Source organism: Phyllostomus discolor, chromosome 9, assembly GCF_004126475.2.
Source record: "Phyllostomus discolor isolate MPI-MPIP mPhyDis1 chromosome 9, mPhyDis1.pri.v3, whole genome shotgun sequence".
In the NCBI taxonomy this organism is placed as follows: domain Eukaryota; kingdom Metazoa; phylum Chordata; class Mammalia; order Chiroptera; family Phyllostomidae; genus Phyllostomus; species Phyllostomus discolor.
In genome coordinates this window covers 79,388,795-79,460,343 of record NC_040911.2, presented here as the reverse complement: position 1 = coordinate 79,460,343, position 71,549 = coordinate 79,388,795, and the positions used below count along the sequence as shown (strand labels likewise).

Genomic DNA, 71,549 nt, shown 5'->3' with positions numbered 1-71,549 from the left:
AGCCAACATACACTTATTGAGCAAAACGAGCATTTGAGTAGTAGGAGAGAATCACTGGTTTATGGCTTGAACAGATATTAGGGAATGTGTAGTGCAATTTCTTAACAGGTATAAGAATCTCTTTCACCAGGTTGATCTGGTCATCCTTGCAACATCATAGGGATGGAACAAGCATTTTCCCCTTTCTACTTAAAGTAAGAGTGAGCTTTACACCTTGGTTTTACAGATTGACAATGACTGTGCTTGCTAATCATAGATAGGCCTCCTCTGATCTCACCTGCGGGGGCTTAAAGCTAAATTTAGGAGAAAGTGCTAAGCCTCAGGCACAAGTTGCTATAGGCAGCACACAGTTAACTGGAAAAAGGTAAAAATACTTCTGTTCCTGACCAGCAGGCAGTAGGCACAGCCTCTGCCCTGGGAAACTGAGACCCTGTCTGATCAGTGGCATTATTTCAGCTGATGCTCAGAATGATGTCAGTATCTGGCCAAAGCCTCCCTGCTTCCCTACGCCTACCTGGCCGGCCCCACCAGCCTCCTTGCTGCACATATCACCCACCAGTGGCTCCAAAAAAGGCCAAGGCACAGGTGAAGGGCCAGTTCCCAGGTGTCTGGGTGTCCGAGTGTCAGGGTGTCAGGGGCATCTTAATTGTCTCATAAAACCCGAGAATGTACTCCTGGCAGGCTGGGCCTTAAGCAGGGAGATACAGACCTTCCACTATTCCTTGGACATCTTTTGCAAAACAGACCATTCTTTTTGTATTTTGCAAATGTCAGTTCAAATGACTCACCAGAGCTGTTTAATAAAATTACTGTGTGAAGCACAAATATAATTTCAAATTTTCTAGTAGCCACATTAAAATGATAAAAAGACAAGTGAAATTAATTTTAATAATATATTTAATTTTATCTAATATATTTTACTTAATATATAATTTAGATACTTCCAATATATATGATATATATTATCCAATAAATACATTCAAAATAGTCATTTCCACATAAAGTCAATATTAAGTATTGAGATATTTTACATTGTATTATACAAAGTTTTCAAAATCTGGTGTCTTACACTTAGAGCACATCTCAGTTTGGACCAACCCCATTTCAAGTGCTAAATAGTCACCGGGGCTGGATGGTCCCTACAATGAACGGACAGCTCAGATGTGGACACAGAGCTGTGAGCGGCCTTGGATTCAGGCATTCTCTCTGAACTCAGTGACCTCAGTTGAAACCCAAATCTCCCAGCTAACAACTCAGAGAGTGTTAATGGCATATTTCCTTTCACAGGATGTCCTTGAACTAAGGAGGATTTAGTAAAGGATCTGTTGACATTTGGAAAAGATGGGGGAGAGCAGCATTCAATTAAAATATCAGTTATTACCATCTACCGTTGACTCATAAAACACTAAGATAACTCAGTATACGGAGCTTCATCCTCAACTTTGAGAACATGTTGGGCAGATGGGACCCGAGTGAAGGCAGAAATGGCCTTTTCCCTGCTGTGTAGTTTTCTCAGGAGAGAAGTATACACCTTTCTTACCACCAAATACTAAGTAATATTGCCACTTTCTGCTAGGTTGAGTCTACACAGTTGATTGGGTAATGAAAGCCTGATGAAATAATAATCTAAAAAATTTTAATTCTCTTTTGAATACTGATATTTCTTATTTTGGCTATTTAACTTTATTTAGCAGGGTTCTACTTAGAGCTATGAATACAATGTTAACTTTTCAATTCGTACTTAGAGCAAGTATGAAAAGAATGGTCCTAAATCACACCTCTCTGAGTCAAGGTCTTAGTCTGCAAAAATATGAGGTTGAACTAGATAAATCCTAAGGTTTCTTCTGGTTCTAAATTATAATATTTTACTTTTTAATTATGTATTATTAATTATGCTATTATAGTTGCTCCAATTTTTCCCCTTTGCCCCCCTCCACCCAACACACAAATTACAATATTTTATAAACCTATACTTGGATTTTAATTTGCTCATTAGTAGTACCAATGAGAAATGCTGCTGGTTAGGTGCTTTGAAAAAATAAAAATATAGAGAGTTTATTATTAGATTGAAACATAGTCAAAGAGCTTTCATACCATTTGCTTTTAAAATGAGTATAATCTTTATTAACTTAAAAAATTACCCAAGTGATTTTTCAGGGTCCTTAGGATCTATAGTAATCACCAAGGCTGGTACTTGTTGAACTACAAGCAATTCTGAAGTTATTCTTACTCTTTTTAAATTTTCATTACAGGTGGAAAAGAGGTTAAAGATGAAGAGAAAAGTAAAAATGAAAACACAAGGTTTGAAGTAAGATTGTTAAGAGACTCAGCTGACGCCTCAGAAGCCCGAGGGCCCTCCAGCAGGGAGGACACAGGAGTCCCGGGGGAGATGGACACACAAGGCCCATCAGTGGCCAACACAGAGGGAGGTGGGCACAGCCGAGAGGGAGCAGGCGAGTCCCAGGGGAGCCTCTACCCCTCTGACAGTCAAGTCTCCAAAGAAGTAAAGACATACCATTCTGAGAAGAGCGAGGGAGAGGACAGGGAGGAAGAGGAAGGAGAGAAATATCAGAAAAGAGAGCATGGGGATGGTGGCAGTGAAGAGAAACACCTAGAAGAGCCAGGAGAGACACCAAATGCCTTTCTTGACAAAAGAAATCAGGCCACAGCTAAGAAGGAAGAGGAGGTAGTGTCCAGATACGACACACACTTGGCCAGGCTCCCTGAGGAAAAGACACACAGCCAGGAGAGGAGTAGCCAAGAGAGTCCAGAAGAGACAAGGAGCCAGGAGAAACACGTCCAAGAGTCTAAAAGTCAGCCTGGGAGCCAGGAAGAATCTGAGGAAAGTGAGGAAGATGCCAGCCACGAGGTGGACAAACGACGCTTGAGGCCACGACATCACCATGGGTGGAGCAGGCCTGACAGGTCGTCTCAGGAAAGGAATCCTCCCTCTGAGGCAGGGGGACAACCCCATGAGCAATCTGAGGAGTCAAATGTGGGCCTGGCCAGCGTAGGGGACAAGCGGGGCCGTTATCCCACCCATGACAGGGCTTCAGAGGAAGAACCCGAATATGGGGAAGAAGTGAGGAGTTACTACGCAGGGGTCCAGTCTCCTGAGAGCCTGGAGGGGGCACGATATTGGAGCAGAGGAAGCGAGAAGTACAGGGCTGTCAGGCCTCCCAGTGAGGAGATCCAGGAGGAGGAGCAGGACAAGAGAAATCGCCCCAACTCAGAGCATGACAACACGGCACGTGGATATGGTGAGGACAGCGAGGAAGAGAGGGGCCCAGAGTGGGGGTACCGCCACAGAGCTAGGGGTGGGGAACATGGTGCCTATTCTCCTTCAAACAAAGAAGAGAAACGATTCTTGGGTGAAGGACGCTACCATGTTCAAGAAAACCAGATGGACCAGGCACAAAGGCACCTGCAAGGCGAGTGGCAAGAGCAGGACAGAAACTACCTCAACTATGGTGAGGAAAATGGTGAGGAAGGAGCCCACGGGGCATGGCAGCAGCAGGAGGACCTGCAAGACACTAAAGACAACAGGGAGGAAGCTAGGCTTCAAGGCAAGCAGTATGCTCCCTATCACACCACTGAAAAGAGGAAGAGATTAGGGGAGCTGCTCAACACGTACTACGCCCCTTCCCAATGGAAGAGCAGCCGTTTTGAGAGAAAAGGCAACACGGATGACAGTTTTCTGGAGGGTGAAGAGGGAAATGGCCTGACCTTGAATGAGAAGAATTTCTTCCCAGAATACAACTATGACTGGTGGGAGAAAAAGCCCTTTGAGGAGGATGTGAACTGGGGATATGAGAAGAGAAATCTCGTCCCCAAACTGGATCTGAAAAGGCAGTATGACCGCATGGCTGAGCTGGACCAGCTCCTGCACTACAGGAAGAAGTCGGCCGAATTTCCTGACTTCTATGACTCCGAGGAGCCGCTGAGCCCGCGCCGCACCTCCGACAATGAGAAGGACGGGGCTCGCCCAGGAGTGCTGACAGAGGAAGAGGTACCGTGTGGGGATTTTGTTCAAAATTAACTTAGGATGGTAATGTTGATATGTTCAAGATGGTCTGAAATTGATAGGGAGACACTGGTGGGAATTAGTCACCATGATAACGTGCCCCTACTTAACGAAGTGGAGACAACACCTGGGTTTGATTTCTGTCTAACATCTAGCCATTGTCCACATTGCTGCCCACCTCCTCCTATTGCTGTGCTTCTCAACCTTGGCCACATACTGCAGTCACCTGGAGAGCTTGAAAAACTACCAATGCCTGAGACCCACCCCCAGAGATTCCACTGGGAATTGGGGGCTGACGGGGCATGGGAATTTTTTAAAGATCCCAGGTGGTTTCAATGTTCAGCCAAGGTTGACAACCAACGAGTGCTCTGGTGTCTTCCCTTCGTTATTTGACTTTGCATCACTATTTCCCAGGGTAGGAAAAAACAGATAGTAAAGAAATTAGTTGCTTTGGTCTATCTTTGCCAGCTCGTGGCCTGTAACAATCAGAAATTTATATCTGGAAGAGGTGACATTAATTGAGCTGTCCCCTTTTCCTCACATTGACTACGTAGGTGCTTCTCAAATTTGAATGTGCATCAGCATCACCAGGGATTCCTAGCCTTCACAGTTTGTGATTCAGTAGGTCCCACGTGGAGTCCAGGAATCTGCATTTCTGACAAGTTCCCCAGTGGTGTTGGGTGTCTTAGCCTCTAACACATCAAAAATTCCCATTTATACTGCCTTAAACTACAACAAAATAAATTAATCTAGGACCTCATGCTTCCATTTTTCTTTTTTTGCGTGTTTTTTTCCAGGAAAAAGAACTTGAAAACTTGGCTGCAATGGATTTGGAGCTACAGAAAATAGCTGAGAAGTTCAGTGGTAATCGAAGGGGCTGATGGTTATTGGAGCCACGGGCCTGTTTAAGAAGTAGGCTTCACATCACCTGTTCCCACCACATAACTGAGAGACACCATTTATTTACCCAGAGGCAGAAAGTAGAATTTACTATTTATTAAGTGCTTGAGGCAATTAGAAATGTCTTTAATTTTTGCCAGAATGCTATTGAAAATAAGAATAGCATGACTTGTAGCATATTCTTTCTCTGCAAAATTGACCTATTAACATGTTCGTGACAATAACTGTGCTACCATCCCTGAAAAAAATATGTTTGCATCTGTTTAAAATAATAAAAGATTCACCTGAAGCCAAAAAGCTTCATGTTCTCAGATTCCTTTGGGCTAACAGAGAGGAATGTGATGTTCAAATCCATTCTTTAAAGTGAATTGTAATAGACTACACTACTAGGTTATAGAGGTCTTTGGATGCAGAATTTTTTTTTTTTTAAAAGCAAAACTTTCAAGAATGTAAAGAGAAAGAGATCAAGAAAACACATCTGTTCCCCTAGGCTGCAGGAAGATTAAATAGGCTTGAAGAACCTGTTTGGAAAAGAAAAAAAAAGCCCAAGCATAAGACGCTACTATAAAAATTCTGTTACCTAGAGGGACCTGGGAGTATCTGGCCAATGGTCAGTTTTCACGGCCGAGGAGAAAGTCTGGGTAATTGGGAAGAACTCTGGATTGGGAATCACAACATGTGGGCTGGCCCAGAAAGATGCCCAGACCCTCAGGGCCTGATTTCTATTGTGAGGAGGCAGGACTTGGACTTTGGTACCAAGTAGCTTTGGATGAGTTATTTTCCCTCTCTGGACCTCAGGTTCGTCAGTAAAATAAGGCCATCTGTTTCATTGGGTTGTTATGAGAATGATATGAATTTTTGCACAAGACTCAGAGCAGTGCCTGGCATGTAACAGTGGTGCAGGAAATGTGGCCGCTGCCATTGTTACACCCGCAGCTTCTTACAGTAAGACAGTTGGACAATTCCTCCTTCTCCCTCCTTTTACCTGTCTTTTCATTCCTCACCAATGAGTGCTTCTGCTTGGTTGATTTCTACTGTTTTGACAGTTCTGGTGAAGAGCTGTTTTCAGGAGGTAGCAAAAGTAAGTCTGGGGATTGTATATGGCTTATATTCATCCAGGAAAGCCCGATTCTCCTTCTGATAAAGCCAAGAATTATCTGTGCTAATTTAACCAGATTAATTTAGATTAATGTTCAGTCTCATACTATTGCAAGAGGGTTTCAGCCTGCAAGTCTGTCTCTCTTTCTCCCATCTCACACACACATGCGTACACACAGTGGACACTGCTCACAGGGAGAATCTGCTGGCAGATAGAGCAAAGCACTGCATGACACCCAAGCTTGGTGACGGTTCACGCAGCTTCCTCCTGGCCCACACCACTTTGCCAATGCCCTGTGCATTAGCACATGCTTTTATTTTAGTTTGCAAACACTTCAGGGTAGGGGAGTGTGCAGGCACAGATGATCTATCGGGGATGCAGGCAGCACCAAGAGAATCCTGCCTGGTTTGTGTGCCTAGCAGAGTGCCATTTGGGTCTCTGGTTGCCACAAGGACTACCCAGAACCACTGATTTCTTCTTTTAATTAAAATGATATATGGCCCTGGCTGGTGTGGCTCAGTGGATTGAGTGCCAGCCTGCAAACGAAAGGGTCACTGATTTGATTCCTAGTCTAGGGCACATGCCTGGGTTGCGGGCCAGGTCCACAGGTGGGGGCACTCGAGAGTTAACCACACATTGGTATGTCTCCCTCCTTCCCTTCCCCTGTCAATAAATAAACAAATAAATAAAATGATCTATATTAATGCTTAAAACATCAAGTTTATGACGAAAACACTCTGGCTGTAGGGAACATGAGGGCAGAAATGCAGACGCCAGTAAGTGATGGTGGGGAGGAGCAGTCACACTCTGGGTCTGTTTTAGAGAGCCATGGCAGGTAGAGCTGATAGATTTGATGTGGCATGAAGGAAAGAGGAGTCATGGATGATGCCAAGGTTTCAGGCCTGGAGAAGAGAGGTGGGGAGACTGCAGGAGGGACTGCCTTGAGTGGGGAGGTGTGGGCAGCTCGGGTGTGTGAAGTTTAACATGTGACTCCACACCAAGTGGAAGTGTTGAGTTGGGTATTTGGGCCTGGAACTCAAGGAAAGGTCTGTGCTAAAGACAATGTGGGAGTCACCATCGTAGAGATGGGATTGAAAGCCTTCAAACTGGGGAGATCGCCTCGTGTTACATGAATGAGCCCAGGACAGCCTTTGTGCATTGGCCCCCAGGTGGGTTATTTTCTTCACTGCAGGCTGAGAACTGTTAGCTCAAAAGCCTGCCAGTGCCACACACAAATTTTACACATCATTTATTTTAAATATTGTCCACATGAGCAAATGTGTAGACATTTAGGGCCTACCTGCTTTGCATACCTCTGCTAAACACCACCCAGCATCTGCTGGCCATTGATAAAATAGTCTTGCAGTTATAAAACCCTGAGCCTTGTAAATTATACGACGGTTGCTCCTTAGAGCTCTCAGACCCAGCAACTCCCTGCCACACTGCTGAGCGACACTGGCAGACACAAAAGGCACCTCTCCCATTCCCCTCTCCCAGGGAGTTCTCTTGTCCCCCTCACCTCAGTAGCAAACCCAAGGTGTGGCTTCTGGACAGATTCCTGCTGTGACGGACATCTCCTCCCCCTACATTCAAAACCTGTTAGGTGTCACCCGGTAGAAGAAAAAGCATTGTGTGTGCTACTGCCACCTTATGGTCATATCTCTGTCTTTGATCATTTCCCAAATCCCTTCACTGATGGAGCAAGTATGGACAAAAGTAGACACAAAAAAATGAAGAGGTGCAACTGGCGACCCCTAGGGTTCACCAATGTTTCTCTAAACATTCATCTCAGAGATGATGAGGAACTAGTAACAGAGATGGAAGTAGAAAGGCCAGAAGGGCAGGAGGGAAACCAGCAGAGTGATGTCCTAGAAGCCAAGTGACAAAGCACAGCAAGGAGAGGGGTCAACCTGCTGGATGCTGCCAGGTCTGGAGGACCCAGAAGAATCACTAAAATCCATGGTCACTATGTTTTCTTAAAGGGCCAGATAGCACATATTTTAGACTTTGGGACCATATGGTCTCTGTCACAACCATTTGACTGCCATAGAACGAAAGCAGCCAGGGACAATACATAAACAAATTAGTGTGGCTGTGTTCCAATGAAACTTCATTAACAGGCACTGCAATCTGAAAGTCATGTAACTTCCACATGTCACAAAACGATTCTTCTTTTGCACCCCCACCAACCATTTACAAAATGGAAAAATCATTTAGCTTGCAGGCCATACAAAGACCTGGCAATGAGCCATACTAAGCCTGCGGGCTTTTGCTTAGTTTTTTTTTTATCCTCACTTGAGGATATTTTTTCATTGCTTTTAGAGAAAGAGAAAAGGGAGAGATAAAGAGAGACATCAATGTGAAAGAGAAACGTTGATTGGTTGCCTCCTTGTATGTGTGACTAGGGACCGAACCTGCACCCTGGGTGTGTCCTCACCTGGAATCAAATCCACAACTTTTTGGTCTATGGGACCAACCAAGCCACTCCAGCCTGGGCTGCTGACCGGATTTACATCAATCATATCTCTTATTTTTGCCTCCTCTCTTCCTTGTGCCTGTCACCCCACAGCTTTAGCTACCTAGTGTCACTGACAGGTGATGGAAAAGAACTGGGAGAGACCACTGTACCCACTTGTGGAAAGCACTCTCAAAAGGCTAAGAAACTTCTGCTCTCCTTTCCTCCACCCTCTGGATTAATTTCTTCACTTTTTAAATTTGTTAGTTTAGAATGCCAACACTAAAACAGATTGAGCCCACTCACATTTTGAAACAAAATTCTTTAACACATTGTCACATGTCAATGTGAAATTGAAATGTCAGGGATCTTTCTGGTCTTGTTTTACTATCTCAAGTAAATGCCAGAAGCCTGTATTTTAATGGAACTGTGAAAAGAGGCAAAGAAGGGGTGGCGTATATGAGATTATTTCCTATGCTTCAGAGATTTTGCCCGTTCTCCTAAAGGGTTAAAAAGCAGTGAATACCTAATAAATGTTAATGAGGATTATCAGTTGCTTTTCAAATAGCTAGCTGTTCAGACACTTACATTTCTTGCCATCTGACCTGTGCTACAAAGTTAAATCCAACAAAAAAAATTTGTAATCTGTTTTACAAAAACAGAGGCAACATTATATTTAAAGACATTAGATACTCAGGGCACCTTTCTAGAACTGCACTTAAAAACATTCCAAAATCAGCAACATTTAGAACAGCAATTTTCAATGTTTTTCATCTCATGGCACACATAAATTACTAAAATTCTGTGGCACATCAAAAATATACTTTTGCTGATCTGACAAAAATAGGTATTAGTTTGATTCATTCACACAGGACAGCTATTGTTTTGGCTGTTTTCATTTTTTTTATTTGACAATTTAAGGGAAGAGGTCAGTGTCCCTGACTAAACAGTCAGGTATTGCATGTTTTGAAAATTCTTGCAGCACACTGGTTGAAAATTGCTGATTTAGAATATAAATCTTCTTTTTTTAGTTTTTTTAAAGATTTTATGTATTTTTAGAGAGGAAAGGGAGGGAGAGAGAGAGAAACATCAATGTGCGGTTGCTGGGGGTCATGGTCTGCAACCCAGGCACGTACCCTGACTGGGAATCGAACCTGCAACACTTTGGTTCACAGCCTGTGCTCAATCCACTGAGCTATGCCAGCCTGGGCTTAGAATGTAAATCTTAATGACCAGTTTAGGAAATGCCTTTTAGTATTTAGTGTTGCTCTTGCAGTATTTACAACCAATGTTTTAAAACATAATGCAAACACCCTAGCCTTTTTCAGAATTTTGTACATTTGGGGGGGTGTCCTAAACGTCCCCCCTTCCACTGAGTGTGCAGCTATCCATGGGGCAATTCATTCTGAGAGAAATCTAGAAGCTAGCCACATGACTTCCACACATCAGATGACTATGTCCGTACTGAAGTGGGAAGAAAAGGTCGAGACATACTCCTGGCATAAGGTCTACCCCTGGCCCAGTGCCAGACAATTGAGGGGGAACCCTCAACTCTCAGCTTATTCTTGCACCCCAGCTTTTCGGAAAGCCAGTGGGGCTTGTGCCCACGAGACCCACAGGAGTAGAGGGAACAAAGCAGCAGTTCTCGGCTGCAGGTGAGCACTTACCACAACTCTCTCTACAGCTCAGTGCTGAGGGAGCAGCAAAAAAAACCCCGTCTCCTAGTTTCTCCCTGGAAGAGGCTTAATCATTATTTCCCAACTGCTGCCTGAGAATCCAGCTCATTATCAGTCTGCATTTAGGCGCTGACAGCAGTTTTCCCCTTTGGGACACAGAGGGCTTGGTGCTGGCACACCCTCAATACCTGGGAGCCTCTAAGAACAAAGATGGCAGCCTGGACAATCACAAAAGTTTGAGACACAAACCAGGAGCTCGGACTGGGCTGATCGATGAAGTTCATTTCCTACATGATACCATCAGTCTGTCCAGGCTGGAGAGGTGGCTGCTGTATCTAAAGCGCAGGCACCAACACAGAGTGAGGGAAAATGAAGAAATGGAGGAATATGTTCCAAACAAAAGAACAAGATAAATCTCCAGAAACATGTTAATGAAACAGAGGTAACTGGTTTACTTGATAGAGAGTTCAAAATAATGGTCATAAAGGCGCTCGCTCACCAAGGTCAGGAGAGCAATGCACAAAACAAAGTGAGGAGTCTAACAGACATATAAGATATATACATAAGCACCAAACAGAAATCACAGCTGAAGGAATTCATCCACTAGCCCAGCCTTACAATGTTAAAGGGGGGTCTTCAAGCTGAAATGAAAGTTGCTGACCAACTATTTAGTAACATGAAAACATGCGACAGTATCAAACTCATCGATAAAGAGTTAAATTCACGATAGTCTCACTTATACTCGTAATCCTAAAAGACAAAAAAATTAAAATATAACTAAACAAATTTAATGGATACTCAATTAAGATGTAAACTGTGACATCAAAATCATAAAATGCAGTGTGGGGTGCAAAACTGTAGGTCTTTTGTTTGTGGGTCTATCTGAAGGGAATGAAATCATGGCCTGGAAAAGATGCCTGCACCCCCCTATGCACTGCAGCATCCTTCACAAACGCAGAACAGGGAAACAAGTGTGTCACCGAACAGATGGATGAAGATGTGAGATATACCTCTCTCTCTCACACACACACACACACAATGGATTTACTATTCAGCAATGAGAAAAATAAGAAATCCTGCCATTGGCAATGTGGATAGACCTTATGGTAGCCATTACGTTAGGTGAAATAAGCAAAAGACAAATACTGTATGTCATTTGTATGTGTAGTGCAAAAAGCTAACTTGTAGAAACAAAGACTAGAACGGTAGTTGCCAGGGTCTGGGGGCAGTGGTGGGGAAAATGAGGAGACACTGGTCAGAGGGTACAAACTTCATCATAAAACTAGTAAGTTCAGAGGACCTAATGTACATCATGGTAAGTAGAGTTAACAATACTGTAGTATATCCCCGAAAGCTGCTAAACTTAACTGTTTTCACCACAAGAAAGAAATGGTAATTATGTCATGGGATGGACGTTTTAGCTAATGTTATGATGGTAATAAATTTGTAACATGTATCAAATCAATACATGCTCACCTTAAACTTACACAATGCTGTGTGTTAGTTACAATACAGCTGGATAAAAAGATTTCATACAATTTTAGTGTCCCTCTAAGCTAAAAAAAAAACCTAATTGGCACCACTGTATATTTCCAAGTCCCTAACGCAATGAAGAAATAAGATGGACATTACATAACAGTTATCTTTACTTTTTGACTGTCCCTCATTATATTTCATGTAACTGTTCTGGTGGCTGGATGTGCAGAAGTCAGAGTTATCCATTTATCTGCTCCAAAGGTGGGTGTCCACTTTACTAACAAGACATAAACACTGTACACTTAGCTGCACTCATGATGTGGGTGTACAAACAGGTGCCTCAGTTGTTTTTGGGCTAGCAGCACCAGCATCCCCCGGAAACTTAGAAATGCAGCTTTTGCCCACCCCAGACCTACTGAATCAAAAACCCGGGGGTGGGGCCCAACAATCTGGGTCTAATAAGCCCTCCAGGGTATCCTGGTGCACACTAAGTTTTCAAACCACTGACTTAAATCATCAGTACTCAGCGATGAAGTAAACTACATTGAGAGAAAAATAACTCTATCTAGGTTAGCGTTAACTCAATGCTGCTGTGAGACCAGTCCATGAGGTAACTGCAAGGGCAGCTGTGGGTGCACAGGGCCTTGGCAGTGCAGACCCTCAGACTGAGTGGAATGGGATGGGACAAGGAGACTGGCTGAGCCCCAAGGTGGAGACGGTTCTGATGACAGTGACGAGTGGTGACCAGTCACTACTGAATCCAGTCTGTGCACATTTTGTGTCCTTTTGATCAAACGTGACTGGCTATATATGGGTGACAACTGCAAGGGCTGTTTGCAAAGACAAGTTCAGTGAGGTGCCAACCAGGGCATGTTTTCTTACACTGACCACATGTCACAATCAGCTGGGAGCCAGTGAACGCGGTGTCACAGCCAGCATCATTAATGTCAGGCCAAAGGATCATGGTAGGAAACACTTTTATTCTTCAAAAGTAGTTGTTTTAAGAAAAAAAGAATCAAAACTGTACTTGGTAATCACACTGGCCATCATCAGAATAGTACATGCTATTAGGAAAAAGCAGTTTCTTTTTTTTCTGAGATGCTCCTCGGTGGAAAATCTGCATCTATACTGTAACAGTGTGAACAATACACATGATGAGTGTTTACTGAGCAAGACTCATGGCTCTTGCCTTGGCTTACTTTAAACACTTTTCTTGGCTGCAGCAGGTAACCAAATAATTTGATTATATTTTTTCAGAGCTTAGAAAGACTAACCACCTAATCATGCCAGAGCTCAACAAACCAGCATTAATAATCACCAAAAAAGGCACTTTAAAATACATTTGACAAGGAGTGACACTAATGCAGTAACTGGTCTAAGCCCTGCACTAAACTGTGTCAGAGTTCCTAGAGATGATGCATTCTGGCTCCACATATGTGTGTATATATAAATATATAGGTATGTGTGTATACTGACATCCATATACAGCAAATCCTCAAATAACATCAGTTCATTCACTGTCACTTCATTATTACACTGATGAGATGCCATAAGAACTTAACTCTTGTTTGTATGAACTAGCTCATGGTAAAACTGGTTTCAGTATATATCATTCTGCTTAAAGTCGCAGAATCTATAGACAACGTTGAATGAGGACTTACCATATGTATAGATGTGTATACATCTATCTCCATAAGTCTCTGGGGAGTTAAAAACCATGTTTCCTTTCATTGAATAGTGCACCAAAATTCTAGTCACTTTATTTGGAACAAAGAATGAAGAGATTGCTGAGTTAATGCAAAAAAGTACTGTACTACACCTTTCTATCAATAAAAAAAAGGAATAAAATAAATACTTTACTTTCCTAGATCATCAACTATTAAAATAAGAAAATCTAGCATTTTACAAAAGTTTATTCCACTGTAGGGAACAGGCCATTGTACCAAACATGTACCAAAACAGGACATTTTTTGGTACTGTAAATCTAACACTCACACATCTGTATTGCTTAGGTTTCAGAGAGTGGAATGAATAAGGAAATTTCTTCTACAAATTCCTTCCTTTAAGTACCCACCAAGTTTTAGCTATGTTGTGTTATTACACTTGGCTTAACACAGTCTTGTATAAATATATTTTTAGGATGTCTAAATTCTCCATTTCTGTACAGAGTACTAAAAGTACTTGCAGCAACGTTGTGAAATAAACAGAATTGGCCATAGCTCAGTCCACCGCACACCCCAGGTTTGGGTATTTTGGCTCAAGGTTTTGACAGACCAAACCCATCTGTGTCAGAAGTGAACAAAAAACTTACTTATTTTTCCCAGGAACAGGTGTACAAACATGATCTTAGGTTAGAATATGAAAAACTGATTAGTGATGACATCTTAAATTTAATTACTAACTGTACAATGCCTGAGAACAAAAATCAAAGCAACTTTTGAAGGTTAGGAGTCAGACTCCAGGTATTTCCACTTTTTAGCTGCTGGCTCTTCAGTCTCGTGTAATTCTAAAGTACTCGAGTTGGATTTGAGACTGGGGTCTGCTTTAAGGTTTTCCATGGCAACAGTGAAGCCTGAGAGAAGGTACCCCCCACCTCCACTCATCAGTAGTTTGGGATGGCTTCGATCTGGCAAAACCTGAATAAGACAGAAAGACAAACACTCAAGTTTCCCCAAGCAGGTAAAGAACATGCTAACAATAAACATGCCAGACATCAGAATTTAAATGACACAGATTCTCTTGAAGATTTAAACAGACCAGTTTTTAAGGAGCTCCTTCCTTCAAATGATAGTGCTGATAAAAGTAGATAAATTGGTTTAAGTGATTTTCTTTTGAAAAATAAAACCGAAGCTGTTTCTCTTAAACCTGACACAACTTTTTGGTGGCAAATGAGCAAACAGCTTGCATAGTGCTCTGGGCCTGTGAGTGGCTTTCTTGCCCTTGGCTCCAGGATGCTTCATGGCCAACGGCGGAGCTTGGGTCCATGGAGATGTAGCCACTGGACATGCACTCACAGGGCCCCCTTTCCTAATGCCCTGCGGACTCTGACAAGGCTTCTCTCCTGCTACTAGTCAAATAAGATGGCTGCCATGAAGGGCAGGATGGCTCAGGGCTGGAGTGTCCTGTGTTATGCAAGGACACTCCAAGCTTCAGGGCAGGGCCTGTGGCAGCATGGAGGTGCTCCCTCAGATCTCTCTTCAAGAGGGAACTGGCTGTGAGGATTTCAAGCAGCAGAAGGCCTTTAGCAAGCCTGCTCCAAGTTGGTAATGGCATATGGCCACCAGGACTGCACCATTTCTGGCCAATACAGGGCTACTTTACTAGGAAGTCTTTGCTCTGGGGCTTTGCATGATCCTGGCTGAGACTTTCTCCCTTCCCTACCCGCTTTGCCCCTCTTTCACAGCCACCAGACCTGCACCATGGTCTGAAGGCTCTCTCTGCCGGCCTAGTCCTGCTCCCTCCCTGCTTATCTTTCAAAGGCATTTCCCCGATAAGTCTATTACACTTCTAATTCCACTTGACAAATGCCTTCCTGAACTGACCTGAACTGACAGAGCCCACCGGTAAATAGTGAAAACTTGCTGCAAAGACACCTCAGCAGACAGGAGAGGGTCACTTTCTTGGCTTGGGGATTTTGCAATTATTAGTCATTCCCTCCACAGTGATCTGGAGGCCTTGAGTAAACACAACCTCAACAGTTTGCACCGTAAATGCCTCTGAATTGGAGTTACAGAGTAATAGATCTTGACATAAAAGGAGAAAAGAAGGGCCAGGCCAGATCAGGGCGCTTTCTCTGAGTTACAGGCATGAGACTGTTTCATCTCTGTAAACAGAAACAGGGATATCTACATTTAACAACTCCCAGTAGTACTGCGGGGAGCCAGAGACTTGCGCAATCAGCTCCTGGGCCTGGCTGTAAGAACGCATACCTGGTAATTCCTGAGCCAGGTTTCAGACAACCGGAGGTTGATGACCCCTCCTCTTTCCCGCAGTTTTGTGTAGCATTCCAGCAGAGGCTGAAGGCATAAAGAAAGTTCTATTAACAACTAGTGCTTAGGATACAATTTGAGAATCAACGCTTGAATACAAGAATTCCCCTCCACTCTGTTTTAGCATTACCTCTTTATACTGACAGTAGACCACGAACGGCCTTGAAGGGGCCACGAAATCCAGCAAAGACAGCAGCAGTGGAGTGGGATGGAAACGACTGGCTACAATTAAACTGCAAGAAAGATGTCGGAGATGTTATTCTCTTTACTCCCAAAATGGAACATAGGTTTTAAAACACATTTACAATGATCATGCACTTATTTGCATCACTTTTATACAAGGAAGAGCTTTAAATACAACATTCCAAAATTTCCGGATAAAATCATGACCTACTAATTTCTAGGAAACACAAGCTGAATTATAAGCTCTCAAGGTGCTTGGCAACTCTAAGTAGCATTTAACATTCTTGATTTAAGAGAATCACCTGGACTACACTTGGAACCTGTAAAAATTTACTAACCAATGCCACACCAGTAAATTCAATTAAAAAATCATTTGGAAATAAATCCAACCTTGATGCTGGCCTTGCACCTCAATCTCTCTCTCCTTGTCAGGTCTCCTTAGCCCTCACATCAGACAGTTTCACATCAATCTGAATGCCCCAGCATCTGCACGTAGGCAGGACTACACAGCCCCGGCTGATGCACCATCATTGGAGAAATTTCTTTAAAGACTCCAAAACCAGCACAATTTCCTACCTCTACCACATGCAGCCTCCTTTCTTAAAAAACCCAAGACAGAATCATCGTCTCTGCTCCCATAGAATCAAAGCAGACAAGCAGAGAATGCTAATCTGTTTGAAGCAGAGCCTACAAACAGCAAGATGTCACCTGCATTCTTTCATCAACGCACCCGTCTGCGTTCCTTTCACTCAGCAGAGCAGCAGCCTCTAAATGTCTTTTCCTCTGCTCTTCTTGTCTCCTCTGCTTTTCCTGACTCTTCAAGAAAAATAAGAAACCGAAGTACTGAGGTCATTCAGACATGCTTATGGAAACATTGGTCTGTCAAAACATTTCAAAAATATTTATCAACTCGGACTAAAGCAGCAGCAGGTCTTATAAATGTATAAGGAGGCTGAAAACACAAGAAAACCCATATGTTATAAAATGATCATTACGCTACCTCTATACAATGTTTCTGTATCATAAAGCTCCATCCCACAGATTGTATCACACATGTGTGTACACCCCCATACACACTCTTTCTCCATCTGTTTTAGTATTTACTATTTTGGCTGCAAAGCCAAGTCAAATCTCAGTGCTTAAATGGAGTTAACTTAGGTCCTGAGCGGAATATTATGAGGGCAGGGGGACTCTTTAACATCCTTACATAATCTTTTTTGCTTCCTCTCTCTTTAGGCTCCTTGTAGGCTGGATCTGGAGAGATAATTTCTACTGCTCCCTGTTCTTTGGGGTGGTTGCTCTCTGGGGCCTCTGCCATGCTGTCTTCATTCTCCTGTTCTGAAGTCTGTTTTTCCTCCAATGTGTCACTACTTTCTTCAACTGAAGCACTGTCTTTTGGCTCCGATGACAACATCTCAGCAGAGAATGTTCCATTTAGGAGACTGCCCACTTTGTTGAGGGGGAATTCATAAAGACCACTCAGGAAAGATTTGGGAAATCCAAAACATGCTGTGGCTGCCCGAACTGGTCCACCTCCTGGGTACAGCTGAATAATGGAACCAAAACCTGAACAGATAAAACAAACATCTCTTGATGAAGATGACTCCAGATTTTGCAAATCCTTAGGGTCTCCCACAGTAAGAAGACTGAAGGTCTTTCTACTTGACTCTGTTCAGTGGCTGACAGATGAGATGATGCAGCTCCTCTGGGAGTTTATAATCTATGAATATCCCCAATGGATGTAATGTAATTCCAAAACAGGTTAACAGAAAATCTTAAAGAAGTTTACTCCCACCTGACACTATAGTAAAACTGTGAGCTTACAAATCTGTATGTCACATGATTGGTGACTGCTTCTCAGCTTTCCCCCAGTCCAATGACATCACTTTCAAATAAGGGAGTTAAAAGTTCTTACGTTCTAAAGATAAGTGGGGTCACAGAAAGAGCAGGCAAATCAGGTTGTACTATATCTTCCAACAGAGAATACATTCCTAGTATTTTCCCCCATTCAATTCAGGCCAATAAAATGAGCAACAGCTATATAAGAGTTTTCTGAAATCACTGCCCTGGAGGTCTTAGCCAGCCACAGTTTCAGAACCACCCCCACTGCTACTGAAGCAGGGAAGGGCAACTGCTGTCCAGGGGCGCCAACACAGCGTGGGCTGGGAGATGTGGACCATGCAGAACAGTCCCAGGGACTGGAGCTGCCCAGGCCCAAGTCACTTCAATAACCTCATAGTAATTCAACCGCACTTTCCATGAGATTGAAATTTTAATTTTTTTAGATTCCTTTACTCCAAACATGAACTTGAAAATGTTAAAACTTACCTCCCATTCGTTCCATCATGGCGCCCAGCACTAAGCCTGCACATGTTTCCATTACGATCATTTTATTGCCAGCACGAATATTTCCCAATGTCAACATCTGGGCTAGTGTATCATATCTCATGTGGCTATGAAAAAAAGAACAGTTCGTTCATTTTTGGCAAAGCAAGGCCTGTAATTTTAATAATCATTTTTCAAGTTTTGTCACATTAGAAAGCATGTTGATAAGATTATTGATTGCTTTGGCAGCAATGGTAAAAAGAACTTACAATTTATGGGGTAGGAGAATATTTTATGCAGGTGAGCAAGTTTTTGTTTTACTTAAAATCATGACTTTCTTAAAGACAAATTCTCCCCAATTATACTTTTGAAAGGAAACAAAGCGTACTTAATTTTTCCAGGTTCTCTGGCATAATACATAATTGAAAGAATGCGGGTGGATGGCTTCACGACAGTAATGATGGCTTCATATCTGGGGGAAGAAGAAAACGGAACACCAATTTTTAAATACCAGTTTAAAAATATTTTATTTTTAATAATGTTTTTAAAAAAGTCTACAAGAAGATTTAATGTTTCTGTCTTTCTCAAACAAACTTACTTCTTTTTCTTCTTTTTTATATATTTATCTTGAGCAAATTCTGTCTTGTCTCGGAATGTTGTGCTATTTTCAATTAACTGCTGAACTATTTCCTGTAAGAAAAGGAGCAGATTTCCTGAAATTTTATTTTCACAGAACACATCACTTCAAAGGTTTCTTACCCCAGAATGTATCCAAAGGTCTGATTCTCCAGTTCCTTTTCCACAGAAGTCTAAATGGATGAATTCTGTAGTTTCTTACTCTATCTAGAATTTGTATTAAAGTACAAGTATTTTATAACTCCGTTTAAACTAAAATAAAAAGGACATACAATAAAAAAAGAAGAGAGGTAAAGGAAACCTGTCATTCTTGGAGTCACTGGCTGAAAACATTATTGAAAATAAAGTTAAGCTCTAATATGCACTGTTATTAAATTTTCTTTTGCTAACAATATTAGTAATCTTATCACTTACATTCCTGCATATAAGAAATGAAAATTTTGACATAGTGAATTGCATGTACATTCCAAGCTATTTCTAATAAGTATACAGTATTTTTACATTTTACCTTAGGTAAAACCTGCTTTAAAAACCAAGCATTTCCCTAAATACCAAACAAAAACAAAACACAATATCCTTTTAATATTACCTCTCCTTTAATGCCCTTGTCCTTTAAAGCTTTTATGTCATCTTGAGTAAGTTTCTGAGATTTCCCATCATCAACTATATTTCGATTATCAGTGCCCGCTTCTTTGGTCTCTAAGGAAGGAAATTGCTTTATGACATTTATGATCTGAAATTATTAAAAAAATCTTCCTTCTTCTAAGTTCATATCTACTTCCAGCCCATCAGTCACTCAAATTTGGCCTTCTAGTTCCACTGGAATGTACATGCAAACTATCCTTTCTTGCCACTACTCCAAGTCTCTAACTCCTCTCCCCACTCCCACTTCTGCCCCCTTACAATCCACCTGGAAGTCAGTTATCTTTAAAATACAAATCAGCTCATCTATGCTGATGCAGAAACCACAAAGAGGCTTCCAGTATCAATTAGAATACAATGCAAAGATGATCTGCAAGTTTGAGTGTGCTCTGGCCCTTGGCTATCTTTTTCTGGCCTCATTTCTTAACTCCCATTCTCAACACATTGCCCTTGTTTCTGTCCTAAGCCCCTAATCACAAACCCACCACAGGGCTTTAGTACTTGCTGCTACCTCTGTTAGCAATACTCTTAAGACAATGTGAGTGGCTGCATCCTTTCCATCAATCAGAGCTGAGCTCATCACTGCAGCCATGTCTCACTCCATCCAATCAGCCTCCAGTACACCTCTCTGCTTTGTCATCTTCATAGCACACAACACCATCGGAAATTATGCTGGTTGCTACTCTATTAGATTATTTTTGGTATTCTCTGCTAATATTTTTTTTAACATATTTATTTATTTTTAGAGAGGGGAAGGGAAGGATAAAGACAGGGAGGGGAAACGTTGATGTGTGAGAGAAACATTGACTGGTTGCCTCTGGCACTCCTCCAACTGGGGACATGGCCTGCAACCCAGGCATGTGCTCTGACAAGGAATCAAACCAGCACCTTTTGGTTCACAGGCCGGTGCTCAGTCCTGAGCCGTGCCTGTCAGGGCTCCACTAATACATTTTACTAGATGATCCATTTCATGAACTGTGATCATCGTAATGACTAATCATGCCTGAAACATATTTGGTACTTAATAAAAATATGGATGTTAATTTAAAAGTATTTAACTAACTTGTTTGAACCAGAATTTTAATACTACTTTAATTATTTAGTTTTTATAATTATTTAAGGATACTTAATTTACTAATAAAATATATTAAGTACATTTATTTTAACAAATATTAAGTACTTAATTTTAATTAATAATAACAGCTAAAATTATGACTGATTAACTATAAGCAAGGCACTATTAAGAACTTTCTATTTATCCTATGACTCGCTATGGCCTAGGCACTAAATATTTACTGTGCCATTTTACAGATGAGAATGTAAGATTTAGAGAATAACTTGTCCAAGGTTACAAGGCAAATAATGGAGCTGAAACTTAAACCTAGCCAACTGAATTCAAAGCCAGACATCTTAATTTCCTCCCAATATGTTCACTATTTCAAAGCTGTTCCTCAACTTCTGGGCGCTGAAAGGGCTCTGCATCTGCTCTTACACTGAAGCACCAAAGACTCATGGGATTAAATGCCTGGCCCAAGGTCAGAGAGCCAATGAATGACCGACTGGAGCCAGATCCAAGTATCTCAAAGCCAAAGGCACACCTTGCTTCATTGCATCAAACTACAGTTCTTAGATTCCGAGTTTAGATTTCTTTAGAGATAGCCTGGGCTGGCACTTTTGAATTAATTAGGGTTGACAGATTTCTGACTGGCCAGCTCAAGAGCACCTATTACATATACCCAAAGTAGTGCACCTGAAGGAGGCTCTTCCTTTTTCTTCGTAGGCTGAAGACTTCCTCCACTGGTCACTTCAAATGTGGTTCCGTAACTATGGCCAATGACGTTATCCAGATAGAACCACTGTTTTTCAAAGGTTACTTTTCTGGGAAAGAAAATGCAATCAATTAGTCAATTCTCATTTGCATTCAGTATAGAAAAAATATGTTTATTCTAGTTTATTTCAAATCTGGTCTACACAACGGATGATCTACAGCATTACTAGAGAGAATCCGGTTGGGGCAGAGACATAACAGTAATAAAGAAGCCACAAAAACATTGAATTTGGAACGAGAAACAAGGACAAGACATCCCTCCTCTGAGGCATAGGTCTGACTCCAGTTAGCATTATCAACAGGATGTCCAAGCTCACAGGCTCTGCAGACTTCCCAAATAGCACAAAGGGTGGCCAAGACTGCCAGGCCACTGGACACATTGACACCCCTTGTAACTTACATAAGAAAATCTCAAAACTGAACAATCTTTGAGATGACAGGGATTTAACAAATTCCCTAGCTTAAATGACCGTTTTCTTGGAAAATTATCTAGTAAAAGCAAATTACATTTACAAATAAACATTACTGACAATATACACATTTGGAAATGGCGCTTAACAATGATGATGCTCTGCTGAGCACCAGGTGACTTTAGCTTTTCCCATCACCCAGACGGGTTTTTTTTGGTTTCTTTTTGGCAGTGAGAATAACATTTATTGAGAATGGCTTATTACAAATAAAATCCAATTACCCAGATTTTTATCTTATTACAATTTTAAAGTGAAATCCCACAAAAAAAAACAAGAACCTTTCCTTCCTCAAGAAGAAAACTAACATCCACTGAGTGCCAATCAGGCACTAGGCAGTATCTGCCAGATGTTTCACCCTTTTCAATTTAATTCTCACAGTAATTCTGGGGCACAGCTCTTTCCAGGAGAGCAATATGAGACTCAAGGAAAAGTCCAAGGTTCAGTTAAAACGTGGGAGCTGGGATTCAAACCCAAGTCTGCCTGCACCCAAAGCCTGGTTCTTTCCACTGTACCACATGGCAAAGACCAATGGATCTCAGAAGTCCTGCCCAGTTTCAGGATATGGCTCACACTGATGGAACTCCAACTCCCGGAGGACACATCTAGTTAATTTTCTTTGTGCTGCACCCCACACCTTCTCTTCCCTTCTCTGTTCCCACGGAGGCTGACCATGACAGAATGCAAAGGGCACATCACTCAGGCTCCCTGCCGAAGGCTTCCTAACACTGCTAGACTCTGAGTGCATCACAGTCCCTACTAGTTCTCTTAACCTTGCCACCCCTCTGTATGTTATGTGTATGTGTCATATCTTCATTAAATCTCCTCACTTGAATCATCTGAATCAATTTCTGCAAGATCCTGAGTGATCCTCATAGAGCCAACTCTCTTCTCTGTTGGGTCTTCAGTTCCTAACAAATGACACTCAACATATTTGCTAACATAAAAGCTGACAGAGAAATTGAAACTCAGCTCAGCCTTGATGTGCACCTCCTCCCCATTCTTTGAGTACCCAGTGCTAATGAAATACTGGGTCTTTGCTGGGGTAGAGTTTATCCCTCTGGCAGCTGGTTTGATGTGCAAGGAGGGTATGTAGCTCAAACTGATTGGCCTGATAGGAGGTCACTACCCTAGTCAGAAAAGTGGGGCCCAGTCAGAGGGATGTGGAGCCAAGTCTTCACTGGGAAAAAGTGGGATTTGCAATCTCCTTCTAGATACCTAGGACTACTTCTGGCCAACCAGATGAGTGTAGCCCTAAGGGGAGGGAAAATTTGGCCTGGGATATAGCTGACCTCAGAGGGTCATTTTCTAAATGTAAACTAATGTTGTAGCTTCTGCCAAGGAAAGTGATAAAAAGTGTTTCCAAATTTTTAAAAATTCTAAAGAGTACTTTTAAGAAACAGATATTGCTGACTGCCTCCTTAGTAATGAAAAAGTTCTTGCCTAAGCATATTTTTAAGAAGCACACTCAAACAGCCACATTTCAAAATCAGGCAAGTTAAAAAAACAGTATGACAAGGAAAAAAGAAAAAGAAAAAACAAAGTTTCGCCTGTACAGTCATTATACAGTTGTGTAACTTTGAGTTCACTGAACTTACAACTTAACAATGTTATACTTCAATTAAAAAGTTTAAATAGTTGGCACTTTCCAAAACTTATGTACTTGGGAGCAAGCACACGTTTCTAGCCAGTCTGAAAATAAAAAAAAGTACTGGTTTCAAGAATACAAAATACAGTCCTGTGTGAGCCACAGCCAGTGTGGCTCAGTGGTTGGGTGTTGTTCTGTAAACCAAGAGGCTGCGGGTTCAATTCCTGGTCATGAAAACATGCCTGGTTTTCAGGTTTGGTTCCCAATCAGGGTGCATAAGAGGGGCAACCCAGTCAATGTTTCTCTCCCTTCTTCTCCCTTCCTTCCCCTCTTTCTAAAAAAAAATAAAAAGAATACAAAATACCATAATGATGAGGAATATATTATAAAATGTCTCTAATCTCAAGCACCAAAATGAAGATTTTGTCAATGGAGAATTTAGAAAGGCTTAAAAGCTGGTGCAGATATTACTGAACTAAACTTATTTACTGAACTTTAGTTCATTTCTGAACTAAAAGAAATCCCTCCCCCTTTGTATTTATCTTTAGTGGAATGGTGCTTGTGCAAAAAAGCTTGGTTGTCATAACGTGAAGCAAAATAAGTCATCTGAACTGAGCACTTACCAGAAATTCCAAGTCTCACAACACCTAGACTTACGGTCTGCTAGCTGTTCTCCTGACACTGCACTGAACTTCCTTCTTTGTCCAAAACACTGTAACAACCCAGCTCAAAAGAAAGCTTGGTTGTATTTTTCAGATAATCAAAACATCCCAATACATTTTCACCATTAATATGCAACTGGGACTTAGTCTCACCACCTCTGCTAAAAGTTATCAAAATTCCTACTTTCCTAATACTAAATCAGTGATAACTAATCAGCAGGTTCACAAACTAAACTTAATTTCAAGTTCTGAGAACTTAAGCAAACTGCCTCTAGGCAATTTAACTTTTCCAAAACTCTCATGGTCTGGTGTAAAATTGGGAATTCTAGAGTGACCACACATTCCATGGGAAGTTATTCAGTGTAAACAAGTAGTTCCTTTAGGTAGAGAGAAGAGTCCAGAAGATCACACAAGGTCGGAGAGGTTTCATTTTTGTGCAATTGATCCTGGCTGAGGGATTAGGGAGGAAGGGGGTCTATAGGAGAAGGGAGCTGGGGTGGGGTGAGAAGCAAGGATAAGATCAGGGGTAAAGGGTGGGTTCTGTGAGAAAAAAGGAGAGATCTCAAGAACCTAGTGGAAGGGAACCCCAGGACAGGGGGTGGGGGAGAGAGTGACGGGGATGCACCCGGGCAATAGAGGGTCAAGAATGGGAAAAATAACTCAGCAGAAAGACTGAGAAGGATGCTGAAGACACAGGAGCAGGTATGAGATCATGGAAGGGGGTCTCTGTAGAAAAACAGGATGGGTAGAGGAGACCCTGAGGGCCGAGGATAGGGTCCTGGGGGAAAAGCCCTCCGTGGGAGGATCCGACAGCAGATAACTAGAGAGGACGCTGACAAGGACCCACAGAGCCAAAAATGACACCCTGCTGAGAGGGGTATGTAGGGGACCTAGAAGATGGGGAGTTGGACCCTAGGCCAGCGACCTGACTCACTTTCTCCGCTGAACTTGCACTGCTTTGAATACATCTTCCCGTTTCAGCACCACGAAGTCGCCGTCGCGGATGCGGTGGTCCCTGGGATGCTGTGGCTGCGGGTCCGACTGCTCCCCAGAACCCTCCATGACGCCTGGCGGGTCTCCCGACTTCGCAGCCTCTCTCCAGCCCCGGCGCGCGTCGCCAGTCCTCAGCGGTAGCTGCAACCAGCTTCAGTTCCCACGAACTGAGAGGACGCAGAACTCTCCGACCGGTACCGCCCCCACGTGTTGAGCGCCGCTTCCGTTTTCCGGTCAGCCCTCCAGGACAGCTTCCGGGAGCCTCAGGTCGTCCCTCTGGCTGAACTCCTTGATTGGCTGCGTTTAGTCCCGCCCCTTCCGCTTTCCCGCCTTTTGGGCGGAAGTTGCGTTATAGTAGCGCCAAAATGGAACTTGGAGAAAGGCTGAACTGCTCTGCACACACCTATCCGTGAGCCTTCGGGGCCATAGTGGAGAAACAGGTCCCTGAGGTACTCCCGAAGCTCAGACTGGGCCCCGCGTGGGGACGTCAAGAGAGCTGCAGCTGAAGGGAACTACGGGACTTGGCAGGGGTCACTTGAGGATATTGGGGTCTCCTTTGAGCCCCGCCCAGCTTCTCCCCGAAGGGAAGGGAGAACTGGCCGGGCGGATCCGCTCCTACCCAGGAGTCGGTCGGCCCGCATGGGAAGTAGGACGACTTTGGGATCTCTATCCTTTGCCTGTAGGAACTTAGCCTGAGGAGGCTTAAGTGAAGTACGGTATTTAGCGGAGCACAGCAAGCCGACGGATGGCTCCTTTATTCATTTTCCAGTCATACTACTTGCATTTGTGTTGGAAATTTTACTAGTTATTTTCACCCCATTATCTCATTAGAGAAAGAAATGCCACGTAGCGTTGTCGAAGGAGCGCTTCAGCTGGGGTGTCTGAAGAGGAAGTTTTGAGCTTAGTACTGCCACCAAACAACTTTGATTTTGATCAATTTCTTTGGCCTTTAGTTTCTTAATTGTTAATGTCTAGACGATTAGCAAAGTCCTGTTTTGTCCTAACATCGTGATCTTAGGTAGTTAACCTATAACTTAAATCTCTTTAAAGAAAGATTCAGATACGTGCTCTTTAATGAATTGCACTACTGTATATGGGTGTATTATTTTTTTTAAGATCTTATTTATTTATTTTTAGAGAGGGAAGGAAGGGAGATAGAGAGAGAGAGGGAGGGAGGGAGAGAGAGAGAGAGAGAGGGAGGGAGAGGGAGAGAAACATCAATGTGCGGTTGCTGGGGGTTATGGCCTGCAACCCAGTCATGTGCCCTGGCTGGGAATCGAACCTGCGACACTTTGGTTCGCAGCCCACGCTCAATCCACTGAGCTACGCCAGCCAGGGCTTGGGTATATTATTTTTATATTTAGGATATGAACTATTTTTTAAAAGACTTTTTCAGAGCAGTTTTAGGTTTACAGAAAAATTGTACAAGGTGTAAAGAGTTCCCATACATAATATCCCCCCTCCCAGTATTCCCCTATTTGCATCCTGCATTAGTGTGATAAATTTGTTGTAGTTGATGGACCAAATTCAATACATTATTGTTATCCAAAGTCCATAGTTTACATTAGGATTCACTGTTTGTACTGTACAGGTCCATGAATTTTGACAAATGCATAATATATCCACCATGACAGTATCACAATGGTTTCACTGCCCTAAAAAATGCCCTGCGCTGCACTTACATGAGGACTCATTTGTAAAGGTCACATATTTCAATTTATTGATACTCAGCCAGGAACTATTTTTATGGGTTTAAGTTTAATAAAAACGAGTGTCTTGCTATGTACAAAATAGAAAAAAATGTGAAGGCATAATTAGCAAAAATAGTATAACAGATATGGATATACTTTCCAAAAGACTTGCATTTCAACAAATTTACCTAAAAACTGCAAAAACCCACTTAATTGGTATTGACCTAAAATTGATCTTGCTTCCATTGTCTTTTAAGACAGTTATGGAAGTCTGGAAAATTAGCATCTTTCCCCTTTGGTCTCCTACAGAGAAAGGAAGGTTGAAACATGTATATATGAGGTCTGTCCTGAAAAAGTCCAGCTATTGTTATGTAATGAGAATGCTTTACCCCACATCATTGTAACCTGGCAGCCAAGGAGAATGGACTGGAATGTGCATGCATGAACAATGAGGACTTCACTGGACTGGTCAGTGGGGGTGATAGATGCCATTGAGTGAGCATGTTGTGTACTGTGTGGCCGTTGCATTGAAAATGACTTGAGTGAGTAGAACGATGAATCTGCATCAGATTTTGCATTCAGCTTGAACTTTACTCTGTGGAAACTATTTAGATGATTCAGAAGGCCACAGCTACGGGCAACTGGTGACTGGCAGCTTCATCACTACAACGTACCCACTCATGTATCATGTCTTGGACAGAGGTTTTTGCCAAAACATCAAATCACCTTGATGACTCACCTCCCCTACAGCCCAGATACAGTGCCCTGTGAATTTTGGCTTTTCCCAAAACTAAAATCACCTTTGAAAGGGGAGAGATTTCAGACTATTAGTTAGATTTAGGAAAATAGGATGGGGCAACTGATGGTGATGGGGAGAACTGTGTGAGGTTCGAAGTGGCCTGCTTTGAATGGGACAATGAGGCATCATTGTCCTATGTACAGTGTTTCTTGTATCTTCTTCAATAAGTGTCTCTATTTTTCATATTGCATGGCTGGATACCTTTTGGACAGACCTCAGATGTACCCTTCCCCACTCCTTTGCTTCCCCAGAACGGTCTACCTTAGATGCTTGTGTAAGAATATCCTTATATCTCTGGAAAAAGTGGGTATGGCACTGCAGCATTGATTATATAAAAGATAAAAGATCTAGGATGATGTATTCGTAGTGTCTCAAGGGTTGGGATTATGTTCAGCCAGTGGTGCCCTATAAAAAGTCTCAAAATACTGCAAATAAGGTATCTTAATTATCTGTCTTGCTCTCAATTATACCGTTGGAGCTTCTTGAAAACAAGTATAGTACCTTTCCTCATTTTTATCTCATGAACATTCAGTATGCTTGTTAAACATCTGTGACAGACCTTAGAAAAAGATGAGGATTAGAAGAGTATAGAAGAGTAACTGCAGATTGCAAGAATAACAGGTTCATACCACATTGTACAATGCTGCAAACCTGTTGACTGTGTGTTAAAGTACACTGTCTGTTGACTATTGTTAAAGTACATTGTATTATTTTTCACTTATTTACTAGTGAATGCATTTTTAGGAGCACTATTTCCCCTATAATTTTGATGAAAACTTTCCTAATCTCTCTTAGAAGACATGAATGGAGAGTATAGAGGCAGAGGTTTTGGACGAGGAAGATTTCAAAGCTGGAAAAGAGGAAGAGGTGGTGGGAGCTTCTCAGGAAAATGGAGAGAAAGAGGACACAAACCTGACTTGAGTAAAACGACAGGAAAACATGCTTCTGGTAGGGGAGGTCAATAATTTTTTTTGTTTTCCTTTTTTTTTTTTCTTTCCATAAAGGAATCTATTCATGCTTGGCATACAAAGCAATTTAACTCAAATTTCAGTCTGTCTTTTACGGATTGAAGACAGACTGCTTGTCTGCCCTTTAAGGTAGTTTTTGAATGTTAATATCCAAAAATTCTTATTGAAGCCTGTAATTTAGATACTCTTAATATCAAGTCAAGTTCTCATTGTTGGTAGGTGGAGCAAATTGGAAAAAATGTTTGCTGTTTCTACTAACCTAGTTTTCTGTTTTGTTTTCAGAACAAACCTCACAATCTTTGCTACTACAGTCAACATTAGATCAGTTCATACCGTATAAAGGCTGGAAGCTTTATCTTTCTGAAGGTAGGATAATAATGCAAAAAGTACCATAAATTATAATTTTTTAACTTGTTTTTGGATGCTACATCTCATATTACTATAATTCATTTGCTTACTGATATATATCCACTTCTTTAATATTAGTTCACCCAAAGAAATCACGTTTGTTTTAAGACTATTATGTTTAGGTTTTATATCAATGGGGAGCACAGAAGTCACACTAGGTATTTCAAAGGGGGGATTTAATATAGGGAATTGGTTATAAAGATGAAAAATTAAAAGAGCAAAAAGGGAACATTGAGGTAAGCCCCCAGATAGTAGTAACTTCAGGAAGCAGCAACTATCCTTACGACTGAGGGAACAAAAGTTCTGAGGTTACCAGAATCTAGGAATTCAAAGGAGTGGCCACAGCGAAACCATTGCGTTGACCTCTGAAGGACACCCTAAAGAGTTGTGCTTAGACATCTGAGGTGAATTAAACTGGTTGCTGCTGGTAACTGGTGGAAGAATGGCACAATTGAAGCTTGAAGTTGGAAGATGGAACTGTAGCTATCCTTTGTAGCTGGAGGGATGCTGAGAAGAATTGGAAATAAGAATAGATTATTTTCTTCTTTCCTGCCACCTTCGAGCCTCTAAAGTGCCCCCAGCTAGCAGAACCTGAAGCAGTCTGGGAAATTCAGTGTGCAGATCTTGATCATAAGGTCACAGGGTGGAAAACAGAGAGTAAACTTGGAACTGAGAGATGATAACCAATACAGGTATCTATAGAAACACAGTTAAGGAAACTCCCTTTTATAATCAAGAACACCAGCTAATGTCATACGTCTGTCTATATAGGTTTGGAGAATTGTCTTCTCTGTGCTGTTGCAGGATCTAGCTTGTTATGTCTCTTACAAGATAAGAGATAGATTGATCAGTGGTTTTTCCCATTAGACCAGTGGTTTTCAACCTTTGTGCTGCAGCACACTGGTGTGCTGGAACAATCTTTAAATATGCAATACCTGACTTTAGTCAGAGGCACTGACCTGTTTTCCCTTAGATTGTCAAATAAAAAAAATTGTAACAGCTAACACAACAATAGCTATCCAGTGTATGAATCAAAATTGTAGCTATTGTTTTTGGTCAGATCAGCAAAAAAATGTGTACAATGTATTTTTTGGTGTACCACAGAATTTTAGTAATTAGTTTGCGTACCTTGAGATGGAAAAGACTGAAAATTTCTGTTTTTTCAATTATAGTTGACATTAGTTTCAGGTGTACAACATAATGATTTGACATTTATATAACTTGCAAAGTGCTCACCCCATAAGTCTAATAGATATCTGTTATAAATATTAGTGCTTTTAGGGCAATACCTACTGTCTGCATTTCAGATTATTTAAGCCTAAATTTGTTTCAGAATCTTAAGTATACATTTCGTACCATTTGTTTCTTTTTTCTTTTAAAAAGATTTTATTTATTTATTTTTAGAGAGAGGGGAAAGGAAGGAGAAAGAGGGAGAGAAATACCAACGTGTGGTTGGTTGCCTTTCATGCACCCATATTGGGGTTCTGGCCCGTAACCCAGGCATGTGCCCTGACTGGGAATTGAACAGGTGAACCTTTGCTTTGCAGGTCCATTCTCAATCCACTGAGCTACACCAGCCAGGGCCATTTCATACCACTTCTTGTCTAAATGTACTCAGAAGGCAAAATAATAGGAAAAAGCCACCTACTCTGTTTTGTGTTTCTTCTGTCTCAGGAAAATTATGCTTATGTGCGTGTGATTATTGGTGCTAATGTCACATTTGTTTGGTTAGTTTACAGTGAGAGCTCTCCTTTTATTGAGAAGATCCAAGCATTTGAACATTTTTTTACAAGGCGTATTGATTTATATGATAAGGTAAGATTCCTATGCAATAAAACACTACTAATCCACTTTTTTGTGTCATCTAACTGAACAATGTATTTGAGGTGCTAGGTGATCATAGATACTGCAGCCAGACTGTCTTGCTCCAGCTCTCAGCCCTGCCACTTACCTGCAATGTCGACTTTGTTGAACTTCCCACCCTCTCTGTGCCTCAGTGTTTTCATCTATCAATTGAGGATGATAGTATTATTAATACCTACTATTATGGTTGTTAAAAGGCATAAATAAGTGACTATATTTTGAATATTGGAATAGTGCTTGGCCACAAAATTGACAGTTTGTATTAGCACCATATAAACATTGTATGCTTTCACAAAGTATGTAATTGAATGCTCAGTTATAATCAGCTCTGAAAAAGCAATTGTTGTGTTCATACCTTAATATTTTATAGGACGAAATAGAAAGAAAGGGAAGTATTTTGGTGGATTTTAAAGAATTGACGGCAGACGACGAAATAGCTAAGTTGATACCAAACATAGGAAATGAATTAAGGGATGCACCTGAGAAAACCTTGGCTTGCATGGGTCTGGCAATACATCAGGTAAATATTTGTTTTGTGAGACTTCTGTCAAAATTTTAAAGAAATTTCACAGTAACAGTACCTTCTCTAAAAGATACTTAGTTTTTCAAACAGACATTAGCTAGAACAAAAAGGTTGCTGTCCTAATCCTGAAAGATACCATTCATTCTACATACAACAGCTTACTTTATTTATTTTTTAAGAGAACCCAGTTGTCTTATATTAAGCCTGATATTAAAGATTTGAAATATAAAACAATATTATTCTTCTCACTCAATTTTTTGTTTTTAAAATGTTGCTATTTTCATTAAAATAGAGATATTTTAATAACACTTATTTTGTTAAAATGTAATGGGTTTTAAATGAATTAATACATTTTTTAAATTTTTACAATTTTAATATTTTAAGTCATTTTTATCATTCTTATAATTATTATTCTCTTACAGTTGTCCCAATTTTTCCCCCTTTGCCCTCCTCCACCCATCCCACCTCCCCACTCCCACAGTCAATTCCCACACTACAATATATTACTTTAAATATAACATATGCTTCTAATTTATCTGAATTAGTTTAATCTTATTAAAGATTGTGTGGACAATAACCATTGTTTCAAAGAACTATACAATCTCATAGGGAAGATAAGAGAGAGCAGTATGGTGTTATCACTTGTGAACTTGGAACAAAAAAACCCAGCTCAGATTCAGATTCAAGTCAGTCTCCATGAGTGTCCCCATATATAAGCTGAAAATAATAATACATGCTGTGTCTAATGAGTTTTTCTCAGATTCTGATCCCAAAACATATGTAAAAGCACTTTTTAGGTTGGCAAGCACATAAATGCTTCAAGGCAAAGTGCAGTAAATCTCAGGACAGACAGAAAAGTGCTGGGTGCATTTAGATACAGAGATAAGATTCTCAACTGTTGTGGAGGAATGGGGATAGCTCAGAGGAGGATTTTGTAGAGGTGGTGTGGTTTATGGTGGGCCTTAAAGGGCCCTTTAGGACTGGACATGGAGCAGAGGAAGTAAGGATATCCAGATAAAGGAACAGTTCATTACAAAGGTGTGTACATTGCTAGTAACCCGAGACTAGGAACCTTGGCTATAGTCTTCAGATTCCTCTTGCTCATTATTTCTCAGTATCCAAGTCACTATATCCTTTCATTTCTATTTTTAAAATGTCACTTAAATCCACCTCTTTTTCATCTTTACTGGCTCTGTCTTAATTAAGCCTTAATTTTTCATAAACTGTTGCCATACATGGTAAAACATGTTGTTCTTAGAAACTGTGGTGACTTTTCTACTAAATGAAATCTAAATTCTTTATATGGCATTAATGGCTTTCCATGACCTGGTTCACCTCATTCACCACCTTCATTCACCACCATCCAGCTAAGCTGAATGCTTTTCAGAATATGTTCTATCCATTCAGCATAGAATACCTGTTTGTTTGCATATCCAAATTTTGGGGGCCTAACTCAGTTGTCTTACTGAGAAACCTTTCTAACAACCTGTTTTCAAAACTTGCATGAGATTTCTACCTGATATTTATGGTCCTTGCAACAATTAGAACTGTATATGTGCATCTTATTTTTTCCTTAGATTCTCAGCGTACTGCTTTGTACACAAGTAGATATTAAGTATTTTATTATCCAATGCCAAGGGAGTGGGTATTGGGTATTTTAGAAGTCATGTTTATTTCCTCTATCTTAATCAATAAATATGGAGAAAAAGAAAATGCTTTCTCACCATAAACCATCCAGGAGGTAATAGCTTCGAGGCAACCATAAGGACTTTTAAAATTAGGTTTAGTTGGGACAGAAAGTAGCAGACAGGATGCTGGAGGTTTTCAGTCCATGGACAACCAAGTCCCAGGTAAAACATAATTCAATATAAAATAAGTAGTCATAGTTGAATATCAGAGTTTTAAAGGGCTATTAAGAGTTCTATTAGTGTTCTCTTCTGAACTACTTACATTCATAAACTTTATGTTTCTAACTTTTAAGTAAATGTCTGTCCTGTTTAGGTGTTAACTAAGGACCTCGAAAGGCATGCAGCTGAATTACAAGCCCAAGAAGGATTGTCTAAAGATGGAGAAACTATGGTCAATGTGCCACATATCCATGCAAGGTGAGGAATTTGCTGGTATTAAAATATTTAGAATTGGGCGTTAAAGACTGTTTAAGAGTGAGATCCTCATATTATAAAGCAAAAAAAGAAAAAAAATAGTACAAAGAGTATGAGTTCTTTGTCTCATTGGTCATCACATCCAAGTAAACCCACTGAGAATTCTTCAAAGATATAAATAAATAAATAAACCTTTTCTGCCCAGATAAGTTGATTTCCCAATGTCCAGATTTTTGTAAATGTTGAATTTGGATGTGTACTTACGAAGACTCTACTGTTTAAATTTAATGATCCATGTAATACACTAAGTAGTATGATTATATTTTGTTAAAATTATTAGTTTGCTACTAGACACAGAACAAATGGAATTTTGTTCTTTTTTTAATTCATCTTTATTGTATTTTAAGATTTTAATTTCTTGTTAAAAGAGATGAATAAGGTAATCATCAGGGGTTTGTTTTTCTTTCCCAGAATTTATAGAATACATGTCCTAACAGTTCTTCAGAAGTTCATGGATAAATACGTTCCTGTTTTTGTTCCTAGGGTATACAACTATGAGCCCTTGACACAACTCAAGAACGTCCGAGCAAATTACTACGGAAAATACGTGGCTCTGAGAGGGACAGTGGTTCGTGTCAGTAACATAAAGCCTCTTTGCACCAAGATGGCTTTTCTTTGTGCTGCATGTGGAGAAGTTCAGAGTTTTTCTCTTCCAGATGGAAAGTATAACCTTCCCACAAAGGTGATACCATGTTCATTAACTACTTTATTTACCCTGGTAAAGAAGGCAAATTATTTTACAGAAAACACTTCCTGATGTTTATGAATACAGAGTTCATTTTTCTTTTCAGTTTTTAAATTATGAAATACGTCAGGGTATAGAAGATAAAGAAATAAAATATTTTTCTATCCACCTTTCAGAATTTACATTTTGCCAGTTCCAGATTTATTTTTAAAGATACGAAACATTGATAAAATTAGTGTCTCAGTGTTGCCGCCTGCATGTGCCATTCCCCAGTAACAGTCATTTCCCTGAAGTCAGTGTGTATTCTTTCCATGCAATTTTTATATTTTGACTTAATAGGTACACACGTCAAGTTTTATTTATTCTGCTGGTTGAAAGTGTTCCTTTTTTCTTTATTAACATTTTTTTAAACTATAGATTTTTAAAACCATGGAAAAATGCAGAGAATAATGTAATTAATATTTATATACCCACTATGAGTTGGCAAATACTAGTATCTGTGATTTTAGCTTAATTTTCTTAACAACAACAGTATTACAGTTAAAATTCAAGTCTCTCTGATCCTCTCCCCAGTTCCATCCACTTTGCACCATCCGTCCAGACAGCCACTTTCTGGAGTTGGCATGTATTCTTCAAGTCTGCATTTTCATACTTGACTATATATGGGGTTTATTTTCTTGTGTGTATTTACATAAATGATATATTGAATGTAACATTTCTCAACATTTTTTTTACATGCGTATTTTGGAGTTCTACCTATCTTGATAATACATTTAATTCTTCCATTTTTACTGTTGGGGACTATTCCATTAAATGGACAGCCACTGATTATCTATTCTCCTGGTGAACATTTGTACTTCCAGTTTTTCACAATTACAGATGATGCCGTAGAGAACATTCTTGTACATACCTCCTTAGCAGAGGAATTTCTCAGTTATAGGATATGCTTACTTTCGACTTCATTAGGTACCAATTTACACCCCCTACTGGTAGTGGTAAGAATTAGCATTTCCCCATGTCTTTATTAACACTTGGTGTTGTTAGGCTTTTTAGCTTGCTAGTCTGTTGTGTATAAAATGGTATTTCATTTTTAATATTAATTTCTATGAGTTTTGTTATAGTTGAGCATCTTTTCACCTGTTGACTGGCTGTTCATTTTTATTCTTTACTGAATTTTCTGTTTATTGCTTCTATTCATTTTTCTGTTCAGGCATTAGCTCCCCCCGATCTTCAGGAGATACATTCCACAACCCGCAGTGGATGTCCGTAATGGCAGATAGTACTGAACCCTGGATATACTATGTTTTTTCTACATATTCATAACTTTTTACTTAAAGGGGGCACTTTACATCTTTTTGGCGTATCAGAATTGCCAGCATCACTGCTCTTGCACCTTGATGCCACTGTTAAGTAAAATAAGGGTTACTAGAACATGAGCACTGCAGATACTGTTAAAGTGGATCTGATAATCCAGACAGCTACTGTGTGACTAAAAGGTGGAGAGTGTATACAGCGTGGATAAGCTGGACAAAGGGACGAGTCCTGTTTTGGTAGGGACAGAATGGGAATGATTTCATCAAACTTCTGAGAACGGTACATAATTTGAAACTTACAAACTGTTTATTTCTGAAATTTTTATTTAATATTTTCAGAGTATAGTTAACTTATGGTTATCTGCAGAAAACGAAACCACAGATAAAGGGAGACCACTGTACTATTGATAGTTCTTTATGAATTCTAGATGCCAATCACTGATTATATATAGATACTTTCTCCCAGTCTTTGGTTTGGTTTTTTAACTTCATGGTGTATTTTTGTAGTATAGTTTTATATTTTGACATGGTCAGATTGATAAATGTTTTCCTTTATGATTTTTATATTTTATGCCCTGCTTAAGAAGGCCTTCCTCACACAAGCATTGTAAACATATTCCTTACATTTTCTCCAAATACTTTTAAAAAAATATTTATTTATTTTTAGGAAGAGGGGAAGGGGGAGAGAAAAAGAGAGAAACATCAGTGTGAAAAACATCAATCAGTTGCCTCTTGTACATGCCCTGTCTGGGGATTGAACCTCAACCCAGGCGTGTACCCTGACTTGGAATTGAACCAGTGATCTTTCACTTTGCAGGATGACACCCAACTAACTGAGCCACACCAGTCAGGGCTTCTCCAAATACTTTTAAGCCTTGTTTTTTGTATTTAGATCTTTCATGCGTCTGGAAATTAATTTTATCACTGGCAAAATGCTAAGAATCTAATTTTATTCTTTTAGATTAAAAGTCAGTTGTCACCAGTTGTTAATTAAGCCCTCTGTTTTTTTCTACTGATGGATAATGCTGCTTTTGTAGTACACTGTTCTCCAAGAGACATGCAATTTTCCAAAGTCAGGTGGTCTCACTTCTGTGATACTCTGTTGGTTACAAAGTGAGTCAGAAGCCTGTCCAGATTCTAAGAAGGGGAAATTAGGCTCCATTTCTTGGTGGGGGAGTGGCAAGATTCATGGGGAGATACTGTTGCAACCATGTTTGGAAAATAAAGTCTGCCACCATCTCTGAATTTATAAATGTACCTTAAAGTCCAATTAGCAAACAGGTGACACATGAAAACTTAAATACAATTTACTTATATGTTGAGGACTGCCTATGTGTTAGAATATATATTATCCTATACAAACAGTGCAAAAGGAGGCTAGATATGAGAGCTGTGATTAAAGAAGACCCAGGAAAGGCTTTTGAAAAGAGGAAGATTGAGGCTGAGTATGTGGGACTGTCGGCAAGAGGCATTCAAGGACCTGGAGACTGCACAGGCACAAAGCAGGAGTAGAGCTTAGGGTGAGGCACGTGAGGGGCCTTGCACACCCACAGCAGAAGAATAAGAGCAGTGATCCAGAGGGACCAGCTGAAAAAGTACCTCAAAAGCTTGTGATACAGAGGTAGTGCAGAAGGAAATAAAAAATCATTGCAGCTCTTACTACATTTTACATTCTGAGAAACATTTTTAAAACAATACAAATAGAACATTTTAACTTGAGATGTGACTGTACTTTATCGAAAATCTGAATGTGAATAAATCTCGTTACAGTGTCCTGAGCCTACATGTCGAGGGAAGTCTTTCACTGCTCTCCCTAGCTCCCCTCTCACAGTGACGATGGACTGGCAGTCAATTAAGTAAGCAATCACATTATTTACTAACAGACAGGTATTAGCTGTCTCATACTGTCAAGAAAATCTAAAATTTTCCAAATTATAGTGATTCTTATTTGTATAGTGATAAAGTATCTAATAAAAGGTTCAGTTAGGAGTCAATGTAGTGAAATAATCATCTTTATTCAAAATTTTTTCTTTATTAGACTCCAGAAAGGATTTGATATGCAAGTATTTTGTCCTTTTGCTAATGAGAAATAGTTCATTTTCTCATTTATCTGACTCATTAAACTGGATGAATGTAGACCATAATCAAAGCTGTATAATTCTATATGAGTTATGATCAAAATAATATTGATCTGAAAGTTTAAAATAAAAATAAAGAATTTCTTAGAAATGGGCATGTTTCATTTTACGTTCTCACTATCCATGAGGCATTTTACTATAGATTTAAAAAAAAAACACCTTTTTTTCACAAGTCAGATTTTGTGTGTGTTAAATACAACAGTTTATTCCATTTTTGACTATAGTTCCATAACTTCATCCTAAATGTAAAATAATGGGTAGTTCGAAGTTAGAGTACTCTCCAGGACACCTGGCTGAAACAGGAGGTAATGGTCTTAAAAAAGTAGAATCTAGGGGAAAGTGAGGTAGATTGCTGGCTGCTACCAAGCTCTGTCCTAGCTTTACGCCCTTCTGCCCTGTAAAAACCAAGACCAAGATATGTAATAATTGTTCACTATGCTGAGATAGTTACAAACACTGTATTTTGTGAAAGAGGACGTGTTTAAGACTCCTGAGCATGACCATGGCCTGGTGAATGGAGGAGCCTGGTTTCCAGCCCATGTCTACAGGACTTGGACCACTGAAGGGTGCGATGAGGGCTTCAGATGTACTACAAGGGCCACAATAAGATGTATGCATAGAAGATTCAGGGTAACTTAATTATTTGAACAAAGTCTCTTTGTTTTCGGGTAAAAACAGCAGAAAGAAAATGGGCTTAAATATTGTAACTGGATTTTTCCCACTTTTTTAAAGAATATCTTTGTCAATTACAGTTGACATACAATATTATATTCATTTCAGGTGTACAACATAGTGATTGGATGCTTAGATACCTTATGAAGTGCTTACCCCAATAAGTCTAGCACTTATCCAACACCAGTATTTTCATTGGATTTGAACAGTTATCTTCTGATATTAGGAAATCACACCTAGGGGTATAAAACTTTGGTTCCCACTTTTCTGTATCTTTTTCCTGTATATATTCTGGGCATCATTGTGTTTTGCCCGTCAAATGGGAATCCAAAACTTTCCCATTTGCCGTTTTCTAAGATTTCAGTATCTTATTTGTTGATGACACCTCTGCAAATCCCTAAATCTTGCCTTTAGTGACTGTAATTTTGGTGGACATTTGGGAGGGGGGGTGACAAATGCACATACTCATCTTGCATTCCCATCCTTAACTGCAAACTGCTGAAGTAATTTTAGATACTACATTGAACTTCTCGAAATAACTTTTAAAGAAATAATTGACCCTTTATCTAGCTCAACACTATATGGACCCTGAATAGTTAATATGTAAAAGAAATAACCCAGAGTCAATATGTGTCCTCACTGAAAATTGCTGACCTTTTTAGAATCCAGGAGCTGATGTCTGATGATCAACGAGAAGCAGGTCGGATTCCACGAACAATAGAATGTGAGCTTGTTCACGATCTTGTGGATAGCTGCGTTCCAGGAGACACGGTGACTATAACTGGAGTGGTCAAAGTCTCAAACGCCGAAGAAGGTGTGGTGTGATTCTTCTCTCAGTAATTTGTCAGCATTTGTCTTTTCTAAAGCTACTTCTGAATCTCCATTAATTAAGGGAGTTCCTTGTTTCTTACATAGGTGAACTTTCCTTCTGAAATAAAGTTTTATTTGTAGCTCTTTGTGCCTTTCTTGTACATTCTACTTGAATCTTTGTAGGGAAAATGAAAATATCAATTATTACATTTCATCCTTTGAAATTTACAGGTTCTCGAAATAAGAATGACAAGTGTATGTTCCTTTTGTACATTGAAGCAAATTCTGTAAGCAATAGCAAAGGACAGAAATCAAAGGCTTCTGAGGATGAGTGTAAGCACGGAACAGTGCTGGAGTTCTCACTTAAAGAACTTTATGCCATCCAAGAGATTCAAGCTGAGGAAAACCTGTTCAAACTCATTGTCAAGTATGTATCGTGTTATCTGCAATTTTATTATGTATTTGTTTGTTGGGGTGTTCTTGGCTACATGTAACACAAAACTAGTCAAAATTGTTGCAAACTAGTGTTCACAGGCCAAATCAAGTTAACTGCTCAATTTTGTTTGACGCAGGAGCTAAGAATGATTTTTACATTTTTTAATGGCTGATAAAGAATCAAAAGAAGGATATCTCATAACATGTGAAGTTATATGAAATTCAAGTTTTGAAGCGCATAAATAAACTTTTGTTGGAATACAGCCATACTCATTCAAAAGAGTTTAGGGTTGAGACAGAACAACAAATGGTTCTGCTCACTGTAAGAGGACCAGACAGTAAGATAATTGCTTACTGTCTGGTCCTCTACAGAAGAGTTTGCTGATCTCCAGTTTAAGCACTAAAGAAAATGTACTCACAAGTTGCTCAGCAGAAGAGTGATGAGACAGTGAATTCCAGAGTTATTTCAGTTAGTTGTATGTAGGTTTTGTGGGTTTTTTTTTACCTTTTGAAAACTAAGAGATTCACATAGAAATTACATTCGGCATCTTTTATTTCCTTGTTATTGCCATGTAGTAGAGAAGAAGCAAAGTAGAGGCATTTTTACATTAGCAGTTAAGAGCTCTTTTTTTTAAAATTTTATTTATTTTGTAGAGAGGGGAAGGAAGGGAGAAAGAGAGAAGCATCAATGTGTGGTTGTCTCTCCTGTGCCCCTTACTGGGGATCTGGCCCGAAACCCAGGCCTGTGCCCTGACTGGGAATCAAATCAGAGACCCTTTGATTCGCAGGCCAGGAATCAACCACTGAGCCACACCAGGCAGGGCAAGAGCTCTTTTTTGGAGATAAACCTAAATTAGAATCTTGCTTCAGCCACTTATTTCTAGTGTGATCTGGAGCACGTTACCTCATTTCTTCTTCAATTTTATCTTAAAATGGAAATAATAATACTCATCTCAGAAGGATGTTCTGAAGATTAAATGAGATTTTGTTAACATAATTAACAGTGCTGTTATTCTGTTACTTTTTGGACATTTCTTTGGCTAATTTTGAATAGGGGAAAATGAGACCGAATAATACGTATGTCTAAGAGAGATAAAGGATTGAGGTTTGAAATGCATTGTAATAGAAAACTGATCTAGGCTTTGGGCACTAGGAGAATTTGACACTTTTTCTTTCTGCCTTTAATATGGTAATTTCACCAACTAAGAAGAGTATGGAATTCCTCAGGGGTCCTTTGTTCTTAAATTCCCAGAGACCCCCTCTGAATAGACAGCCATCCCAACCACCCTGGGGGAGAGAATGCTGAGGCTGGGTGAGGGCGAGAAGTGATGGTGTAGTGAGCGGTCTGTAACAGAATCTGAGGAGCTGCCTGGTTGGGGATCACCTCTTTGACTGACTGGTTTCTCTCAGCAGTTATAAGTAAAATGAACATATGTAGTGGTCCTTATGCAATACTTACAGGAGATAAGTTAGAATGAAAAACTAGGGTTTTCTTCCCATGGTTTGCTTTTGCCTTTTAGTTCTAAGTTTGTGATTTCAACACCAAAACTAGATTTTTTGTTAATCTTGCAGGGGTTGGCAAACTAGGCAGAGAGTGCTTGTTTTTGTATATAAAGTTTTATTAGAACATAGCCCCAACCATTCATTTCCATATTTATTGATCGTTGTTTTCAGATAAGTATTCTGACCAAGATAGTAGAACTGAAAATATTTATTTTCTGGCCCTTTAAGAGAAAGTTTGTTGACCCTCAGCAGATGAACAAATGGAGGACCATGAAAGGAATATGGAAAAGACAGTGGAAGGTCATGTTTTAGTTTGAGTTCCTTTAGAAGCAATGATATGATTTGAGAAGTGGAGTTTATTTGGGACTTGATCCCCATATATACTGGTAGGGGGATAGGGAAGGGAGACAGAAAGGGTAGCAGTCAGTGTGTGGTGCCTTAATGAACAGGTTACTCCTAGCATCCAGGTGTCAATCCTCCTGAGGCCTTTGGGACACTAAACTGTGTAGAACTCAGTATTTTTTCAACCAAGGACCTGGGTTTGGGGCTGCTCCTGGGAATGTATAACTCAGCATTTCTAGCCTGACCAGCATGTCTGTGGCCATAGGCCATAAAAAGCCCTTCAACAGACAGGTGCAGGTTCGAGGTGGGGAGCCAGCAGCTATTTTGCAGGAGCATGCTGGATGGTGAGTGCCAAGGGAATATGGCAGGAGACCGATATCCGTGTTTATATGTGTTGAAAGGGGTAATGATTTAGTTTTACTCTTGAGTGTATCTCTTCTTCCCTATTTTTTAGTTCCTTGTTTGTACAATAGATAAATGTAAATGTACTTCTTTATATTCATATGTGGTCTTTCTTATTCTGATCCTTTGACTTGACCTGAAGAAAATGAAATCTTATCCTATCTTAAGACATTCATGCAGCTTACAGTTTTACTCTTTTGTCTCCTTTCAGTGGCTTGGCTGCCTAAGTCTAAAGATGTCTGTTCATTGTAAAATATGATATAATTTATATCCTAAACTGGAAGGCCATGATTATGGTGTATTTTAAAGGCTAGTAACATAAAATGATCAACAGTATATTTGGTTACTTTAAAATACTTTACCAAGTATCCTGTCTCCTTTACTCTGACACACCTTTTAGGCATTCTTCCTTTTATAGATTAACCAAGAATTTTGAGAAATTCATTTAATATTGGAATAAAATTTATTGAGTTGTTTGATGGGTATAAATTATTTTTGTGTTTTTTGGATGCAATATAAATCAAGTTAAGCAAACTTTAAAGTAGATCTTCTAATACAGGGGTGTCAAACTCATTTTCACTGGGGGCCACATCAGCCTCACGGTTGCTTTCAAAGGGCCAAAATAATTTTAGGACTGTATAAATGTAACTACTCCTTAACTGTTAAGGAGTTGAAGTTACATTTGGTCCTTTGAAGGCAACTGCAAGGCTGATGTGGTCCCTGGTGAAAATGAGTTTGACACCCCTGTTCTAATAGATCAATGAAGTAGAAGTTAAAATTTATGCTGTATTCTGTTTTTCAGCTCACTTTGCCCTGTCATTTTTGGCCATGAAGTAAGTATTTTCTTATCTTTGCTCAAAATATATAAAGTTGGCAAAAACAAAACATAAAAACTTTATAAAAAATAGCTAATTTCTGTTGGCCACTTAATTGTACATATTTTAATATGAGTCATTATTCTCTATGAATGAATGATGTAACAGGCAAACTACAGCCCCTTGTAGGAGAAAACTGCTTACCAATTAGAGTTAATAGGAATGGGCTTCTAAACTGACTCTGGGCATAAAACGTTAAAGCAGAAACTAACAAATATTTCTTAGTTTTATGTAGAAAGGATTAATGCCTTGCAAGGTAGCTCTTCACTTAGCAAGTTTCAAGATACTGCTCTGATTTTATGTGCTTTCTAGTTTTTGCTTTTTAATCATTTACCTTATAGTAGTGTATATGATTAGACTTGCTTTTCTTAGGAAAAAAGTTCAATCATGCTTTAAAAGACAAATAAATATTGTAAGTATAAAAGGAGCAGCATCCTGTTTGCTAGTCATCTTTATGTTTTTCTCACTTTTCCTTCTTTCACACTTGAGCTTGTTAAAGCAGGTTTGGCATTAGCACTGTTCGGAGGAAGCCAGAAATATGCAGATGACAAAAACAGAATTCCCATTCGGGGAGACCCGCATGTCCTTGTTGTTGGAGATCCAGGCTTGGGAAAGAGTCAGATGTTACAGGTAGGAAATAATCACTTAGTATTTGACCTTTTGCTTATCAAACACATGAATAATTTATAAATGAATTTGCTCAAAGCATGTAGTGTTTGTGTTCCAGAGGATATAGTTTGTCTGGTGGTGTAAGTGAATTGGGATTTGTGTGAGTAATACACAACTTGTATCTGACCATCTTTTCAAATTGAGCCAGTCCTCTGTTGCACAGGTTGCGTAAGTATGTTGGTCTATTGAGACGTCAGCTGTGTGAAACATAAGCCATTTCCCTAACCCCTTTGTTTTGTACCCAGCATTGCTTTGCTAGTCTTTATTGCAGTCTCACCTGTGGACATAATAGCTTAAGAAAGTAAAGCGGAGTCACCCACTCTCTCTTCACACAACTACATAAACAGTGTATTGGGCTTTAAGAATAATCAGCCCTGGCTGGCGTAGCTCAGTGGATTCAGCACGGGCTGCGAACCAAAGTGTCGCAAGTTCGATTCCCAGTCAGGGTACATGCCTGGGTTGCAGGCCATGACCCCCAGCAACCCCACATTGATGTTTCTCTCTATCTCCCTCCCTTCCCTCTCTAAAATAAATAAATAAAATCTAAAAAAAAAGAATAATCAGATAAAGGGTAAGAGCTCTGTTGGAATACATTTCAACTGCTGCTGAATCCAAAGCAAGGCAGCTTCTGTGACCAGTCTGTTGCTGGTCCCCAAGAAATTTCTGCCTCTGTCAATCAGAGTCTAGTGGTCCTCTCTTCAAGGGCTTATCATGACCCTGTAAGGTACTGCTTGGTGGAATGCTTGTGGTTTCCTTGGAGGGACACCTGGTAAGCCAGCCATAATGTCCTTTCTAAGAATGTCCCTGTTCTGCATTTATACTCCATGCCTTGTGTGGAAAAATGTGACTAGACCAGAGGCTCCCTTGCACTTTGGTAAATTTTAGTCCTGTGACTACTGAACCTTTGTCCAGGGATTGGGAACCCTGGCTACACATTAGAATCACATTTGGAGCTCTTTGGAAATACTGTGGCCTGCCCTAGGCCAGTTGAGTTAAGAGTCCCTGGGTAGCCCTGACTGGTGTAGCTCAGTGGATTGAGCACGGGCTGTGAACCAAAGTGCTGCAGGTTCGATTCCCAGTCAGGGTACATGCCTGGGTTGCAGGCCATGACCCCGAGCAACCCCATATTGATGTTTCTCTCTCTCTTTCTCTCTCCCTTCCCTCTCTAAAAATAAAAATAAAATAAAATCTTTAAAAAGAAAAAAACCTTAGGAAGCAAGAATATTTTTTTTTAAAAAAAGAGTCCCTGGGTTAGAGTCCTATCATCTGTACGTGTATAACCCTCCACAAATGATTCTGATGTGCAGCTAGGATTGAGAACGGCTTTGATCTGGTTGTTGTACAATAAACCCACTGTCCTTTACGTCAGATGATTCTTTGTTTCTTATGGCTCAGTGTTAAACCAGTCATTTTAATTTTTAATCTGACATCCATGTTTCCATATTTTGTTCCTTTTGACTAACTGGGCCTAAATTTAAAAAAAAAAAATCTGCACTGAGCCCTTGGCAGCCTGGCCCAGAGTACCTAGCCAGAATATGGATTTGAAAGGGACAAATGGCACATGGGGGTCTAAGTCGTTACACTTTCTTTTCCATCTTTTATAGCATTGTATGTGTGCTACACAGAATTTTGAATTAGCATATTATATGTGGAAGCCTGGTTTAACCTCCACAGTGTCTGATCATCTCTATAAATCATTTAATTTCTACATTTTGTTTATAGTATATAAAGTATCATTTTTCTCTTCTTTTTTATTTACAAAATATGTCTTGGCAGATGATGTTTCCAAAATACATTAAATGGCACTTAAAATATTTTAATACCAAGAAATGACATTGGCAGTTTTTCATGTTTTTTAGACCTGGGAATAATGCCTTTAAAACCCCTGGCTCATCCTAGCCAGTGGAGTGTTGTCCTGTAACTGAAAGGTTGTAGTTTTGATTCCCGGTCAGAGTACCTACCTAGGTTGCAAGTTTGATTCCCCTGTCCTGGCAAGGGCAATGTCCAGTCCAGGCATGTATGGGAGGCAACCAATCGATGCTTCTCTCTTACATCAGTGTTTCTCTCTTTCCTTCCTCTCTCTCTAAAAGTAGTGAAAAAATGATGTCCTTGGGTGAGGGTGAGGAAGAAACCCCTGAAAACAAAACAAAAAAACACTGGCTCAATTTAAAAATAGAAGTTGTAATATTAGTGGAAATTAAGTGTTGTAAATAGTGGAGGGTACCGTGTATAAATCTGCTAGTCCCACTAAGCCAGGGTTTTTAAAAGTCAGGCTAACGCTAATAGTTATGAGTCAGTTACTTTGTATTTTCAGTCTCCTTTTGTTCTGACCATTTAGTAAACTGTTGTACTCTAAGACTAACAAACAAGGAATTACAAATAACAAAAATAATTATAGCTACTGCTTATAAGTCAGGCACCATAGGGTCCCTTGGGTCGTTCACGGCACAAGTCCAGATCACACTGGCATAATAACACTGGGCGCTGTCTCCTGAAGTTGTGCAGTACATAGCCATGTACAGCGGCCTTTCATTGGGCACTTACTGTGTGCCAGGTACCAGGTGAAGCGCCTTCCATCCATGATCTCATTTATTCCTCAGGACGTTATGTGATAAAATATAAAGGAACTGAAGCCCAGAGTGGTCTGAGAGCCACAGAGCCAGTACATGGTAGAGCCAGGATTAAAGCAGGCCTACCTGACTAGAGGTCCTTGTTTTTAACTGTTGTGCTAGTTGATGACTCTTTTGATATGCCGTAGATTATTTACTTAGAAGGCAAGCATCATTGAACCATTTTATTACTTGATGTTTAAAGAAACATTAGAGACTTTGAAATTAAAATTGGTACTCACATTTTTGCTGTTTGAACTTGAGCAGGAAGCATAAAATGGAGTTGTGTAGAATATTCTCATGACCACAGACATCAGAGTCAGCGTGCCTGGGTCTGATGGAATCCTGACTTCACACCTTTGTAGCTGTGTGAGCTACTCACTCTCCGCAGGCATGGGTTCCTGCGTCAGTACATGGGGGTGTAGTAATACCTCCTTCTTACCAGGATGGTGAAAATTGTAGGCTAAAGCTCTTAGAAGACTACCTGGCATATAGCTAAGATTTGTGAGCAATCGCTATTAGCTATTATTTCCCTTTACTTTGGGTGATTCTCTTAAATTTTTTGTTTCCTCAGGCGGTATGCAGTGTTGCTCCACGTGGTGTGTATGTGTGTGGTAACACCACAACCACCTCTGGTTTGACTGTAACTCTCTCAAAGGATAGCTCCTCAGGAGATTTTGCTTTGGAAGCTGGTGCCCTGGTACTTGGTGATCAAGGTAAGAGACCAAAGATGATGATGATAATTCTGGGCTTTTCAAAAATGTCTTTTCCTTTTCAATTTCTTTATATCCTGTTCAAGAGGCATTTGGACAGCACTGTCCCAACCAGTGAGTTGAGAATGAATGCCAGAAAAGTTAACTAGAAATACAGTACTATCTTTTTTATTTATATCGATACTGCAGAACTGGACTGGTACATAATGTCATTCATATTCAGAATCTTGCAGCAGATACACTTACATGTAAAAATTAAAAAGTCAGGTTAAAGAGGTATAGCTCCCAACACTTCCCATTTCATAACACCCATCACATCTGTGGTTTGTTTCAAGGCCTGTTTTAAGCTTTACAGGGTTGGGTAGGATTGGGTATCTTGACTACCACATTCCTATTGCCTTGTACATAGGTGCACAATAAAGCATTATTGAATGCATTACTGTTAACTCAGTAGTTCTAGATGCCTTGGAACTAAAAAAAGGTGAGTGTTATCCTTTGCTCTCAGAGGACTTGCAATGAGAGTTTAGAGCTGTTACCTTAAAATTGGAAGTTTTGCTGTATTTTAACTCATCTCATTCGGGTGTTTGTTTGTGTTTTCAGTTTTTGATTGATAATTTATAACAAATCCAGTTAGAGGGCTCAGCATGAACAAATCTTCAACCAAGCTTTGTTACCTAAATTTCTGTGATACTTTAACCCTGTTGGGAAAACTTGTTCCTATGCATTTGTCAGGCTGTGCCCAGATTCCAGTTCATCTAAAGTCATTCGTCCCTTCCAGTTTGCCAGTGACCTCCACATTTCTGAGGCTAGTACCCATGCCATGTCTGACAGAGCTGGTCACCGCTCTCTCCATGACTTTGTTTCCAGGACTCTGCACTCCTCTGGTTTTCTTCTTACTTCATCCACCTCTCCTTCTCGGTCTTGACTTGTTGTTCATCTCTCCAGCCTCTTAACTGGTTGGCACCTCAGAGTGCTTGGTTTCTGTTCTGTTTTTCTTCTTGGTCTGTATTCACCTTCTCGATGATTTTAGTCTCATAACCTTACTTACCTATATGCTGAAAATTTCCAAATTTATATTTCTTTGCCTCTGAATTCCAGGCACATACTTCTTATTGTCTATGCAGTATCTCTACAACTCTCTCATCTTAACATGTCCAAAACAAAAATTCTGATCTCTCCCTGCAATTATATTCTTTTTATAATCTTTTGCAATTTAGTAAATGACAGTTCTATTCTATTTGCTCAAGTCACAAAATGTAGAGTCATCCTCGACTTTCTCTCATGCCCCACATCCAGTCTGTCAGCAAATCTTTTTGGTTCTACATTGCAAATTCAGTCAATCTATGAATAACATGGTTTGAACTGCATGAGTCCACTTATATGTGGATTTTTTTTTCTTTTCTTTTTAAAATATTTTATTGTTTATGCTATTACAATTGTGTCAATTTTCCCTCTTTGCCCCCCTCTACCAGCCATATATTTTTTCAATAAATACATAACAGTACTGTAAATGTTTTTTTAACTTTATTGTAAGAATATAGTATATAATACATATTACACACAAAAGATGTTAATCAACTATTTACATTATTCATTAGCTATTTACGTTATTCATTAGGTCAACAGTAGGCTATTAGCAGTTAAATCTGGGGGGAGTCAAAAGGTATATGTGGATTTCTGACTGGCATGGGGGTCCAGCACCCTTATCCCTGTGTTCAGGGGTGAAGTATATATCCAGTATCTGACCTCTTTTCTGCTGCTGCTACCCTGATCTCTCACATGGATTATTACTCTGATCTCCTCTTGGGGTGCCTGTGACTACCCTTGCCCTTCCTGTTCTTAACAAGGAAGAGCAATCCCATTGAAACTTAAATCATTTTCTTCTTCTGTTCAAAACCATCCACTGGCTCCCTGTCTAGTGAAAGCCCAAGTATTGATAGTAACCCAGGGCCATTCCCATTCAGGCCTTTCATCACTTCTTCTGCCTCATTACCTTCTACTTTCCTCTATTTCCTCTTCTTCAGCCACAGTGGCCTCCTTGCTCTCATCACAACCATCATCAGTGCACCAAGCACATCACAGTCTTGCATCAGGACCTTTGTTTTTGCTCCTCTTTGCATGGAATGAATGTTCTTACCCCAGATTTATCAGCAAGGCTTGTTCCCTTTCCTCTCCCAAATTTTTGCTCAAATGTTGCCACCTCAGCAAGGCCTTCCCTATACACAACATTTTAAATTATAACCCCCATCCCCAACAGCAGATGTTATTTTCCTTACCCTACTCTACCTTTTCTTTCTATAGCACTTAGTACCTTCTAATATACTATATGGTTTCCTTTTTAATAGTCTGCCTCTCTGCACCAAGTAGAATATAAGCCTCACAGGGGCAGCTATATCCCACATGACTAGAACAAAGTACAGATTTGATCAATATTTGCTCATTAGAAGTGATAGTATGTTTATTCAGTTACCAGGTGAAGAAAATAATAAATAAGAGGATACTCATTGTGAAACTGCCAAACTTTTCATTAATTAGAAGTTGTAGGTGATATGGGATTTGGCTATACAGATAGCCAATGGGATTTAAGACATGGAATGTTAAGAGCCTACTGCCTTTTCTTCCAAATATAGATAGATAAGCCAACACTATGCTGGTAAAAGTTGCACAGTTAAAATACAAAGGAATGTTAGCAGAGCTAGGGTCCTAAAAACAAATACAGAGTCCTGCTGACACCTTTACTGAACACTTACAGGGAAAAAAAGGAGAAATAGGGCTGTTTTATATTTCCCTTCTTCAGTATATGATGAAATTACCAAAAAATAGTTTTTTAAAAAAGCAACAAGATTTATCAATTGTAGGCAAAGAAAAGAAAGTTTAAAATTTTCAAGGTTTAAACTTAATACTTTAAAACCAGGATCAGCAACTTTAGTCCACAGGTCAATTTAGTCTTCAGCCTCTTTTAGTATAGTCCATAAGCAAAAAAATTGTTTATATATTTTTAAAGTATTAATAAAGAGCAACCAAAAAACCAAGAATATGTGACAGGCTCGTAAAATGTGAAATATTTACATCTGCCCCTGTAGAGAAAAAGTTTACCCACTCCTGCTTTAAAAACTTTGAAAAGTGGCAGTGCAAGTAGCAACTTGACTTTGTTTATATACTGCCCCCACTCCTGAGGAACTGAAACAGTAATCATGAGACTTTCCAGTAATACTGTAAGTTCCAGAGAGAGATGGACTGACCTCTGAGCTGGCATGCTTACTTGCTCATAGAGTGGTTAAGAGAGGTTTAACCACAGCAACACCCTGTGGAGATGACCACCTAACAGGTTGCACATATATTGGGAAAAAGGGAGAAAAATAGTACAAGGTAATAAGGTTTGAGAGTGATTTCCCTGCAATCGCACAGTCACTACCTGGTATTGCTGGGAACTGTACTCTAACCTTCTGACTTTAGAGCCCATGGTTTTCTTTTCAAATTACACTGCCCTAAGAAACCCAATTATGAGACTCCAAAAACCCAGCTCAAAAATCACCTTTTTCTTAAAACCTTTCCAGATTTCCCTTCCCCTTTTAACTTTCTACCATCCCCAGAAAACTCATCTTGTATAATTATGGGTATCTTTTATAGTTGTTGAAGTATACGATCTTAAATATGTATACACTATATTTTGCTGTGTATAATGCACTCCCATGTATAATGAGCACCCACATTTTGGGGCCAAACTTTTAAGAAAAAAAGTCTTTTGTTTTAATTTTTAAATTCAATTATTTATTTATTTATATTTAGATACCTTTTTTGTATTATAAAGGAATTTTAGCATTTATTTTTTAACATACTGTGGTATAAGAAATTTTATGTAACCAGTAATTACAAAACACAAGAACAGATATAAGGTATAAGACATTTTATGTACTGGTAACAAATTTATGATATTTACACATCATAGAAGGCCAAGAATGCTCCATCACTATCAATATCAGAAGTATCGTCTTCAATTTCTACAGTACTGGTGTCTTCTGAAGAGTCACTTTCCTCATCCCAGTAAATTTCGTCCTCACTTCTATCCATAGCATTGCTGATGCCACATTTTTTAAACGATTTCACAACCACTTCCTTCTTGACACTGTTCCACGATCTTAGGATCCACTCACAAACCTGGGCGATCGATGCTTCCTTGATCGTGCCTGTAGGTAGTAAATCATTACCAGCTGACTGCATCCAAGACGTCCACTCTCTCTTCATTAGGTCCTTAAAGAGCTTGTTTACTGACACATGAAGAGGTTGTAGTTGGCTAGTTAGTCCACCAGGTATCACAGCAAGTTGGGTTTTCAAGTCCGCTGCAATTGCTTTTGCACTGTGTGTAACGTGGGCTTTGAAGTGATCAAGAACAAGCAAGGCTGGTTTTTTAAGTAATCCTCCAGGCCTTCGTGACCACACTTTGTTAAACCAGATTTTCATGCCTTCTTCATTCATCCATCCCTTTTCATGAACGTGGACAGTAACTCCACCTGGAATCTTTTCCTTTGGAAATGTTTTTCTTTTAAAGATGATCATAGGTGGTAGCTTTGTCCCGTCTGCACAGCAGGCTAGAACAACAGTGAAATGTATTTTCTCATGACCACTAGCTTTAGCAGCCATGGTCTTTGTTCCTTTGATGTCCACAGTTCTGTTGGATGGCACATCAAATGTGAGTGGGACCTCGTCCATATTGGCGATTTGGGATAGATCAAAGTTGTAAGTTTTTCGAAGATTGATAACATAAGAATGAAATTCCAAAACTTGCTTCTCATATGCTGCTGGAAGTTTCGGGGCAAGTTTCATTCGTGTTCTAATGCTCAAACCCTCTCTCTTCATAAAGTTAAAGCACCATTTAGGTGTTCCTGAGAAATCATCAATGTTTTTTTCTTGTGCAATCCTTTTACCTTCTTCTTGTATCATCTTGGTTGAAACAGAGATCCCAGTTTGATACTGCTTCAGAATCCAGGTCCTCACCTCCTGCTCCACCTCTGGCCACTTGGGCGGTTTCCCTCTCATTGCCTTCTTCTGTCTTGGCATCTGGAGAAGCTTTTCTTCCTGTTGCCTCCACAGCCTGATGACACTCTCTGTGGGAGGAGGTCCAAAGTGTCTCTCAGCAGCTCTGTTGCCATGCTTTTTAGCGTATTTAATAACCTTTAGTTTAAAGCTTGCAGTGTATGAAAACCGTTTTGACATTTTCCCAGAGACTTTCCAGTAATTTCTCCCTCCTATAGCATATGAAAACAAATGTCACACTGTTCACCCAATGGTAATAAAGTTGGCACCAGCTATCTTATCAAGTGGATCACAATTGGAATCGTCTGTCTTACTCTGTGGATGAGAATATGTTGCCCTTTTTTTCATTTCCTTGAATCATTGGTTGAAACTGCTTTCATTGCAACTTTGTCGTAAGTTCAACAAAACCAATGATCATGTTCCAGGGTATTATTTTGCATACAGATATCATTATTGCTTTCTAGAGTTACACTTTTAATGCATAAGCATAAATAAAAGAATTAAAAACATTTATATGGATACAGAATTAGTACCACCCATGTATAATGTGTATCCTTATTTTTCCTTCAAAAAATTTGAGCAAAAAAGTGCACACTATACACAGCAAAATATGGTATTTTATCTCACCTGTTTGGATTTAAGCCTTTAAGTTTTTTAAGGGTCACTTTCATATGTTCTTAATTTTTGTAACCCTCACAGCATAGTGCTATCCCTGTGGAAATGTTGAATGAGTAAATATCACATGAAAGTTAGTTAAGTAAGCTCCTGCTGGTATGGTTCAGTTGGTTGGGCGTTGTTCCGCAGACTGAAAGGTCTCCTGTTTGATTTCCAGGCAGGGCACATGCCTAGGATACATGTTCGGTCCCCAGTTGGGACGCATATGGAAGGCAACCAATTGATGTTTCTCTTTCACGCTGACATTTCTCTCCCTCCTGTCACCTCTCTCTAAAATAAAAAATAAAATAAAATTTATTTTAAAAAGTTAAATAAGATATTTTATTTGCAGTGAAATAACCAGAAATTCTGTATTGTATGAAATGTTATCATTTTAACTGCTGAAAACAATTGGAGATACTGTTTATTGTGGAATAATTTCCACTCCGTAAGATTTAGAACTTGACCAAAGGACAGTTTTTTCTGTATTATTTTACTGTGGTTATAGGTATTTGTGGAATAGATGAATTTGATAAAATGGGAAGTCAGCATCAAGCCTTGTTAGAAGCCATGGAACAGCAAAGTATCAGTCTCGCAAAGGCTGGCATGGTTTGTAGCCTCCCTGCAAGAACTTCTATTATTGCGGCTGCAAACCCAGTTGGAGGACATTACAATAAAGCCAAAACAGTTTCTGAGAATTTAAAGTAAGTCTCTTCAAATGTTTATACCTTTACTATACTGAATCCCTGTAAGGTAATATGAAAAAGATAATGAAGGGTGTGATGGGTAGTTCAGAGACATTACAGGTTTCCAGTAAATGTATAAAATGTGTTTGAACACTAAAAATTAAAACAACGAAGTACTGTTGATATCATCCAGAGGCAAGCATTTTAAATATTAATAATCAGTATTGGCAAGGGGGTGGAGAATTTAGCATTTTGAAGGACAAGTTGGCATGTTCATCACTATTATAAATGTACACATTTTGTTCCTGCCAGTTCTCTTAGGAACTGCACTCACAAAAACAGTCACACAGGTGCACAAAAATACATTTACAGGCTGAGTGTTACAGCATTATTTATCACTGACAAAGACTGGGAACAACTTAAAATGTTCATCTATAGGGAACTGGTTAAGCTATGTAGTAAGACTGTACAGTGGAAAGGAGCTTTGTAAGTACTGGTAGGAGAACACATCTGTGCTTTACTGTTAAGTGCAAAGAACACATGATATACTCATATATGTGGTATGATCCCACTTTTCCCAAAAACAATGTTCTTATCTATGTGTATGTGCTTTCTCTTCTAATTTGTCCTACAGGTTGCACAATGTGAATAGGGAGGGGAAAATAGACTTAAATGATACAAAGGGAGAAAAAGATAAAAGAATGCCTCAGATGAAAAACTGGAACCTTTAATTCCTCTAGGGGAGAAAAGCTAATTTTCTAATGTTTATTAATGTGATTATTACTTCTAATGTAGAAATGGTACATGGTAAAATACATAATTGTATTTTGAGATTCTGGGTATTTTTGCATCAGCATCAGCACCACCACCAAAAAAGTCAATTTATTAGTTTTTCTTAGTAAAATGAGAAAGGGCCATACTGGAAAGATCAGAAGGATCCTAAAGGATCCAGGACTTTAGTGGTACCACAAGCCTGTTTTGGGATGTTGGTCAAATTTGTTAATCACTCTAGATTTCAGTTTTCTTGTCTCAGAGGAGTTATCTGATTAGTGGGTTCAGAGATGATTAAATGGAATACTGCATTTTTATTAGAGTGACTAATTAGATGCTTCTTTAAGAAAAAAATGGGCTTTTTGCTTCTAAATGGGCATAAATGAGAGACTCAGTGTGTTTGTGAGGCAACAGATATAAAAGATTAAGAATGTAATTAGGTACTTTTGATATATCATGTAGCATTCTAGCATTAAAAATTCAAAGATCCTACATCATAGGGAGTGATATAGAACACAAAGAATTCAGTGGTTTGGCTGGTAAGAAAGGGCCATGTCTTCAACCTACCAAAGGATGGTACATATGAGGGGCAACCCCAAAAATCCTGGAATTTATTTATAAAAAATTGTGTGTTTAGTCTTACATGTTTAAACTTTAGTCAGCTTCAAAGTACTTTCCATTTGAATCAATACACCTATCAAGACATTGTTTCAACTGCTCAAAACAGTTTTTGAATTTGTCAATTTTGATGCCTTCTAGTGCTTCTCCTATTTTTTGTTTTACCTATTCCACATCAGCTAAATGTTTCCCTTTGAGGACATTTTTCATGGGGGTGGGGTTGTTGCTTGGGGCGAGATCGAATGAATATGGAGGGTAGGGCATAGAGGTCATACCATTTTTGGCCAAAAACTGTGGAACACTCAGCACTGTATGGACAGGTGCGTTTGTAAATCACCCATCATAAAATGGGAAAACATGTTGAGTCTTCCAAAAAAAATTCACTGAAGCCAAACACAACTTCTTACAACAACGGTAGCTGGTACGCTGATACAGATGGGTTCCTAGAACACTCACCTAGCAGGGTAGCTTGTTCTACAAGGGGCCTGCCCTCCAGAAGATAATTCAGGTTTTGTGGGTGTTCCCTCGTATAAGGCTGTGCACATGTTGAAGGGCATATGGCCTGATGTCTCTGGAGTTGGTGGGTGTGTTATTCAAAAGCTGTTGCTTGTTTCTGTAGCCTAAAACCTTTTTAAAGTTCTACGTGCAACTTGAGTAATAAACAAGTTTTCTAGGTTTTCAGTTTGTTTTTATGCCAATCATTGTTTCTTCTTTCTTTCATGCCTCTTTAGAATGGGGAGTGCCCTGCTATCCAGATTTGATTTGGTCTTTATCCTGTTAGACACTCCCAATGAGGACCATGATCACTTACTCTCTGAACATGTAATTGCAATAAGAGCTGGAAAGCAGAGAACTGTTACCAGTGCCACAGTAGCTCGTCTGAATAGTCAAGATTCAAATACTTCTGTACTTGAAGTGGTTTCTGATAAACCATTATCAGAAAGACTAAAGGTACAAATGTTCATAATCATTCAGTTCACTTCTGTTTGAATGTCAGAGTTGTGTATTGTCGAGCAGTAGCATATAAACTTTCATACCACACCTTTTACATTATAATACAATGTTATTTGAATTAATCTATATTAACTAGACCAAGAGCTAGAACTAGTGTGTTTGACTTGAGGGTCTTTTTGAATTTTATATTTATCTACTGAAGTTATTTTAACTGAAAGATTTTAGTTGCCACTTATCCTTGTATTCTTGGACCTTTTTATCATGTGTCAGGTGGTTCCTGGAGAAACAATAGATCCAATTCCCCACCAGCTATTGAGAAAGTACATTGGTTACGCTCGTCAGTATGTCTATCCAAGGTTATCTGTGGAAGCTGCTCAAATTCTTCAAGACTTTTACCTTGAACTCCGGAAACAAAGCCAGCGATTAAATAGCTCACCAATCACTACTAGGCAGCTGGAATCTTTGATTCGATTAACAGAGGTTTGTTTAAGTTGATATTTTCTTAGCTTAAGAAAGGCTATGTAGGCCCTGGCTGGGTAGCTCAGTTGGTTGAAGTGTCATCCCTATATACCAAGGTTGTGGGTTCACTCCCCGGTCAGAATCAACCAATGAATGCATAAATGAGTGAAACAACAAATCTATGTCTCTCTCTCTCTCTCATCAGTAAATAAAATAATAAAGAGGACAGAGGAGTAATACAATTTCTCTCAATCTTCTGCATGACAGATTTGGTTTTTCTTTTTATTGGGAGGCATTAGAAATTGATTTTTTTAAAGGTTTGGTCATATCTTTTAACTATAAAGAGTCACTTCTTTCTAGGCACAGGATCATCTTACCATGCAACTGTTTTTTGTTGTTTGTTTTTTATAACAACACTTAGGAAACTCGGATAGTGTGAAGAGTGGTTAGGTTAACTATGGATGTTAGGATTTCAAGTTGAGTATTTGAGAACATGGAATGTGTCAAATAGCTTGAGTATTTGATTTGGTAGATGACAGATCCATAATAATACCACCCCTTTTTCTAGCAGCAATAATGTCTATTTGCAGCTATGTATGGAACACTAAGAGAACACTGGCAGTTAAAGTTAGCAGGGCCAGAGCTTGGGCTTTTTGCTTCTAAAATGTGATTAACTCCTCTTTGTTGTGTTAACAGATTGATTAGGTATAACTTCCTGAAAGTAAAAGGCAAGAAAAAAGCAAGTATATTTCATAATCAAATCTTCTGAAATGAACACAGAAAGATATGCTAGTAGATAAAAATTGGTTTTAATCCGTATTTAATATATGTCCTGCCAAAGTGAGTGCTAATCCATATTTTAAATGATTATTCTTATACTTGGATTTTCAAATCACTTTTTAAGTTCTTTCATATTATAGCTCCCTTCTCCAAAAGCCAGTTTTTGTGTAAAATGAATAAATGAGAGCCTAGATATAACTATCCCTGCTCAAACAATGTTAAATATATCTATAATATTTTGTTATCTGAAAATAGTTGTTTTCTTTCAAAGGCACGAGCGAGGTTGGAATTGAGAGAGCAAGCAACCAAAGAAGATGCTGAGGATATCGTTGAAATTATGAAATATAGGTAAGATTAAATTTTTTAATGTTTTAAATAAAATGTCAGTCATCTTTCCATTTCAAATACAGATTTTAATTAGGCCAAGCAAAATTGTTTTTATTTAGTCCATTGGATCACATTTTACTCTGAACAAACTGTACTTTCTTCATTTAAAATATCTGGATAGCCCTGGCCAGTGGGGTTCAGGTGGTTGGAGTGTCCTCCTTTAACCAGAAGGTTGCAGGTTTAATTCCCGGTCAGGGCACATACCTAGGCTGCAGATTCAAACGGTCTAGGTGCGGGTGCCTGCGATCCCCAGTCCGGGCTGCTACAATCCCCCGTATAGGCGTGTGTGGGAGGCAGCCAATCAATACTTCTCTCTTGCATCAAGTTTCTCTCCCTTTCTCTCTCTTAATAAAAGAGAAAAACAGCAAGGAAAAAAATGTCTTCAGGTAAGGATAAAAAAATAATAAAAAGATATTTCTGGGTAAATAATCTTTACATAAATTTTTTTTTGAATGGGCAATACATTCACACAATTCTAAAATTATTTCAAAATTACATATTTTGAGAAGACTTCCTTCCATCCTGTTTACCACCCACCCTTCCTCTCCACCAAAACACCATTACTGTTTTGTAAATAGCATATCTTACAGTGTTCTGTACCCCTTGAAAAATTTTGACATTATATCTAGAGATCCTTCCCTATAGGAAATAGGGACTTCTTTTTTACAGCTAAACAGTATTCTATTATTTATTTTTTAAGTATATTTTATTTATAATGCTACTACCATTGTCTTAGTTTTTCCTCTCCTTTATCCCCCTCTGCCCTGCAACCCCCACCTTCCTGCATTCCCCACAGCCCCTTAGTTCATGTCCATGGGTCGTACACATAAGGTCTTTTGACTTCTCCATTTCCCATACTCTTCTTAACCTCCCCCTGTCTATTTTGTGCCTACCAATTATGCTTATTATTCCCTGTATCTTTTCCCCCATTCTCCCCACTCCACTTCCCCACTGAAAAAAACCCTCTATGTGATCTCCATTTCTGTGATTCTGTTCCTGTTCTAGTTGTTTGCTTAGTTTTTGGTTTTTTTTTAGGTTCAGTTGTTGATAGTTGTGACTTTGTTGTCATTTTACTGTTCATAGTTTTGATCTTTTTCTTAGATAAGTCCCTTTAACATTTCATATAATAAGGGCTTGGTGATGATGAACTCCTTTAACTTGACCTTATAAGAGAAGCACTTTATCTGCTTTCCCATTCTAAGTGGAAGCTTTGCTGGATAGAGTAATCTTGGATGTAGGTCCTTGCCTTTCATGACTTGGAATACTTCTTTCCAACCCCTTCTTGCCTGTGAGGTATCTTTTGAGAAATCAGCTGATAGTCTTATGGGAACTCCTTTGTAGGCAACTGTCTCCTTTTCTTTTGCTGCTTTTAAGATTTTCTCCTTATCTTTAATCTTGGGTAATGTAATTATGATGTGCCTTGATGTGTTTCTTTTTGGATCCAATTTCTCTGGGACTCTCTGAGCTTCCTAGACTTGTATGTCTCTTTCCTTCACCAGATTGGGGAAGTTCTCCTTCATTATTTTTTCAAGTAAGTTTCAATTTCTTGCATTCAACGGTGGAATGTTTAAAGTTGTCCCAGAGGTTCCTCAGTGTCTCCTCATTTTTTTTTTTTGAATTCTTGTTTCTTCATTCTGTTTGAATTGGATGTTTATTTCTTGTTTTTGTTCCAAATCATTGATTTGGGTCCCACTTTCCTTCCCTTCTCTGTTGGTTCCTGTATGTTTTCCTGTATTTCACTTTGTATAACCTTCATTTCTTCCTTTATTTTGCAGCTGAACTCAATCATTTCTGTGAGCATCCCAATTACCAGTGTTTTAAACTCTGCATCTGATGGATTGTCTGTCTCCTCACCACTTAGTTCTTTTACTGGCGATTTAATCTGTTCTTTCATTTGGGCCATATTTCTCTGTCTTGGCACACCTGTTATATAGTAAGGAGCAGAGCATTAGGCATTTGCCACTGTGGGGCAACCCTCTTCACTGTGTTGTGGCGTTCTCTGTGGGGGATGGGTTAGGGAGGGAACAATGTCTCATGCTTGGCTCTTGCCCCCCTTTCCTTTCCATCACTTCTCTAGCTTCCCACAAGTAGATTGTGCCCTTTCAAGTGCTGATTCCCAGGTGGGTAGGTTTGTGTACATTCTAGGACCCTATGGGCCTTCCCAGTGGACTCTCCTATGAGACTGGGAATTTCTCCTGCTGGTGCAACCCCCACTGATTTTTACAGCCAGAGGTTCAGAGGTTTTGAGTCTTTAGTTTTCCCATACTAGAACCCTGGGTTTCACAGTCTGTCTTGCTCCCCAGTTGTTCCTCCTGGTTTATCTGTGCGTAAATGTGGGAATCCGGGTCAGTCAGCCCCTGCCTCACCCGCATCGTCCGCCACCTTGTCACACATCCTCTCTGCCCTGGCTGCCCATCTCCGCCCTTAGCACCAGTCTGGATGAATGTTTCTTTAACTTCTTGGTTGTTGGACTTCCATGCAGTTTGATTTTCTGGCAGTTCTGGTTGTCTGTTGTTTTTAAATTGATTGTTATCCTCCTTTTGGTTGTGCAAGGAAGCAAAGTGTCTACCTACGTCTCCATCTTGACCGGACCCTGAAATCCTAAATAGTATTCTATTATTTAGATATGCCAGAGTTTAACTAGTCCCCTATTGCTACTAAATACACATTTCCCATTCTTTTCTTCTTACAAACAATATTACAATGAGTAATCTCTGTAACATAATTCATATGTGGGTAGGTATATACCTGTATGAGAAATTCTCAGAAATGATATTTCTGGGTCCAGGGATAAATAAATACTTTAGGATTTTAACAAATGTTGCTAAATTGTATTCTTTGCATTTTGTCATTTGATAGATCATGATTCCTAGCAGGTAAAAAAGAAGAAAAGTTATATTTCAGCTGATCATATATGTCTACCTTAGATACAGATGTTTTTAATCAATAAAAGCAAAGGCTGATTATTTTAGGTAGGTTTTTCTTTCAGTTCATAATTTTTAATAGGTTCACAGATTCATAAACTTCAAAATTCCAAAGTTCAAAAAGTATACAGTGGAAAAAGTTTCCTCCTACCCTGTTTACTAGCTGCCTAGTTCTGCCTTCTCTTGCCCCAGTGGTGACAACAAATCTTTTATGTTACGACTTTCAGGTATAAAATACCTACTAGAACTCTGTATCTGTGTATTCTTTTTTTTTTTTAATAGAGAAGTAGTAGCATACCACAAACATTTTTTTTCATTTATAATTCATCTTTGAGATCATTCCATATCAGTGCCTAAAGAGCTTCCTTTTACTTTTTAATAATTGCATAGTATTCCATTATGTATGCACCATAATGTAGAAACTAGCTCTTTTTAATATGTTCTCACAGCAATTAAATATAAATGTTAGGAATCTACTTTTCCAAGGCCAAAATATATGTTAATCTAAGGGTGAGATTATTTTGTCGAGCAATTCAAAAGTAAGTGTTTTGTTCTTGCCCTGAGAGCCCCTATTCTGGGGCTTGCTTGGAGTCAGAACCAGGTGACTCTGCCGAGTTGTTCCTCTTTGGCCCTGAGTACAAGTGGCACAGCATAGCAGGAAGCGCGTAGGCCTTAGAGTCTGACCTGGAGCTGCCACAAGTTAGATTCCATTTCTTAGGCTCCTTCTGTGTAAACACACCACAAAGGATGGTGCTGCGGTACAGCCTGGCAACAAGGCTATAAAAAGTGACAAATATGGTCCTGGCACATTAGTGAACACTTGATAAGTAACACTGTATTTATGACCAATAGCTCTAGCTTTGATGACATGACACTGAGAGATCTCCCTTTCTCTGACCCATACCACACACTGAAGGCTTAAAAAACTGGCAGATCCCATATCATAGATCATAAACTTCCAAAATTATTACCCTTTTCAAAGGATTTCTTGGGTCTAGTCTTTTATGTTTTCTTTCCATCTATTTTCTGGTAGCTCTAAGCTGCAGATCCCTTTCTTCCTTTCCTCAGAGAAAGACTTTATGTGGCTGTCTCTTCATTCCCCAGCTGGTACTGGCAGGTCCTTGGAGGCCACTCGGTTCTCTCTGCCGCCTTTAGAAGCATGCTATATGGGCAGAAGGGCACCCATCCCTCTTGAAGATCTAAGCATTAACCTGCCCTTTGTTTCTTGCCCTATAAGCAGCCTGTGGACAAAGAGGACCTTTATCTTTAATTCTGTATCATAATTTGTTAGCAACAATGAGGTTACAGTCTTTGAAAGCTCTAAAGACCCAAGAATTGATAGCTCTTAATGATTCCTGGTGCCAGAGCACTGGCTAACAATCAGTAAGATCAAAAATAACATCCCTTTCAAACAATTCCTAACATAGTACCTTCTATATCTGAATATCTTACTGGTTTAGCATCATACAGTATTGAACCATCACTTTTCTCTCATATATGATTCAGTACTAGGTTTTGAGGGGTCTTACAGGTGAAGGCTTTACCAAGTTTGCTTTCTTCCATCTCCAATGGACTTCATTGTTGGGGACCCTCTAGTTGCCATTTATAAGCAGCCAGATAGTGTAGGAATTACCAGACTTTCTCATACAGCATGCTGCCAGTGGCTCACATATGAAGCAAAGGAATGGCCACAAATACCAGTTGCCTTCCTGACTTCCTGTAGGAGACCATATCAGTAAGAAACCTGAAACTGCCCTAATAGTGATCCCTTTTTTCATTAGAAAAGTCAGTCACTGAACCTAACCAAAATTCCAGAAAATTTGTATTCTTTTTTTCCTAATTAAAACAAGGACCAACAGGGACTTCTTATGTAATGATAAGAAGCTGCCTCTTTACTTACAGTCTAGAGTGTGTATCTCTGTTTGTATATCTTGTGCTTAAACTCTCCACTTTTGGGGTCGAGCTAAGATTGCCACTTCTCTTTTCCTCTTAATGATCTCTTGCCCTTTGGGTCTTCTGGTGTCTGATTCTACTGAAAAACGTCAGGTGCTTCCACTTCATAAAGTGTTGGCTGTCAAGCAAATCAAGGGTCAAACTACTCTGATCGCCCTTTCTCTTAACTGGAACATTCTCTTTTTGAGGCTTTACCCTTACTCAGTTTCCCGAGGCCTCAGACCCCAGACTTTGCCTCAAACAGCCATCTGGTATTTGTCCACAGTAAATCCACTGGTCTGTGCAGGCCATCAATTAGTTCTTACATCTGAGCTTAGACTTTAGCAAGAAAAATTATGCTTTAATTACCTTTTCAATAAAAATGCTGTATAGCTTATTTATGATTAGTTCTGCATGTCTCAGTAATCATTTATACACTGTTTGCATGTGCTTTTCCATCCAAGAGGAACTCTTAGGCATTTCCTCATTGAACTTGTTTCTACTGCTTCTCAAAGTAGCCTTGCTGATAAATCTGAATTATTTTAGGCTGTCAGTTTACTTCTGGACTTCTGAAAAAAGAGGTGTCATTATTAAGTATAAATAGTACCTACATGAGATTACCAGTTTCCCTGACTTGTCTTGAGTACAGTTAGTTTCCCTAAATTGAATGGGTTTTTTTTTTACTGGCTTTTATAAAAATTTTCGGATAAAATAGTTTGATTCCAAATGATTGGAATTACCTGGCACAATTTCCATGCTAGAGATTAAGACCCAGTTAAACACATTGAGACTAGATTGTGAATTCTGTCTTGTTACACTTAACATGCTTGCTGTCCTTAGTCTGCACTCTCTGAGAGCAGGAACTTACCTGTTGCGTTTACCAGTGTATTTCCAGGGCCCAGCATCATGCCTAGTACACAGCAGGCCCTCATGAAATGTATTTCTTCGATGGTAAAGTTGACCTTTCAAGTAATCATCTTTCATTCATTATCTCATTTAAGAGTTCTCATCCCTTCAGCTTTTGAATGTTTGCCCTAAATGTGATTTTAAACCTAAAATGTGTAGTTAAACTACATTATAAGTGGGAAGCATAAGCCTAAATAAGAAAAATCTGAACTGTGATATAGTTTATCATAGTTATGAGAGCACACAGCTGTAAAAATGAAATGTGTATTGGCAACAGTTCACAAAGCTTTCTCTTAAAGTTAAAAATATACTAGGACACAAGAGAAGAGCGCCACTCTATATTTTTTTCCAGAGCTACCCTTTAAATGTAAGAGATTATCATGAGTTTTTTCTATTTCAGGAAAGTAGCTAAAATATTTTACATTATCTTTCTTCAAATCTGAAGCATGTAGCTCAGGTTAAAATACCAGATGATACATAGCTATTGTAACTTTTGGCAAGACAGTTAACTTTACTAGACTTTTTTTCTTCATCTGTAAAATGGGAATAAGAATAGACCCTAAGTCATAGGATTGTTGAGAAGACCAAATGAGATAGGATATGCTAAATATAATTAAGGAAAATATTAACAACTATATTAATGTATCCTAAAGCATTTTTGACAACTATCTGAGAAATAACCATATGGTAAAATTATATGGTAGAGTAATCAGTCATAGAAGCCTTGCTTTGGCTGATGTGACTGGCCTGCAGACCAAAAGGCTGCTGGTTGGATTCCCAGTGAGGGCACATGCTTGGGTTGTAGGCCAGGTCCCCAGTTGAGGGTGAGCAAGAGGCAGCTGATGTTTCTCTCACACATCATTGTATCTCTCCCTCTCTTTCTCCTCTCTCTAAAAACAAATATTTTTTAAAAGCCTTAAGTAAGATTATACTGTATTGCAGAGGGAAACATATACTCATTTGTCTTATTATCATTTATTAGTCTTATTTGAATGACACGTATTCCTATTTGTGCAGTTCATTCTCTTTCAAGTAGGTTTTCACCTATTTTAGAAAACCAAATGAAGCTCTGTTTTTTAGTAATCCTTTAAACTCATTCCTTTGAGCTCTTTAAGATCAGGGATTGGGCCTGCCCACTGTGGCTCAGCTGGTTGGGCACCGTTCTGCAAAGTGAAAAGTCACCAGTTTGATTTCCAGGCAGGACACATGTGAATTCGGTCCCTGGTAGGGGCGCTTATGAGAACCAACCAATCGTGCTTCTCTCCCTCTCTTTCTCCATCCCTTCTCCTCTCTCAAAAAAGAAATAAAATCTTAAAAAAAAAAGAATAGGGATGGTACCTGTTTTGTTCATCTACTATAAACCCACTGCTTAGTAGGTGATCAATTTATGTTTGATTAATTCCTGATTAAATAACATCCTTGTCTCTAAACTTGACTGTGAGATTATATCTGTCCCAATATACAGATACAGGTTCAGGCAAGGACTCAGCAATAGGGCTGTATTAGAGAGGATGGCCAAATATATGAAACTGGTGTTTTCAGACTTCTGGCTAAAATTTATTGTTGTGTGTTTTTTTCTTGGTGATACTGTGAAAATAAGAGGGAGCAATAGAGAAAGGGAGATAACAGGTATATCCTTTAGCATCTAACAATGATTACTACAAGTTATCAGAACCCTTAAATTCATTCCTAGAGTATTTTTAAACACCTATTTGTCAGATGCTGCATTGGGAGCTGGGAACACATCTTTACCCAGTAAAGTCTAAATTTAGTATGTTTAAATTTTTTTTGTGGATCAAAAAAATGTTCCAGGTATTTATGTTACAGTCTGTCAACTTTCTATTTTTATGCATTTCTCTTTTCAAGTTCAGAAGTTTCTTAAGAAAGTGTCAACTGTCCAAAATATATTTATCCCCAGTCCGTACCATAGTAAATTTCACAGTGGCCACTCACTAAATATTATATGTTTAAATCTCTGCTACATGAGACCTATGGCTACTTCCACATTTTTCTTATTATAATCTGGAGGCCTACAGTAAAAATTTCTATAGCCACATCCCTTTGTGTAACTTTGTTTTTATTCCCCTCCCATCAAGCATGCTGGGAACTTACTCTGATGAATTTGGGAACCTAGATTTTGAGCGATCCCAGCACGGTTCTGGAATGAGCAACAGATCAGCAGCAAAAAGATTTATTTCTGCTCTCAACAACATTGCTGAAAGAACTTACAATAATTTATTTCAGTTTCATCAACTTCGACAAATTGCCAAAGAGCTGAACATTCAGGTATGATAAACCAAATACTTAATAAATCTTTTCTGTAATAATGTCAGGTCTTTAATAATGTATAATAGAATTTTTAAATATCAAAAGATTTGGAGTAAAAGAATGGAGTAGGCATTTTGCGAAACAAAAACAAGCTTGTTTTATTTAAGCTATGAAATTAGCTGTGTAGAGCTTTAAAAAGTTTTTATCTTTACCTACGTTTTTTCAGAAGGTTTTTCAGTGTCATGATGGTTACGAGGACGCACTGTTAGCAGGCTCAGTTTCCATGTGGGCAGTCCCTTCCTTGCGAGCGAGGCATCAGAATGTCTCTGAGCCTCAGTTTTTATAACTGGACATTTGTACTTCTTAATCCCCTTCCCATGTTTTTCTGCCATGTAAAACAGTTTAAATGGAAAATTGCCCACTTAATTTCAAAAGCTAGTCTAATTTTTGTTTAGACCCTTTAAGCTAAAGCAAATATAAAAGATTCTCTGCTGCAGTGGCTGGGTTGCTGAGTTGGTTAGAGCATAATCCAGATATGTCAAGGTTGTGGCTTTAATCCCTGGTCAGGGCACATACAAAAATCAGTCAACCAATGAATGTGTAAGTAAGTGGAACAACAAGCCAGTGTGTGTGTGTGTGTGTGTGTGTCTCAAATTGATTTTAAAAAATTCTGTGCATACTGGAGTTTTCATTTTTATTAGCTTTGCATTATAGAATCCAAAGTTCATATGTAGGCAGTTTTCTTTGTTAGTACAAATAATTTATTTTGCCCAAGATATTTGACAACTGTATATTACTTTTTGAGAAAGAAATTTTAAAAATCATATTTTTGCACATTACTTTAGTGGGCTCTTTTCCTTGTGATTTGTTTGTTTGGGATAACTCTTTTTTGTTTACTTCCAGGTTGCTGATTTCGAAAATTTTATTGGATCACTAAATGAGCAAGGTTTTCTCTTGAAAAAAGGCCCCAAGGCTTATCAGCTTCAAACTGTGTAAAAGGACTACCAAACTAGAACCTCCTGGGTTTATTAGCAATTTAAAGCCAACCCAAGAATGAAGAGTATTCAGAAAAATACTGTTCTGAAAAATGACATTCCAAAAGTAATAGGAAAGGAGTGCTGAACCAATTTAAAAAGTGATAGTCGTTTGTTAATTTTTACAACTTCTATTAAGTTAAAAATATGTTGTTTATATTTTTTATCTAAATGATGTAATTATAAACTATAGTTTTGTTATTGACCTTTTATTCTTATACTTGACAGTTTTACACATCAAGTGTCCATTTGGGGAAGCATTCACAGTCACGTTTTCCCTGCCCCCTCTTCCTGCCACAGTGCACCCCACGTGCCCCAGTCTCCGATCTGGGGAGCATGCTCCGCACAAAGTTACTGTTTAATGTTGAAAAAGTTCTGCAACAAAAAAATGAATTTATATCTTTCAGAAATAAATTGAAACTTTATTTATCTTAACATCTTAGTTACTGAAACATTTTTAAAATGTACTTTATTACTAAAGATAAACATACTTACTTTAAGTAAATAACTGTGCAAGACTTATATTAAAACCTATACTTTCCATACTTCCACACTCCCTAATTTTCTGCTCAATCTCAACTGTGTTCCTATTTATCTCCATTTTTCTAAAGGACATGCTAATACAACTAATTCTTAAGTTTTCTGTTTTAAAAATTAATTTCTTACTACAGAGGGTCAGAATGTTCTCTGAAACCCTTTTACATACATACATAGTCACACTTGCCCTTTTCTTCCCAATTTAGTTATCACAGTTTTTAGGTAAATCTGTATTTACACTGTTATGACTTGAATATTATTCATTTATTTCTTGTACTCTTTGTTGTCTCTGGAATTAAAACTTTGTTTTTTAACTACTTAATTTTATATGTGCCTGTCACTAATTTGACCCCAAGGCTCCACTGCAAGTCTACGTCTCTTCTCAGAACATACAAACAAATGGAGTAGTTTATTTTAACTTCTTGGAAATCTCTCTCCTGGAATTCTCTGACCTTTTCTGGTCAGAACCATGCAGCTGTCACCGCAGGACTTCTCATTTTCTCTCCCATTTCCCGTCTCCTGTGTTGTCTCCTTTCTTGCTTTACTCCCTTCTTTTGGTGGAACCCATCTTCTAAGTAGCTTCCTGAAAAAGAACCCATAGGGCAAATTCTTCCCTCACCCCTGGATTGAGAGTATGGGCACAGAATTTTAGTTTGGAAATCATCACTCAGAATTTTAGATAGTGCTCTGTTACTTTTAGTTTTCTGTGTTGCTGTCTAGAAATTCAAAGCCAGCCTCATGTTTATTCTTGGGCACATGACCTCCTGCCCCCACTCCCCATTTCGCCTCCCTTTTTCCCATGGTCTTCTAAAATTCAGTGTTTAGTAACTCTAACATGCTGGCTTCTCATGCCAAAAACTTGGGGGGGTTATCTTTACCTCTTCTTTCTCTTGTGCCCATATTCATCAAAACAAATCCTTTCAGCACTATCTTCAAACTATCTGAAATCTGATCGTTTGTTATTACTTCTATTTCCACTATTCTTATCCATCCCACCATCTCTTGTCCAGCTTTCTAAAGACAAAGACTTTGTTTTATTTACTGCTGCTATGTAGCAAGTGGAACAGGATTTGATCACATACCCCATAGGGGTAGACACATGTAGAATGGGTGACTATGCCACTTACAAATAAGACAGTGGTACAGAGCCTAACTGAAATGGTTAAGGAAATTGATTTAAGAGGAAAAATGTTAAGAAAATTAAAAAGTTTGTAGTAACAAGATGGAGGTATTTTCCCCCTTCTCTCCTGTGAAGCTGTTCAAAAGCAATAAGGAAACTCAGAAACAAAAATACAGAGTCTAACTTCTGTGAACTAGGAAACAAAACCCAAACCACAACACTAAGAAGAGCTGCCAAAAGCAATGAAGATGAACCAGGCAGCTTTGCACGAGGGAGGAAGCAGAGATGATGACTGTGGCTGAAGGTTTTAGAAGGAACCAACAAGGTGTTTCTATGAGTATATTTTGCACACCTTTTGAAGCCAAAAGTAAAATCTCGTGTTTGCGAGAGGGAGAACATGGCATACAAGGTGGCAGTGGCAGCTTCTCTGGACTGTCCTGGAGTACAAGTAAGAGAGGTGTTAAATGAGAAGTCACATAGATTATCCACTTTGAAGGAGAAAAATAAAACAAAATCTGTCCTCACATTTCTCCAAAGCAATATTGTTCACTAAAACAAGGAGAAATGCCTACAAAGTTTTTTAAGGAATAATTTTATACCCAGATGTTTCAGTCAGGTACTTGGTTGATAACAAGGAGTCAGCGAACTCTGTGAAGGGCCAGATAGGCTTTCTGGGCCATTCAGCCTCTGTCACAAACACCCAACACTCCAGCACTGTAGCACTAAAGCAGCTGTAGGTGACACGTAAGCAAATGAACACGGCTGTGCGACAGTTAAACTTGATTCATGGCCACTGAATTTTGAAATTTTCACATATTGAGAATACTAAATAGTTTTGTTTTAAAAAATCATTTAATAATAGGTAGTGGGTCAGATTTGGCCCATAAGCTATAGTTACAGATTCTTGGTTACAAACAATAGAAACTGACTTGAAGCAGGAAAAGGAATTCTCTTTAAAAGACTTTTGATTAGCTCAAAACTGTTGGAAGGCTGGTGAACCAACAGGATAGGCTTCGAGGACTGCCATAACCATGTCTTAGAACGGGTCTGAAGAGGAAGCCACTGCCGCCTTACCAGCACATGGGGCTGTCTGGGTGTCCAATCTGCCATCTGCAGGCCGCTTGTAGCTCAGGATGTCTGAATGAGGCCCAACACAAAATAGTAAATTTACTTAAAACATTGACTTTTTTTGATTATGTGTCACAATGTATTTAATGTGTATACAGGGCAACTCTTCTTCCAGTGTGGCCCAGAGACACCAGAAGGTTGGACACCCCTGCTAGAGGAAAGTCCTGCTGCCTCCATGCTGACCAATGCCACTTCTGTACCAGAAACCCTGAGAAATAAACCTGTAGGAAGGTGGAAGAATGCTCCTACCCACAAGAAGAGAGCAACAAAGGGTTCTTCACGGGGCCTCCCTGAATTTCAGAACTCAGAATAGAAATCTCATCCAAAAACATCTGACTGAAGGCCCCTTTCATAAGAATGGTTGGGAGTTTTCCAGGTTCTATTTTGAGGCAGGACCAATGAAGCCAGACTTCCCCATATGTTAATGAGAGCATTCAAATGGTATCGGTACTGAATAAAACCAACAAATGCTTCCTAACATACAAGAACCACTCTTGGAGAATGGTTGAATGTTTAACTCTAGGATCAAAACTTAAACAAAAACAAATGTGGGGATTATTGCCATAGAATAAAATGTAAATGTCAAATTCTTATTTTTAAAGAAGGGGGAGAAGGTAGATAATCATGTAAATATGGTGATGTCTTTGTCTTTAAAGGCTGGGGTGGAGAGTTAAAAGTTACTTAAAACTACTAAAAAAATCTATTAATGGAATTAGAAGCAGATTTCACAAAAGTCAACACATGGATATCAATCAAAATAAAGTCATAGATATGAAAGGAGAGAAAAAAGGAAATACTAATATATCATTGTTCAAAGGAGAAAATAATTGTTTGCAAGGCTGTAGGTTAAGGATATAAAGTTTTGGAAAAGATACAAACCTAAATTACCAGAAGAAATGCTTCTGTGTTTTCTATGATTCTGTGTTATCTATTTGGTTCCATTTAATCACAGGCCAAACTAATGACCAAAGTTTTTTTATGTCTCCCCTGTGATCTAACTTTGTTGATAAAAACCCTTCAACTACAAATATGTTTCATTTCCTTCCCATAGAGGGTGACGTCCCACTTAACAGCTTCCTACCACTACAGCAATAAACGCCACAGCTTTCCCTCCTTCCTGCCTCCTAATGGACCTTGCTGCTTGCCCATGTGGCCCTTTGTGACTGATGTGCCCCTTCTCTTGGGAAATGTAAGCAATGAATTCTTTCAAAGGCTGTTGTCTTTCTGCCTTTGTCAACTTATACCTGAATAGAACAAATCCTAATTACAAATTTTAGAATATGCAAACAAAGCAAACCAAGAAAATACGACATCATGAAAGTTTAAAATAAGAGCCTAACATTTATGACAAAAGTAAACTTAAACCAAATAATAAATGCAAATAGGCCCTGGCTGGTGTGGTTCAGTGGACTGAGCATGGGCTGCGAACCAAGGGGTCGCTGGTTCGATTCCCAGTCAGGGCACATGCCTGGGTTGCAGGCCAGGTCCCCAGTATGGGCCACCGGACAGGCAACCACACACTGATGTTTCTCTCCCTCTCTTTCTCCCTCCTTTCCCCTCTCTCTAAAAATAAATAAATATTTTTAAAAATGCAAATAGGCTAAATTCACCTACTGAAGCAAAAAGAGTTGCAGATGGGATCACAAACTCCTATATGCAAGATACACCTAAAACAAAGTGAATTAGAAAGCTAAAGGTGTACCAGAAAAATGCAAATGAAATGAAGTAAGGGTGAGATGGCACCTGCAGATGTCCCTCCAGCCCTCGTCCCGAAGCCACACAACTCAGTTTATCCCTGTACATCTCTGATGCCACCTGCTCCCCACCCCAAGCCGTAGCCCAGGATATAGATCAATGGGCAGCGTGTTCAGGCCAGTTTCTAACAGAGAGAGAAATCATTGCCTGCCACAAGCTGTGATGTTCCTGAGGGATGACTCTGCCTTGCACAGCTGTCTGCTCCTCTGTTGTCACAGGTGTGATCCTTGGGTTCTTTGTGAAGCTCTGAGACACTCCAATTGTCAAGACCAATCACTGGACTCAGCTGGGTCCTGCTCATCTCCCTCACTTTCTGTTCCCTCTGCTCCTTACTCTTCATCAGCTGTCCCAACACAGTCACCTGAATTATTCAGCAAATAACATTTGGAATTGTCCACAGTCTCAGCCCAAACTGCTACTGTGGTCCTGGGTTTGAAGGTCACTGCACCAGAGAAAAGGATGAGGTAATAGTTGGTATCAGTGGCTCCTAACTCCATCATTCCCATTTGCCCTCTTCACCTGACTCTGGATCCTGGCTGGGAACCTCCCTTTCCTTCATTCCCATAGATGCATACCCTGTACATGGCCACATCATCATCATGCGCAACAAGGGCCCAATCACTGCCTTCTACTGTGCCCAGGAATACCCCAGCTCCTTGGCCCTGGGTGGCTTCTTGAATTTCCTGACCCAGAACCAGTCTGACACCTGCAGTGAGGCCTAATTGTTGATGTTCAGCATGCTAGGGTTCTGCATTGTCTGGGACACCCTCCTCCCTGTTTACAACACCAAGGACAAGGTCATAGTGGCCATGGAGATCTTCCTCAATTTGGCCTCCAGTGAGTGCCTAGTAGGCTGCATGTTTGCTCCAAAGTGCTATATTATGAAGGCTGGACAGCAACACTCTGCATTGGTTAAGGAATAAAACACCTTCTGGGAGGAATAAGCCTTCTTATGTTGTAACTCACGTTTTCTAAAATAGTGTCAGGAAATAAAGCAAAACCATTCTTGCATCAGACATCAGATTGCAATTATGACTTACTGTCTTCAATAAAAATAAAACTCTCACTTGTTTTCTAAA

At 39.4% G+C, this 71,549-nt stretch overlaps 3 protein-coding genes across 10 annotated transcripts in view; 2 read left to right on the top strand and 1 right to left on the bottom strand.

Moving 5' to 3' along the window:
• The window catches only part of CHGB (chromogranin B), a 13,440-nt gene extending 8,219 nt beyond the window's left edge, over positions 1-5,221 (top strand). For both annotated transcript variants that reach the window (XM_028524999.2, XM_036009582.1), the window contains exons 4-5: positions 2,253-4,009; positions 4,822-5,221. In XM_028524999.2, the coding sequence (XP_028380800.1) occupies positions 2,253-4,009; positions 4,822-4,905 (1,841 nt within the window). In that variant the 3' untranslated portion in view covers positions 4,906-5,221. The remainder of the gene's footprint in view (positions 1-2,252; positions 4,010-4,821) is intronic.
• Positions 5,222-12,590: 7,369 nt separating this feature from the next.
• On the bottom strand, positions 12,591-25,181 carry TRMT6 (tRNA methyltransferase 6). Of its 4 annotated transcripts, none has more exons than XM_028524499.2 (11): positions 24,885-25,181; positions 21,156-21,283; positions 19,353-19,462; positions 18,726-18,817; positions 18,516-18,599; positions 18,131-18,255; positions 17,010-17,368; positions 16,533-16,618; positions 15,750-15,852; positions 15,560-15,646; positions 12,591-14,266 (listed from the first exon to the last, which is right to left on the bottom strand). In XM_028524499.2, the coding sequence occupies exons 1-11, from the start codon at positions 25,010-25,012 to the stop codon at positions 14,075-14,077; spliced, it is 1,494 nt and encodes a 497-aa protein (XP_028380300.1). In that variant the 5' UTR covers positions 25,013-25,181; the 3' UTR covers positions 12,591-14,074. The 4 variants fall into 4 exon arrangements, with proteins under 4 accessions (XP_028380300.1, XP_035865472.1, XP_035865474.1 ...); XM_036009579.1 differs by having other exon boundaries at positions 24,881-25,180; XM_036009581.1 differs by lacking the exons at positions 19,353-19,462; positions 21,156-21,283 and having other exon boundaries at positions 24,885-25,011.
• Positions 25,182-25,287: 106 nt separating this feature from the next.
• MCM8 (minichromosome maintenance 8 homologous recombination repair factor) lies at positions 25,288-66,547 on the top strand. Of its 4 annotated transcripts, XM_036009577.1 has the most exons (19): positions 25,289-25,622; positions 28,229-28,390; positions 28,684-28,767; positions 30,542-30,624; positions 31,043-31,192; positions 33,197-33,300; positions 33,841-34,039; positions 37,126-37,211; positions 38,828-38,979; positions 39,207-39,402; positions 42,460-42,490; positions 43,022-43,162; positions 46,385-46,526; positions 52,720-52,915; positions 55,018-55,237; positions 55,511-55,720; positions 56,751-56,827; positions 64,725-64,914; positions 65,800-66,547. In XM_036009577.1, exons 2-19 carry the CDS (start codon positions 28,234-28,236, stop codon positions 65,890-65,892), a joined length of 2,511 nt encoding a protein of 836 aa, XP_035865470.1. In that variant the 5' UTR covers positions 25,289-25,622; positions 28,229-28,233; the 3' UTR covers positions 65,893-66,547. The 4 variants fall into 4 exon arrangements, with proteins under 4 accessions (XP_035865471.1, XP_035865470.1, XP_035865469.1 ...); XM_036009578.1 differs by lacking the exon at positions 55,511-55,720 and having other exon boundaries at positions 25,288-25,643; positions 28,227-28,390; XM_036009576.1 differs by lacking the exon at positions 25,289-25,622 and having other exon boundaries at positions 28,148-28,390.
• The last annotated feature ends 5,002 nt before the right edge of the window (positions 66,548-71,549 follow it).

Coding starts and splice junctions, on each gene's coding strand:
- MCM8 (XM_036009577.1), top strand. CDS start 28,234: ATGAATGGAGAGTATAGAGGCAGAGGTTTTGGACGAGGAAGATTTCAA. Junction 43,163..46,384: donor GAAAGAGTCAGATGTTACAG/GTAGGAAATAAT, acceptor TTGTTTCCTCAG/GCGGTATGCAGTGTTGCTCC. Junction 46,527..52,719: donor CCTGGTACTTGGTGATCAAG/GTAAGAGACCAA, acceptor CTGTGGTTATAG/GTATTTGTGGAATAGATGAA.
- TRMT6 (XM_028524499.2), bottom strand. CDS start 25,012: ATGGAGGGTTCTGGGGAGCAGTCGGACCCGCAGCCACAGCATCCCAGG. Junction 16,619..17,009: donor GAGGAAGCAAAAAAGATTAT/GTAAGGATGTTA, acceptor TTTTTCTTGAAG/AGTCAGGAAAAGCAGAGGAG. Junction 15,853..16,532: donor AGTGAAAGGAACGCAGACGG/GTGCGTTGATGA, acceptor TCTTTCTTGCAG/TTTAATTGTAGCCAGTCGTT.